This window comes from Equus quagga, chromosome 4 (genome assembly GCF_021613505.1).
Source record: "Equus quagga isolate Etosha38 chromosome 4, UCLA_HA_Equagga_1.0, whole genome shotgun sequence".
Classification (NCBI taxonomy): domain Eukaryota; kingdom Metazoa; phylum Chordata; class Mammalia; order Perissodactyla; family Equidae; genus Equus; species Equus quagga.
Genome location: NC_060270.1, coordinates 79342243 through 79414331, shown reverse-complemented (window position 1 = coordinate 79414331; position 72089 = coordinate 79342243). Strand labels below are relative to the sequence as shown.

The following is a 72089-nucleotide window of genomic DNA, read 5'->3' as shown; positions in this document are numbered from 1 at the left end:
ATGGGTTGAGGGTAGGACTAAATTTGTAAGGCATAGGTATGTGAGTTGTCTTTACAAAAAAGGAAAGATCAGGGAAAAAATCATTAAAATGGTATCAGTGCAGGTGAGGTCTGGTTATCTGGTGGTCCTATAAATTTGGATAGGAATCAGGTCGGATCAGGTCAGGACATCCTATGCTTCCCAGAGGATGATAAAGATTGGTATATAGGGCAGGACGCCTTGGGCTTCTCTCCCTGGGGCAGGCTTGATCCTCATCAATTATTACTGTACTATCTACTTTGCAAGTTTGAAATTTGCCATGATAAAAGTTTTCTAAAAAAATACTAGGGTAAAAATTCATTTCACCTGCATCTTTGTGAGCATTCATGTAGGGTGAATACTGAGAAATGGAAATACTGGATTGAAGAGTATGTGCATTTTAAAATGTAATAGATAGCACCAGATTGCAATGTCCAAAATGAGTGTTAGTAATTTACATACCCACTAATAGTGTGCAAGAGTAGCCTTTTCCCACACATTTGATATTATAAATCTTTTAAATTTTGCCAGCATGCTGAACAAAAACTGGTTTCATTTGCATTTCCCTGATTTTTCATGTTTGTTGGCCATTCATACTCCTCCCCTAGAAAGTGTGATTTCAAATCTTTCACTTGTTTTTCTGTGAAATTGCAAGAATCTGTGTTTTTCTAAAATCTCTCCAGATGAAGCTGATGTTCAACCATATTTGGTTACCAAGGCTTTAAGGGATGTCATTTTTGGCTCCATAACATACAGTTGGAGACATCCCTGCTTACATTCTCTTTTTGAGTTGCAAAACACTTTAGTTAATGGAACAAGTAGCCCCACCCACAGCCCACTCAGAGTCGCAGAAACTCCTGGTCTCTGTCAAATTTCTCTAGACTCTTGTTATGCCTCTTGGATTTCAATGATCTCTTTTGTCTCTCTTCTTAGTCCACTGAGATGCCCAATTTATTTTCCTTCCTTTCTCCATCCCCCCACTCTCTCCACCACCTTCTAAGTGGAAAAGAAGAGATTTGAGGCAAAGTGTTCCTAGGAAAATTGTGTCCCTTAAAGGGACAGCCCCTTCATGGTCTTCCTGAAAAAGCTTCCACCTTTTTCCACAACTGTGCTGCAAGGAACTAACAGATCGCGCTTAACATGCAAAAGATACGGATCACATTCAAACCACCACTGCTTCAGCAGAAAAACTCTTTTTAGAACTTTAAAATCCTTTAATCCTTTTCTACTCAATACATTGGGGTTGCCCAGGCATTCCAAGATTATCCATAGTGTATTCTTAAAGCTAATGCTGGATTCAAAACTTTGGTTGTCATCCCTTTCAAGCCTTCCTTACAGCATCTCATTTGCTGCTATTGTTTCCTGAAATTATTTCTCCTTCTCTCTACCTAGCCAGAATGTAATAAAAACATTGCTGTACTGAGAACTTGAGCTTTTCCTGTAGTAAGCAAAATGCCACTGCATGAAATTCTCCATGGTTTTTGAGCTCTCCTGGGCATATATTCAGATCTAGAAGCATTCACTGAGAACCTTCTCTGTGTGAACCACATAAACACAACAGGGGAAACAAAGATAATTGAAACACATTCCTTGCCCTTCAGAAGCTAGGATCTATTGGAGAGACAAAATAACTCTAAAACAAGACTGACTTTGCCGTAATAGAGGTGTGAAATGATGTGAGAATAGAATGGATTGGAGGGGAATATATTGGATCAGAGAGCTGAGCAGAGCCTAGGAGGTACTAAAGTCCTCAGGAGTATGGCTGAATGAGGGCAGGCTTTTGAACATGGTGACCACCAGAGGGAGGTCTTGATCACTGTGTTATTTCTCATTTCTTAGTGTTTCCTGTGTACTGAAATTGTTTTTCTTACTTTCGGTTTTGGACACCCAGATTTTTAGAACCACAGGAGATTTCTGAAATCACACTACACAATCCTTTCATTTTACAAATGGGAAAACTAAGCCCAAGTCACATAGCTGGATAGCATTGAGGATGAGAGCTCAATAATCCTAACTCCTATTCTAGGGCTCCTTGCTCCAAAAAACAATTCTTTATTAACTTCTCTACTCTTCTGTCTCTCAAAATATCAGTGTGTGATATCACCTACAGGAGGGAACTTAAAGGCATGTTTCAAAGACAATTGCATTCAGTAGCTGAACGTGCGTGTGTCTATGCTTGTGTGTGTGTAATACAAAGGATCATATTGTCAAATCAGACTCATAACTGTATATTTTCCATAAGTTCCAGTTATCAGCATGTTTACAATACTGGGTCACCTACTTTCTTTGTCTGAGAGCACCTTGACCTCCCCGCCTCCAGTAATGGGAGAGAAAAGGATTACGGGTGGGCTACCTCAACTCTTTCCTGCCTGATATTTATATATTCAACAAAAAGTAAATAGTCCCCGTATGGATACATCTTCTATAACACTACCAGATACTTCACAATGGGAAAGAGAAAAAAAAGTCTATAGTTTTCCTTATTTAACTATGATCAGAGTGAGGGAGAGATGGAAATGTTAGAATTTTGGTTCTGGAGCTTCTTTAATCATAACCTGTACAAATGTTATTCCAAATCCGTTTCTTTGGGCCAAACAAGTAATAGAGACCTCAGGACATCTTGGTTGCTTCCAAGTATTGGCAATTATAAATAAAGCTGCTATAAACATTTGTGTGTAGGTTTCTGTATAGACATAAGTTTTCAACTCATTTAGGTAAATACCAAGGAGCACAGTTGCTGAATCATACTTTAAGAGTATGCTTAGTTTTGTAAGAAACTGTCAAACTGTCTCCAAAGTGGCTATACCATTTTGCATTTCCACCAACAGTGAATGACACTTTTTGTTGCTCCACATCCTTGTCAGCGTTGTGTTGTCAATGTTTTGGATTTTAGCCATTCTAATAGGTGTATAGTGGTATTTCATTGTTGTTGTTGTTTTAATTTACAATTCTCTAATTACAAATGATACAGAGCATCTGTATGTCTTTGGTGAGGTTTCTGTTCAGAGCTTTCCTTCATTTTTGAATTGAGTGGTTCATTTCTTTCCTTTTTTTTTTTTTTTTTAAAGATTTTATTTTTCCTTTTTCTCCCCAAAGCGCCCCCGGTACATAGTTGTATATTTTTAGTTGTGGTCCTTCTAGTTGTGGCATGTGGGATGCTGCCTCAGCGTGGCTTGATGAGAGGTGCTATGTCTGCAACCAGGATCCGAACCGGTGAAACCATGGGCTGCTGAAGCAGGGTGCGAGAACTTAACCACTCGGCCACAGGGCTGGCCCCAGGTGGTTCATTTCTTGTTGTTGGGTTTTAAGAGTTCTTTGTATTTTTTGGGTACCAGTCCTTTATCAGATATATGTTTTACAAAGATTTTCTCCCAGTCTGTAGCTTGTTGTATTTTTTAACGGTCTTTTGCAGAGCAGAAATTTTTAATTTTATTGACATTCAGCTTATTAATTAAGTTAATTATGATGATCCATTTTGAGCTAGTTTTTGTGAAGGGTGTACAATCTGTGTCTAGATTCATTTTTTGCATATGGATGTCTAGTTGTTCCAGCACCGTTTATTGAAAAGACAATCGTTTTTCCATTGAATTGCCTTTACTCCTTTGTCAAAGATCATTGACTATATTTGTGTGGGTCTGTCCCTGAGCTCTCTATTCTGTTCCATTAATCTATTTGTATATTCTTTCACCAGTACTACACTGTCTTGATTATTGTAACCTTATAGTAAGTCTGGAAGTTGGGTAGTTTTAGAATCGCCCAACTTTGTTCTTCTCCTTCAATAACGTGTTGGCCCTTCTGGATCTTCTGCCACTCAATAAAAACTTTGGAATCAGATCAGTTTGTCAATATCCACAAAATAATTTCCTCAGATTTTGATTGTGAGTGCATTGAATATGTATATCAAGTTGGGAATAAGCGGTATCTTAACAATATTGAATTTCCCTGTCAATATTTCTTGATATTTACCTGGAATATCTCTTCATCTATTTAAGTCATCTTTGATTTCTTTCATCAGAGTTTTGTAGTTTTCCTCTTTTAGACCTTGTACATATTTTGTTAAAAGATTTATACCTAAATATTTCACTTTTTTGGTGATCATGTAGATGGTACTGTGTTTTTAATTTCAAATTCCAATTGTTCATTGCTGGTATATAGAAAAGCAATTGACTTATGTATATTACTTTGTATCCTGCTACCTTGCTGTGATTGCTTATTAGTTCTGGGGATTTTTTCTTTAGTCTTTGGGATTTTCTACATAGAAAATCATGTTATCTGTGAACAAAGACAGTTTTATCTCCTCCTTCCCAATCTGTATACCTTTTATTTCCTTTTCTTGTCTTATTGCATTAGAACATCTCATACAATGTTGAATAGGAGTCAGGAGATGGTACATCCTTGCCTTGTTCCTGATCTTGGTGGGAAAGTATCAGGTTTCTTACCGTTAAGTATGATGTTAGTTGCAGGTTTTTTGTAGATGTTCTTTGTCAAGTTGAGGAAGTTCTCCACTATTCCTAATTTGTTGAAAGCTTTTATCATGTATGGTGTTAGATTTTGTCAAATGCTTTTTCTGCATCTATTGATATGATCATTTATTTCTTCTTTAGCCTATTGATGTGATGGATTACATAAATCAGTTTTTGAATGTTGAACCAGCCTTGCATATCTGGAATAAATCCCTCTTGGTCATGGTGTATACTTCTTTTTATGCATTGTTGGATTCAATTTGTTAGTATTTTGTTGAGGACTTTTGCGTCTATGTTTATGTCAGACATCTGTCTTTAGTTTTCCTTTCTTAAAATATTTTTGTCTGGTTCCTGTAGTAGGGTAATGCTGGCTGCATAGAATGGGTTGCAAAGTAGTTCCTGTGCTTCTCTTTTCTGGAAGAGATTGTAGAGACTTAGAATAATTTTTCCTTAAGTATTTGGTAGAGTTCACCAGTGAAACCATTCGGGGCTGGTGCTCTCTGTTTTGGAAGGTTATTAATTATTGACTCAATTTCTTTAGCAGATATAGGCCTATTCAGATGACTTATTTCTCCTTGGAGTCTGCCCCGTGTACATGTATTTCAGCAATCAGACAGATTTGGGCAGAGCGTTTATATGCAGAATTTGTGGCTCCCATCTGTGGCTCTCCACCTGCCCCACACTTTCCTGATGCTGTTGTTGGTTGAAATATATCCCCTATTCTTCAACCAGTAAGACTGTGGGTTTCTACTTGAGTACTCTTGCTTGAGTACCCCCAAAGCAGTACCAGAGGGGCCTTCCCTAGGGGTTAAATGCTGTAAAAAATGGAAATGACCCAGTGTTGTTTACTTCCACCAAGTGATGACTCCTCTTCAGTTTCTGTCTTATTTTTTTTGCTCTCTGGTACCTTCAGGTAGTTGTTTTTTAAATGATTTTTTCCAAAAGGAAAAAAAATATGGTCTAATAAGAATTACTTCACCATTACTAGAAGTGGACCCAGCCTCCAGTTTATTTTCCATACATCAACCAGAGTGACCTTCCAAGAAAAAGGATATCAGACCAGGCCAGTTTCCTGTTTAAAACCTATCAATGGCTTTATATTGCCCTTGGAATGAAATTCAAACTCCTCACTGTGGCCTGCATGGTCCAGCACATTCCTGCTGTGTAAACCTCATATGCTACCACTTTTTCCCTTGATTAGTATGCTTGAGTCACGTCATCCATTTAGTTCTTTGAACAAAGCTTAAAGGTCATTGGGAGCAATCTGTTGGATTCTTACTCTGTAACCTATGTTCAGATTTGGAAAGAGTCCTTCTGGCACATTTTACAACAATTACAAGGTATATTTTCCTGGAGAAAATCTCAGCGGGTAAGGTGATAACGGCAATTGTGCCAACCGTGGAAGTGCGCAGGGGTCCAACTCTTTTGAGCACTTAAACAGCAACTTTGAAGAACATACAGCACTTGTTTTTCTTCCTGGATGAGATTGTCCTGCTTTCAATTCTCCAAGCTAAATGCACAGTGGATGGTTGCCTGGGTGACAGCCCGTAAACTAAGCAGTCTCTTTGTAGCTAACTGAAGAGTTTGTGAGCGCAGAACAAGCTTTATTTTTTTTAAAAAATACTTTGGGCTGTGAAACATTGGAAAACAACCAAAGAAGAAAATTTAAATCTATGCTGCTGTAAATGGATCCCTTGTTGAAGTGTGGGTTGACAGCTGTCCCAGTAATCAGTGCCACAGTGCATTAGGCTGATTGCTGTTTGGTTTGGTGTTTCTTCAGCACTCTACCAACTCCCTCAGCTAAACACACCGTAGGTAAGCCCAATCTCTACTTTTCATCATGTTTTGGATAATACCATATGTTGCAACTTTTTTTCCTCCCCAAAGGGTGTCCCAGAGGAGGAACATCAGGTAAACTGATAGAAAAAGCTGTGTCCTAATATCAAATAATTATATCCTTAGCTGTAGAGTTGTTGTAATAAGCTATTTTTGACTTTTCGAAAATTGAAAGAATCCCTTCCAATACTTTGTGGAAATGCTTCTAGACCACAGGCTCAACTGGTAAGAGCAAGAAAAGTATATAAAAATATTTCCTTCCGTTGAATTTTACCCAGGGACCAGTTTTTTATTTTAGTTTAATCACCTAAATAAATGTTAACTTTACATGGTATAAACCTTCTTGTAACCACTCAGCATTGTATATATGTGTTCTTGGCCATATTTTCTCAACATAAAAGGGAATTCCCATTGCTTTATCTTAATTACATCAGATTCCAAATCAAACGAACAGTGTAATAAAAAGATCTACTTTGTTTTATAAGTAGATTAATCATACATACAATTAAAGATAAAAGGAACTGGGCTTCAATAGATGCTAAATCGGAAATTCCTGTGGAATGAACTACTATTGCTTAAAAATCATTGATCAAAACAATCCCAAAGGGAAAACTGAGAAAAGCTTTCTTACAAAAAAGACTTAAAATGGAAATGTACAGATTGCAGATCAGAAGAGGAAATGAAACTCACTAATAAAAAGCAATGTGGGTCCATCCATGTTAATTGAAAGAGTGACCCATGTATAGGGGCTTGGCTAAATGTCGATTCAATCTTGATTGTCTTCCTCCAGTCACTACTGACCGTGTGAGACAATGGATGACCAAACAATGACCACACTACCTAGTATTGAAGTGATTTCATTTGAGAACTTTCAGGTTGCAGTTTGGTTTAAATCTTAATTTTTATTTAGATGGTAGATACTACTTGTGAAATGCTCTCACTTAAAGGTTACATTAAAGAATTAGACCACAACTGTATAACATACATTGTCATTTCATTGCTAGGGGTAATAACCTTGGAAAAAAATACCTTTGAGGTTTTATTTCCACTTTATGAATAAACTGGTGATATAAATATTTATTTTTTGCCTAGTTGTTATTTGAATATCCAGTTTTCGGCTTTATTGAAGGACAAGTTTTAATTAACCTCTGTTTCTGAAAGCATTTCTTTTACCTGAAATGATATTGCAAATACGTTTGTATTTTCAAAAATAACTATATAAATCCAAGTTGCAAAGCAGTTTGTTGGGACAGATATGGATACTAGTTAACTAATTTCATTTGCTCCTTCAGGCCCTAGTAGAGTTCCAAGTACGCTGCTTACTCAATGCTAGTGATTAGGATAATGATTATTATCATTATTATTGACAGCAATCAACCAAATACATGCTTCCCTCGGAAGAGCTTAAAGAAAGCAGTCAGGCACTACTAACGGGAGTGTAAATTGGGACAGCCATTCTGGAGAACAATCTGGCAGTATTTAGTGAAATTAAATACACTTGACCCTTTCACCTCAGAGAAACTTTTGCACAGTGACTAACAAGGCCTGGGCAAGGATATTTATCACAGTGTCATTTGTTGAGTGGGAAGTTGGAGGTAACTTGGATGTCCTTCACCAAGGGAAAGGATAATAAAATATGATGAATGCATACTATGTGGCTATTAGAAGCAAACAACCAGAGGTACCCATAAGTACAAGGCTAAAGCTTAAAAACAAAGTGTTAAATTAAAAACTAAGTAACGAGACCTATAGTACAATATCATTTGCGCCAATTTAAAACATGCACAAGCACATAACAGCACCATACGCATTGTAAAGATATACACATATCTGAGGCTACCTCTCAGGCACGTTGGATTGGATTCCTGTGAAGCAGAGGGGAGTGAGAGAGGGCATCAGAGCTGAAGGGGGAAAAAATAAAACAAGAGGAAAGCTGGATGCCGCCCAATACTGCTAATGAGGAGTATGATTAACCCAACTCCCTCTACCTAAGGTCCAAATGAGAAAATGAAAACAGGCCCATTTTAAAAATGTTCTTTTAAATACTAGTTGCATTAAGTCTTTTTGAGCAACTAGCAGCCACATCTGTCCAGTATGAGATCCCATTTTGCCGATGTCTGTGCCTTGTTTTCCTCATCTGTAAAATAGGAATGGTAATAATAATGTTCTGATGGTGGTGTTTGGGATTAAATAGATAAAATATATGTAAAGCATTTACATAGTGCTTATATAGTATGGCACATAGTAAGCATTCAATAAATGTTAGATATTATTGCTGTTATTATATTATTGTTATTATGCGACATCACTCTGAGCAAGGGTAGGGAAAGACTTGAGGAATTGATTCTCTATCTCAATTTATTCTCTGTTAGGAATTTGGGAAGAAAACTAGTATTTATCCTAGGAAGTTTAAACAAAAAGGTATAAGTGGTAATGAAAAATGTCAATTAGAAAATAAAGTGAATTGCAAGAAAGATTGTGAATTGGATTCTAATCACTAGGTGAGTGTTTCCAGATGTTGTCTAAAGACTGGAATCCCCTGATTGCTTGAGGGAAAAGACGGTGCATCCTGGAGACAGTGAAAAGATCAGTGGTTGCCAGGGGTTAGGGAGGAGCGAGGGATGACTAGGTGGAGCACAGAGGATTTTCAGGGCAGTGAAACTACTCTATATGATACTATAATGGTGGATATATGTCATTATACATTTGTCCAAACTCCCAGGATGAGTAACACCAAGAGGGAGCCCTAATGTAAATCCTGGAATTTGGGTGATAATGACGTGTCAATGTAGGTTCATCAATTGTAGCAAATATACTAGTCTGGTGCTGGATGTCTGTAGTGGGGAGGATGTGTGTGTGTGGGGTCAGGGGGTATATGGGAACCCTCTGTGATTTCCATTCAATTTTTTTGTGAACCTAAAGCTGGTGTAAAAAATAGAGTCTATTTAAGAAGAGTTTATTAAAAATTTTTTAATTAAAACAAAAAGAGGGGAGAGTCCCCAGACCTACTAAATCAAAAGGAACCTGGAATCTTTATTTATAACAAGAGTACAGCATAATTCTTATGCTCCAGCTGGTTTAGGAAACTGCATTAAGCTAAGGCCACATTTCTTTTAAAAGGAGACAAGACACCCTCCTTACATGCTGGCTCTATCATCGACTCATCTATTATTCTGTAAAAGCAAATACCTGCCTCCCTCAGCATCTGGTCTTCCCCAGTTGCCCAACCACATCCTCTTGGACCCATCTTTCATTTTCTGTGGCCAATCAGTCACAAATCCTGTTAAGCTTTACTTTCAAATTTTTATTTCTGTCTTTCTGTTCTCTATCATAATAATCTTCCTGAGGTACTAATGTTCCTAAAAGGCACTACTCAGAACTCCCCAGGGGCTTCCCAATCTGTTCAGAAGTAAAGCATAGATTCCCTTCTGATCCAGTCTCTCCTCATTGACCTTGGGTGTAGGCCTTTGTTCATGCCCTTCCTCTAGTCAAAACTGCCCTGTCTCCTTCACTCTGGCTCTCCAAATATTATTGATACCTTTCTTTTCGTGGAGTGCTCCAACCCACATGGCCATCTCATTTCTATAACATCTGCAAGATTCATTATTTGTTTTTTGCTTTGACACTTAATCATGCATTTTCTTTCTACAAGAAAGAAAGTGTCTTCATTGTTTTATATTATGTTCTATTGTGACAGGTCAATGAAAGCTCCTGAAGGACATATAGTATCCTCTTAAATGAATGGATGGATTTATCAAATAGTACCATTTCTGGGGTTAAGTATATGTTCTCTTTGAGAAAGAAGGCTCTTTGTAGTCTGGCCTATGAATTCCGAAGGCATTTCTGTGTTTAGAACATTTAAGACAAGTTTTAGACTTTGTTTATTGTTTATTTTTCTTAATGTTTCTCCACAAAGTTGTACTATGAAATGGGCCTGTTATTCTTTTGCTTTCAACCAAATGCCAGTTCATTGCAAGTAAATTGCCCACTCAATGTAATAGCATGTGCCCACATACAATGATTATGGTGTCAGGAGCTGAAGTTGGAATATAGAATCTGACAAAGGATTTTGTGCTGTTTCCAACAGCCAGAGGCTCCATGGAGGAGGTAGTTTGGAGACTTTAAAAGTTGAAATTTCAGAGATATTTCAATGATTTTGAAAACTGAGAGGGGATATTTAAAATTAGGACTTTTCTGGAAAATCTAAAATGGTGGCCACCATGTTCTTCAGTGACTCACACTGGGCTAGAATTATGGAGGATTCAGTAGTGGAAGGCACGGAATGTCTCCACTATTGAGGAGTTTACAAAATTGTGGAGGAGATAGAACTTTCATAAATAAAATAATTATAGAGATTTCAATAAACAGCACTAAAGAAAATAAAACCCTCCAAGAATTTTCACCAATACAATGGGCCAATGCTTTGTATATAGTATTTCAGATCCTCACCAACCATTTGAAAAAGGGATTATCATTTCCATTTTACAAATGAGGAAATGAAGCTCAGAGAAGTTAAGTGACATGCTCAAGGTTACACAGTTGGTAGTCTGTGGAGGAGGGATTTGAACCCAGGTTCTGTCAAGCTCTAAAGTCTGTGCTCTTTCCATTCTGGTGTTGATCCATCCTTTCTTCTCCTGTACCACAGCAGATCTTGCAAAGTGATGGTAAAATTATTATTGCTCCTAATTTAAACATGTGTGCAAAGAATTAAGACTGATGCAATTACGGGCTTTTCCCTCTTTTCAGAATTGTCTTTAAAACTGTCAGAAAATTTTACACATAAAAGAAGGAAACAGGGCCTGGCCCTACGGTGTAGTGGTTAAGGTTGGCATGCTCTGTTTTAGTGGCTTGGGTTTGGATCCCAGGTGCAGACCTTCACCACTCGTCAGCTGTGCTGTGGAGGCAACCCACATATAAAGTGGAGGAAGTTTGGCACAGATGTTAGCTCAGGGCTAATCTTCCTCAGCAAAAAAAAAAAAAAAAGAGAGAGAGAGAGAAAGAAAAGAGAAGGAAACAGGTCATGCTAAAGATAGAATATGTTACATTTGAACCACCCACTACTTTGTTGGTTCTCATTTAATTAAATTATTCCTTTTCTCTTGAAGGCAATTATATGGAACTAGCAAAATGAATAAAAATAAACTGATTCATGATTTCCTGGAAGTAGTTTCAAGAGGAGACGTGGAGCTCATCTGTGACCATATTACTAAAGTCCATTCCATCCTCGGAAACCTTGACTTTCAGCATCCAAAGACTGGAAATACACCTCTCATTATTGCAGCAGAAGAAAGCCTAACGGAGGTAACATGTGGTGTCCTGGGGCCCATGAATAGTCTTCTAAGCTAAGGATTCCAAGAATGAGATGTATGAGAATAGCATAATTGCTTACCTCCGTGAAAGGATTTCTGAAGGCACAAAGTGAGGGGGTATTGCAGGGGTACTGGAGGGAGAACTAGGAGACTCTAAGTAATCTAGACAATGGCCATCTTTTTTTTTTTTTTTTTTGAGGAAGATTAGCCCTGAGCTAACTGCTGCCAATCCTCCTCTTTTTGCTGAGGAAGACTGGCCCTGAGCTAGCATCCATGCCTGTCTTCCTCCACTTTATATGTGGGACGCCTACCACAGCATGGCTTGCCAAGTGGTGCCATGTCTCCACCCGGGATCCGAAACAGTGAACCCGGGGCTGCCGAAGTGGAACGTGCGAACTTAACTGCTGCGCCACCTGGCCAGCCCCAACAATCACCATCTTTATTCATTCCCTCACTCAGTCAACAGATATTCCTGCAATACCCTAGGCAATATGTTAGACTTCATGTTGGATACAAAGGTGAACCAAACACAGATGTCACTCTTGAGGAGCTTATGATCTAGTGGGACGACATAATGGAGCCTGAGCTTTTCCCTCCTTTCCCACTTCTCACCCCTAGTCCTATCAGTACCTGGAAATTTGTTCCCTGTTCTAACAAATGAACATAATCCTGAAAATAGAGACATAGGAGTAAATAAATAATAAGACGAAAAAGGGCAGGAGATTGTCCTCCTTGTTCTAACTGTATACCCAGCTACCAGCAGAGTGCCTGGCACATCTAGGTGCTTAGTTGATATTTGTAAATGGATAAACTAATGAATAAATAATCCATTTGACTCTCACTGACCGTTTATACCATTGTGTATAGGAACTTTTAAGATCCTTTTTAAGAATGCTGGTGAAAGTGGTAACAATATGAGCACTCGGAGTTAGAGAGAGGCAGCAAGGAGGAGGCTTCAAGGGGAATAGAAATGGGCTTAGAATGGGGAAACTAGGGTGAAAAAGACAGGCTTCGCCTTGGCCTGCAAAGAGGAAGTCTAGGGCAATTCTATCATCCATAACAGCCTTGGCCAGTGACTTGACTGCTGACCTTAATGCCTTTCAGGGGTGAGGTGGTATCATTGATAACTTCAGCTAAAGTCAGGTACAAATCTTGTTCCATCTTTTTTAATTCCATGACTCCTGTGGTAGGGATAATTGTCCACGGCGGGGCACAAAATTGACAAGTCAGCTCTTCCTCTGGGAAGCCCCTCCAAGTAACCAATGGTAGCTTCATTTTGGGAAGAGCTCTGCAGTCATCTGAGTCATCTACTGATGGTATTTTCTTGAATATTTGAAGATCTTTTATGACTACCACTAAGGCATAAGTCACCATGTTTTCAGGAGAGATGCAAGTTAGTGTCAGGTTTCCCCCAAGAAGCGTAGTCCTGGGGGTTAAATGCCTGATCCATGGAGACCCCTGGGGGATCAGGCATTCGGTTTTGACACAAGCCCACTAGCAAGCTGATATCTGCTTTTCAAAAGTGATGTACCTAGTAGACACGTCAGGGAGGCAACAAGTCCAAATTCCCAAGGAACGCCTCTGGGAGGAGACTGCCTCCCTTCTCCAGAGGCTCCCAAATTGGCAAAATTATCAGTCACAGAGACTGAAAAGTGTCAAGGACTCCATAGATACTAGCACTTCTCTACATACTTGCTCACGATGATCAGAAAAATCCTCTCTGACACATAACGGGATTGGGAAGTATGCACACATAATTCGTTAATTCCTATGATACATTCAGATAGAGAAAGCACAACAGTACATTGAGTTGGCCCGAACGGTCTCACCCACAGACTCACATCAGCTTTCCTTTCCCACTGTGAGCTTTGCCTAAACCCCATTAGCTGAATTCAGACACCTCCTTCCCCTAAGAGACTGGGCAGGATGGTGACTTGGGAATCTGAATCCAAGAGAGCCATAGAAGTTTGAGTCTCCCCCCTCCTCAAAGTTCACCAATATATTTGCATGGGTGGCTATGACCTTCACTCCCTCTTTGAGGACAAGGTGTCCTTGGCCCCACTCTTAACGATCTTTGTCCCTAAAGCAGCTGAGGTCGAGGTACAGGGGGAGAGAAGGGTTAAGAGCGTGTGGGAAGAGAGTGGTTCCAGGCCAATAAGCAAGGCACATTTACTTTTGGTTTCCAGAAGCATGGAGGCTTCTTACTGCTTAACCAAGTGAACTCCCAATGTTTTGGTCCATACAAAGTCCTATATCAGATGGCAAGGTCGTTATTACTGATAGCATCTATTTAACTTAAGGAATCCCTTGACTCAATGGCCACAGCCACATTGCTTTCTGACTGGAGCTGCAGGGTTTGCAACCTTGGTTGACCCAGGCTTAAACTTTCACCGGCAGGGCTTTTTTTAAAGGATGCTAACTGAATCTGAATCATTTGCTGACCCATTGTCATGACAACATCTCTTAAATTTCACCTAGTTTTAATTTACGTTAAACTAGGCTAGGGAAGTTTTCCAAGGCAGTAGGGCTGATCACAAGAATTTGTCTAGATTTCTCTGCGACAGTTTCTCTTTCTCCAGTGGGTCACCTTCATCAGCATTGTAACCCAATTCAGGCCAGTAAGAACCTGAACACTAGTTAATGCCTCATCTATATCTGTGGTTTATCATGGGAATTTATCCGTCTGAGGGAAATCTCCCCAAAAGGACTAAAAGTTTCTTAAAGTAGCTAAAACCCATTGCAAAAAATTCTTACCATCATCATTAAATGGATCTAAGGTTGTCAGTAGGAAGGGCTGAGATATAAGTTAAGTATTATCATCACTGTTCCTTAACAAGCATTGTGCATCTCGCCACTCGCATCCCAAATGAACCGCCAAAGTTTAAAGTTTGCCTGATTTTTGCCCTGAATTTTCCTCCTTTCATGCTCAGTGAAGATATGCATCTCTGTAACTGTTGTCTGAAAAGGAATAGAATCTTCTGCCAACCCAGGACAAATCTTGGTGTTATTTATTACAATGGCATGGACCTGAGTCTGACTGCTGCATTGGTGAGGAAGGTACCACCCACAGAAGAGTTATCAAAAACCAGGGAACAGCTGTTTTTGAACTTATTTCCTGGTACTCAGCCTATGACTACCTCCCAGTTTCTTCAATAGTCATTGAGTCAGTAAAATGGAGGATCGTTTATTGCCCAATGGACTATACAATTTGGTCAACATATTTGCTACCATTTCCCATGAACTTTCCTTAAATTGCATTAAGCAGACCATGAAGCCCTCATTTTTCCTCTGTCATTCTGTCTCTTTCATCACCTCATCTTTTACAAAAATTGTCAACTGTGAAGCATCTGAGATTTTTCCTTACTTGCAAGCTAATAAGATAACCTATCACAGTTTCAGAGTCTGAAAAAACAAACAAAACTCCTGCATCAGAGAAAATGACAGTTTACTATTCACAATAGTAATAGCCAGAGTATCAGCATTTGCTTCATTTCCCTGAGCCTCAGTTTCCACAGGGCAACATGAAGAGGTGATACCTACACATACAGTGAGATGAATTATAAGAGAGGAACGCTGAGTTTAAGGAAGCTGAATCTTTTATAATGGACAGTAAACATATCTTCCCAATGCTCCAAAGGAAGACACTATCTCTGTCTTCCAAGGTTGTTCACTATACAAACATCTTTGAAAACATAGTCTAGAATGAAGGCAGTCAGTGCCTCTGCTCACAAGACTTACAGAAACACAAGTTTCTGGAGAATTGTCTTTCAAGAGCCCCTCTAAAGAATGTTCTACTGGTCAATCCCCACTGTCTCAACTTTCTCACCTCTTCAAACTACTGCAGTCTGCCGTCTTTCCCCACTACTCCATTGAAACTGCTCTTGCCAACATGACCGACAATGTCCTTGGTCACTTGCAGCTCCTAGCATCATTGGACATCAATTTTTCTTGAAATACTTTCTTCTATTGGCTTCCTTCTGGTTTTTCCCCATGCCTCCCTGATAATATCTCTGCAGTCTCATTTATGGACTCTTTCTGCTCATGCATTAAATATTGGTGTTCCTCGATAATGTGGGGATGGCTCCTAATTCTGTAACTTAGCCTGCATCCCCCACCTGATTTCCTGTATATATAGTATGTTGAGCTTCCGACTGTATATCTCCACTTATATGTCACAGACATCTTAAACAGAGTATGTCCAAATTCTCTTCACCATTTTTCTCCCCAAGTCTAATCTTCCTGAGGAACACCAGCAGTAGTGTTTCCTGTTTTACTAAATGGCATCACCATCTATTTAGCTTAAATCATTCGTTCACTCATTCATAAAATATTTATTCATGTGATAAGATCTCTTGCCCTTGTAGACTTACATACTAATGAAGGTAAAACACAACAAATAAAGAAACAAAAAGCACATAATTAAATTACAAACTACTATTAGTGCCTTGAAGAAACCAACAGAGTAAATCCTTTTTTGATAAGGTGGTCAGGAAAGTCCTCACTGATGTGGTTACATTTATGCCAAGACTAAAATAATGATAAAGGATGACATTTGTAGGGCAGTTGGGGCAGAGGGAATAACACAGACAAAGGCTCTTGGTTAGGAAAAAACTTGCATATTTGAGGTACAAAATGGCGGCTAGAGCTTGCAGAGGGAGGGGGAGGAGTGGCACAAGATGAGCCTGGAAAGGAAGGCAAGGGCCAGATCACGTAGGGGCGCAAAAGCATGCAAAGGAAAAGCAAAGGAATTTTTAAAAACAGCTTTCTTGAAATATAATTCACATGCCATACAATTCATCCATTTAGAGTGTGCAATTCAATGATTTTCAGTATATTCACATGAATGTGCAATCATCATCACAGTCAACCTTAAAACATTTTTATCACCTCAAAAGAACTCCCCACCCTCCCAAAAAAAGAAGAAGGAAAAAAAAAGAAACCCTAGGGGCTGGCCCGGTGGCGCAGCAGTTAAGTTCACATGTTCTGCTTCAGCAGCCCAGGGTTCACAGTTTCAGATCCGGGGTGCAGACATGGCACCGCTTTGCAAGCCATGCTGTGGTAGGCGTCCCACATATAAAGTGGAGGAAGATGGGCACGGATATTAGCTCAGGACCAGTCTTCCTCAGCAGAAAGAGGAGGATTGGCAGCAGATGTTAGCTCAGGGCTAATCTTTCTCGGAAAAAAGAGAAAGAAAGGAAAAGAAACCCCATGCCCTTCAGCTATCACTCCCTATACTTCCTCTCTCTCTCTGTCCTAGCCCTAAGCCATAGCCCTACTTTCTATATCTATAGATTTTCCTATTCTGGACTTTCATATGAATGGAATTACATAGTATATGGTCTTTTGTGATTGGCTTCTCTCACGTAACATACTGTTTTCAAGGTTCATCCATGTTGTAGCATGTATGAGTACTTCATTTTTATAGCTGAATAACATTCCATTATATGGATGTACCACATTTTATTTATCCATTTGTCCATTGATGGAAATTTGGGTTATTTCCATGTTTCGGTTACTATGAATAATGATGCTATAAACATTTGTGTACAGGTCCTAGTGTGGTCATATGTTTTCACTTCTCTTTCGTTCCACTCCTAGCATTTCTAAAAGTGGAATTGCTGCATCGTATGCTAACTTTGTGTTTAATCATTTGAGGAACTAACAGACTGTTTTTCAAAGTGGCTGTGCCATTTACAGCAGTCTAAAGGGTTCTGATTTCTCCACATCCTTGCCAACACTTACTGGTATCTGACTTTCTGATTCTAATCACTGTAATGGGCTTCACACAAAGGTATTTGGAAATGGAGAAATCTATTAGAAGGCTATTGCATTGTTTCACGCAAGAGATTACGGTGGTCTGGGCTGCAGTGGCAGTAAGGAAGATAGATAAAAGTAGACTGAAGTCAGAAACCTTGGAGTTATCCTTGATTTCTGCCTCACCATCAGCTCTCACATCTAATCAGTTCTACCTCCTAAATGTTCCTGGATTATGCCATCAGCTGCTCCATTTCCTCTGCCACTTCCCTTGTTTGGTCATCATCATCTCTCCATGAGGCTACTGCAATAATCTCCTCATTGGTCTGTCTTCCACTCTTCCCCATATTAATCTATTGCAGCAGACAGAGTGATTTTTAAAAATACTGATCATGGGGCTGGCCCGGTGGCACAGCAGTTAAGTTCGCACGTTCCACTTCGGCAACCAGGGGTTCGCCGGTTCAGATCCTGGGTGCCGACATGGCACTGCTCCGCAAGCCATGCTGTGGCAGGTGTCCCACACCTAAAGTAGAGGAAGATGGGCATGGATGTTAGCTTAGGCCCAGTCTTCCTCACCAAAAAGAGGAGGATTGGCAGCAGATGTTAGCTCAGGGCTAATCTTCCTCAAAATAAATAAATAAATAAAAATAAAAATAAAAATACTGATCTGATCATGTCATTTCCCCTTAAAATCTTTCACTGCCTCCCCATCATCCTGAAGATACAACTCTAATTCCTAAAAGAGTTGTAAGGCCTTTCAGGGCTCAGCTACTGCTGACTTCTCCATCACATTTCCTACCCCTTCTTCCCCCATCCTGAGCTCTAGCCGTTCCCAATTCCTTCTAGAGCTTTGAGCGTTATTTGTCATCTTGTTCACTGTACTACTCAGTTCTATAACAAACATACCATAGCTAGGGTATCTTAAAAAACAGAAATTTATTTTTTCATAGTTTTGGAGGCTGGGAAGTCCAAGGTCGAGGTTCTGGCCAATTCAATTTCTGGTGTGGGCTCTCTTCTTGGGTTGCAGATGGCTGCCTTCTCCCTGTGTCCTCACTTGGCAGAGAGAGAGAGAGCAAGCTCTCTGGTGTCTCTTTTTATAATGACACTAATCCTATCAGATCAGGGCCGCATCTCGTTTAACCTTATATATAGCCTCATTTAACCTTAATTACTTCCTAGAGGCCTTCTCTCCTAATACAGTCACATTGGGGGTGAGGGCTTCAATATATGAATTTTGAGGAGACATAATTCAGTCCGTAGCATCCAAAGTTCTTTGTTCACACAACGCCCTTTGCTTGAAACAATCTTTCTCTCAGTCTTTGCCTAGTTAGTTGAAGCTCATCCCTCAGTTCTCAGCACAGACATCACTTTCTCCAAGAGGTCTTCCTAGACCCTCCAAGACAGCTTGATAAGTTTCCTCTAAGTATCCTCCTTAGCCTGCTGTGTTTATTCCATCATTGCATTTATCACACTGTGTTGCAATTGCCTTTTTATCTGTCTCTGTTCCTCACTAGATTGTAAATGCCTTAAAGGCCGGTCACTTGTCTTGTTCATTGCTGGAGTCTCAGTACCATGGACAGTTCTCGACACTCATTGGTCGCTCAATCCACATTTGTTGAATAAGTTATCCCTTCACCATTTTGAATGGAGCTTATTCTCTCCCTAGAAATACTTGCAACATTCAACATTGAATTTTTGGGTTTTATATTCTAAATTATAGATGATACTAAGAGGACTTCAAAGTTTTATGTGAGTTTAGCATAAAATACTCACAAACATCTAGTTTAGAAATATGTATATATATATGTATATATATATATATATATATATGTATGTATGTATGTATATCCCCCAATCATCCATATCATGGAGGGTTTTGTTTTCAAAATTAAAAAAAAGGAGGTAAAAGTCACATGTATCCAAATAAATCCTTTATTTTTATGCCCCTCTTATTCTCCTTTCCTATAACATAAATCAGAGCCACGTCTAAGTAAGTTTTCTACCCAGACCTGAAGATGCTGTTGGTACTCAAAAATGCTAAATAAGAATGTTGTGGTGTTGCAGGTTGTTGGATTTCTTCTGGAAAAGGGAGTAGACATCACCCTTTGCAATTACAACAATCAAACCGCAGTCCATGTGGCTAATTGTGATGTCCGAAGACAACTCTTGGCCATCAATGGAATCCAGGCTCCCCAAAGGCAACTTCTACAAAGTTCATGGCAGGGTGATCTTGAGCAACTTCAACACTTGCTGGTCAGTTAAATCAATGTTTGTTTCTGTCTTTGGGTGGGTAGGTGGGTAGTAAAAAGGGCTACATATGACCCCTTTTAAAGAAAAATATGCTCTTTTCAAATACAGTTCCAGAAAATTTCAGGCAGGAAATATGAGAAAAAACAGAATCAAACAGGACACTGGGGTGGAAAACAAGATAATAAAAGAACACAGCAGCAGCCTGTTTCTACCTTCCTCCAGCTGGATGCTAGAAGAAGTCAGGCAGCACCCCCGGGAAATGATGTGCTCCCGGGATGCCCTGGAGAACCACTGTTAACTTGCTCAGAAGAGTTCCCTTGACATCGTTGCCATTTGTACAATTGCTGTTTAGATCCCCTTGGACCAGTTGCAGTTATTATCTTTATCCTGAAAAGGGAATCAGAGAGCCTATGCTTTGCGTAATATTTAGTTGTCACTAAAGGAGTTAGGAAGATACATTTTTTAAATGCTATCTTCTTAGGATATTGATCTTCTTGTTTAGATTTTCTACCCATTGATACTCTTTCCCAAAGTAACAAAACAAAAGTAGCAAAACCGTATGCATAGCCAAGGTCGTTAATTATTGGCGACCAGCCACTACCTACTCTTGGCATTTACCTTCAGAGATACTGTCAGATCACATGACCTTCCATCTGAAAGAAAATCATTTGCTGCTAGGAGACAGTTTCTTCCATTCCCTGATGGTGGAGACACAAACAGATAAAGAAAAAGTGCACGATGTTCTGGTCACCTAGAGTTCAAGGAAATATACAACAAAATCCAAAGGACTCTAAATTCTTTTGTTGTACTACACGATAGTCTAAAATTGCCATTCATCACAAACTGAGGCTTAGAAATTTTTTGACAGACGCTTAATTTTATTTTAATGGTATTTGCAACAGTTGTTGTTGTAATCCAATGTCTTTTTTTCATAAACATATTTTTCACCCCTACTGATTAGCAGCCAAGTTTCAAGAAAATGGTGCCTGTAACTGGATCCAGAGCTTAATCAACAGGTGCTGAATTAACGTGCTATTGCAAGACTATTCTCAGCTCAAAACTTTCATGTTGGTTCTGACTAATAATAAACATTGATATAATAGGTGGTTTCTTTTCAGAGACTGAAAAAAATATTAACTAATTAATTCCCACAGCACCCCTCTGAGGTAATATCATTAACTCTAGTTTGTCCCTGGAGAAACTGAGGTAGAGACACTGACTATATTAACATGGCATAGAGTGCAATAGAGGTGGAAATTAGAGAGTTACTTTGGTTTATAAAATAAACAATTTGGATAATTTGGCCTTCCAGTAGCTTTTCAGTTCTGAATTATCCAAATTAAATTTTACTTTTGTTAAAACAAAAAATAACATTTATATATCCACCCCCATTTGACTGTATAAATACTACAGTTAAATGAGCTGCCTTATTATTGTAAATCATTCATTCACTCCACAAATCTTTATTGAGCATGTGTCAAACGCTCTGCTCAGTGCTTTTCTTATTCTGTCTGCAATCACTAAAGCAAATCTGCAAGGAAGACTCTATTATTCCTACTTTACAGCTGAGGATTTAAGGTCAGTGAGGAGCGTTGCTGGATTTTGCAAATAAAAATACAGGACACTCAGTTAAATTAGAATTTAAGACAAATACCAAATACTTTTAAAATATGATTATGTCCCAAATAAAAATTATTCAATGTTTAACTGGGTATCCCTTATTTTATCAGGGTGATTTTATTACCTTTTAACCGTGTCCTTGATACAAACCTATCAGGGAGGCTGAATAACCAGTTTAAGGAGCTAAAATCCAAACCCAGGTCTGTCTGTCTCTCAGGCCTGTGTTCTTTCAGTTTATCAGCTCCTTCTCAGTATAGATATTGAGAAAGAATGTATTGAAGTTAAAATGAGAATTCAGCCAAGCAATGAAAAGGCAGAGTTAGTATAAATAGCTATGCAGTAAAACCATAACAGAAACAAAGTTTTGTGTTTTTAAAGGCATCTGAAGAGTTCCTGGATATAAATTTCCCAAACCAGCATGGCTTGACCCCTCTGATGCTGGCTGTGAGAGATGTGGACCTGTTTGAGAGCCTTGATATGTTAACAGTTTACAGGCCTGCAGAGGTTCTGTCTGAGCTCCTCAGGCATCGCGCGTGAGTACGAGTGACTAGTTGGCACCAGTGGAAGGGTGTCTATGCCGTTGTTGTTACAGAAGTCATTTGTAAACCTAGACATATAGATTGCTTTTTTATTACGTATATTAAATGCACATGCACGTTCATAAACAGGACTTCGCTGTTGCAAAGTGATATACAGATGTTAGATGTTGCTATCTCTTATTCTTATGACATTGACCCTTTGTTTTATTTGCTTACATACTTATTCTTTTGGTAGTTACTTGGAATGTTAAATAATTCTTGAGTATGCAGCTCCCTACACCTAAGATGTTACTAATTATTTCAGAAAGCATTGTCAATTATCAAAAGCAATTTATAGTAGTGATTTCCAGTTATCTAAAAACCACTATATGCCAACATGCTCTGTTAGAAGAGGGGGAAGTAAACAAATAATTTTTTTTCTGAGGAAGATTTGCCCTGAGCTAACATCTGTTGCCAATCCTCCTTCCCACCTTTTTCTTCTTTTTTAACTTGAGGAAGATTAGCACTGAGCTAACATCTGTGCCAATCTTCCTCTATTTTGTATGTGGGTTGCTACCACAGTATGGCTGATGAGTGGTGTAGGTCTGTGCCCAGAATCTGAACCTGCAAACCTGGGCCACTGAAGCAGAGCACATCAAACTTAACCACTACACCACAGAGCTGCCCCTTAACTTTTTTTTAATAGTTGGGTTAAAGTATGCACTTTTTTTTTTGGTGAGTAAGATTTGCCCTGAGCTAACATCTGTTGCCAATCTTCCTCTTTTATTTTTTCTCCCCAAAGTCCCAGTCCATACTTGTATATCCTAGTTGTAGGTCATTCTAGTTCTTCTATGTGGGATGCCACCACAGCATGGCCTGATGAGCATTGTTTAGGTCCATGCCCAGGATCTGAACCAACAAACCCCCTGGCCTCCAAAGCAGAGTGCGTGAACTTAACCAGCTGGCCACAGGGCCAGCCCATAATCATAGGGTTAATAAGCCATCTCTCATGTTAGAATTGCAGTTTCTTAGTGCTCTTTGTTACCTAGATATCTTGTTATCAAATAAGAACAGATAGGCCAAGCTCTTTCTCAGTATTTCACATGAATTTTGTTTTGGAAAAAAATGAAAGAGGGACCTTCAAGAACAAAATTATAGTCAAGAAGGTGAAGATGGAAGTTGGGTGCTACCTCAGACTTTAGTGTTGAGAAACAGCTGAGAGATTGTTCAAAGTGAAAATTGCTGGACACCACCCCAGAGATGGTGTTAAGTATGGCGGGAGTGGGGTCCAGAATACAGGAAATCAAATAACGCCACATGGAGAAACTCTAATCAAGGCAGACGAGCAAACTGAGGTCTCAACTAGTTAAGTGACTTGCTAACGGCCTCATATTAAGGTAGTGGCAGTCCCCTGATTCTTGGTCCTATGCTATTTCTTTTGAATCGTGACCTTTGATGAAGAAAAGCCATAAGAGAATTTTGTTGCAGATCATAAAGCGTTACTCTGTTCCATAGCAACAAAGAGATTCAAATTCAAAGGTTTTAGGTCACAGACCATGATCAGCTGACTCCTTGACACAGACTGTGACTAGTGAAGCAAGTTTTATCATTGTTTCCCTGACCATGACCTGTTAATAGTATTCTCATCATTCACCCTCTGGATCTCTATGAGCTGATGTCTAGTCCTAGGATGCACTACAGCATAGAGAGGATATTCATGCTGTTGTGAGGAGCCCTAAGATCAGCCAGTTGGGTTTAACAAGCACAGGATAAGGCAAAGAGGAATGAAAAGATCACTCAAAGAGAGATTTTAGGACAAGATTGCTCTATTCAACCAAGACCCTGTGAAATGAGCATATGAGCTTACTTTTAAAGAGAGATTCTATGCCATCCTACTATTTTAAATGGTAAAAGAGCTAGCTGTTAACATTAGAAAAAAGAAATATCAAGAAATTAAAGCAGTCAGCTAAATCATTGGAAAGAAAAAACTAATCAATTGGCTATTTGTGATACGACAACAGTTTATCAAGATGTTTCATCTTTACCTGATGTATGCATCATTAAAGAATTATGAAAATTTTGTTTAAAGTTGGAAATTTTCTGCAAATGTTAGAACATCTTTAGAATGGGAGTGTGAATAAGATACACAGCACATTCCTTTGATTTAAGAGTCTTGAAAACTTGTCACTCTCTCTCTCATACATTTTGAAGTCATTATTTTTATCCCCAGACCACATAAGATGACTTTTATTTATTTGATGTCAACGTTTTTCCTCTCATATTGGTTTTCTTTTTCAACAGATTTAACTAAATAATCTTTAATGTTGATTCTATTCTTTCTAGAGATCCTAAACTCTGTGATTTTAGTGGAAAATCAGCAATACACTATGTGTCACAAATAGAGAGTTTTAGGAAACAGCAGTTATTGGACATTCTAATGAATTGTATGCCAAAACCAGGTAAATATTTCTATTCCCCTTTCAAAGTTCCCCAACTATAAAAACTCTGTTAGAAATCTTTCTTCTTCTACATGTATCTGATAAATCCATTTAAAGAAATCAAGCCAACAACTGTTTACTGCACAGTGACTCTGGACAAGGCCTATGGCTAGGTGTTCTGAGGGATGCCAAGAGGTCTAAGACATGGCCCAGATTTTCGCAAGTGTTCAATATGGTCAGGAACACACCACATAAGTCAGAGGAGAAAGAGCTTGTTGTGGACTTGAAAGGGAAAGAGGGACTTCTGGTCATTTTCGAATGTTGGACAAGATATAAAAAGAAGAGAAAAAGAGAGAAGTTTTGATGTAGATGGAGAGAAAGAGTCTGAGCAAAGACATAGGAACAGCCTCAGAGAAAAGTGTAATGAAAAAAGTGCCTCTGAGTAATGTGTGACTTTGTGAAAGCTGCTTGACTGTATTGTTTGACTGGCTTTTATTTGAAGTTTCCGGGAAAAGAGCAAGGCCGTACACAAGAAGCTTTCATGAAGAGATGAACCTCAATCTAGTTCTTGAAAAACAATGGGATTTGACTTTATGGAGCAGAGGTACCATACTGTAAGTGCGCATGGTTTACCCGAGGGGCAAACAGGAGACTAGAACCAAAAGTTCATGTCAGGGAAAAGGAACACATAAGATCAGATACATAAAGAAACTGGGTCCACTGAGGACCCATTAAATGCCAAGCTGAAGGACATGATTTTTTTTCAACAAAACTGAGTCCCTAAAGAATTTTCAGCCAGGGAATGATGAAAGCCATATTTTAGGAAAATTAACCTATTCTTATTGTGTAGAACGGATTCAAAGGAAGAGACTCATGGCAGGGAGCTCTATCAAGAAACTATAGAAGTGCCCAAGAGTGTGGTGATGAGCACCAGAAAAAGAGCACTTGGGCATGGTGTGGTAGTGGGCCTGGAAGGTGATGTGTATGGTGAGTCAAAGAGATGTTGTGAAAGGAGAGTTCACAGAGCTTGGTGATGTACAGTCGGCAGAGGAGACACACAGTCAAAAGTTGAGAGAGTTGAGTCAAACGTGATTCCAAAGTTCCAGCCCTGAGAAGTGGGGGAAGGAAATATAATCAACAAAATAGGAGAACACTCTGGTTTGGCGAGGATATTGAAGGCGATGAGCTCTAAAACATTGCATTTCATGGAACCTTGGGACTTTCAAGTAACAATTTTATGTAGGACAGGAGTTGTGAGGATTTGTGGAAGAGGATGGGTCGATATGCTAGTTTGGGAGTTCTCTACAAAAAGGAGATTGTGATGACCTGAGAGTGGGTAATATCATTGAAGGATTGATGATGGTGAGAAAATTATAGGGGGCTGAGCCAAGGAGGTGCCCCCACAGTTAGAGAGTGGTGTGCACAGAGGCACTTGCAGAGTGAGAGAGGGAGGAGGAGAATTGGGAGAGAGTTGCATGAAGGATGGAGTGGGAAACAGTGTCAAATTGGAAAAGAGGTTACAAAGCAGATGTGGGAAGGAAGTGAGAAGTTTCAATGGCAGGACAGAGACAGAAGATAGATAGCAGAGTAAAGAAGGAAAATATAGTGAGGAAATGGAGAGTCTGAGTAAAGATCACTTGTTCAACTTTGTTTCAGTTACAAGATAGATGGAAGAACCATTGGAAGAGGAAGAAGTTTTCGTCAAAGAGCCCATGCTTATTTGAAGAATCAGGATAGCAAGGGGGGATTGCATATGAGAGCAAGGCCCCTGAGAACCACCTGAGAGTTCACTGTTTGGTGTTCAGAACTCTGTCAATTTAATGTGGCTTCAAGTGCTAGACAGGAAGTGTGCTTGGAGTAGCTGAGTGCTTTTATCTTTGGTAGCTAGAGCAAAAGTAATTTCCAGCCTGTAGTCGGGGATTTCACTGAGCAACTTTGCCTGACTTTTTTTTTCTTAAACAAACAAACAAAAACCCATCTGTTCTGTGGACTCTTGTCCTTACATCTTTTCCTGTGAAAATTATCTCCTGAAGTTTTGTCAGGATCCCAGACCACTATTTCAGGAAATCATTGACAAAATGGAACTGATTTTAGAACCTAGAGTTCTATCTTCCAGTGAAATTAGTGAAAATTGCTGGAGTCTTATCAAAACACGTTATTATGTTTCTTTTGGCAGAAAGACATGCTGAATCATTGCTTGACATTTGTCATGATACAAACTCTTCAACTGATACGATGACAGTGACTAAAAACCAAAACATAACCTTACAAAGTATAAGCGGCAGCGAGGTAAGGTGCTATCTTTAAAGGAACAAACTAACAAAAAATGGATAACCTACCCCATCTCCTACTTCCTTTGTTTTGCTTGAATGTTTTAGACCTGAGACTCATGCATTGTGTGTGTGTGTCTGCGTGTGTGTATCTAATACCACAGAATATTGTTGAGGTTGAATTCATACTAAATAATAAAATGCAACTTCTCTTTATGTAAGTTAGTGTGCAAAAGGAGAAGATCCTAATCTGATCATGTCAAATCCATCACAGGATACCACAAAGGAGGTGCCTTCTTGGTCCTGGTTGTCCCCCCTGACCCATGAAGAATGACTCCACAAAAAGTCCCTCATGTTACAGTAACAGAACTAGTAACATATATTATGATCCACTGAAAACTGTGGAATGATATCCAAGACACCACAAACTGGTAACACTGATTGCCTACAGTGAGAGAATTGGAGATGAATTTTGCACTGTGTACTTACTTTTGAATTTTTATAAAAATTAACATAGCCCAAACAGTTAAAAAGATTACTATTCATATTTTATTGGTAAGGAAAAACGTGGCCACAAATTGTTTATTTTTAAAAGTTAATGAGATATGGATATAATATTTATAAACAACAGTGGGCACTTTTGGAGAGGGTGGAGTAAAGAACTTTCAGTCCTTTTCTCCTTCCAAAAATCATCCCAAAACAACAAAGAAAACAAAAAACAAAAATTTAATTTTTAAAACTTTTTGTTTTGAAATGATTATAGATTCACAAGAATTTGTAAAAATAGTACAGAGAGGTCCTGTGTAACCTTCTCCAGCTTCCCGCAGTGGGAACTATCATCATAACTACAAGAGATTGTCAAAACTGGGGAGTTGATATTGACACAACACAATTAACTAGACTGCAGACCTTGCTCAGATTTTACTGGTTTTTGCATGCGTTCCTTTTTGTTTCTTTCTTCTGTTTGCGTGTGTCTGTGTGTACAGCTCTGTGACATTTTATCCCCTGAATCACCACAATTAAGACACAGAACTGTTCTGTCACCACAAAGGAGTCCCCTCCTGCTACCCCACCCTCCCCATTTCCTTAACCCTTGGCACCCACTGATCCATTCTGCGTCTCTATAATGTTGTCATTTTGAGAATGCCGTGTAAATGGAATTATCATACATGTAAACTTTTGAGATTGGCTTTTTCCACTCAGCATAATGCTCGAGAGATCCAAGTCAATGTGTGTATCAATGGTTTCTTTATATTGCTAAGTGCTATTCTATTACAATTATATTTTGTTCCACAGTTTATTTAGCTATTCACCTGTCAAAAGATGTTTGGGTTGTTTCCAGTTTGGGGCTATTACAAACAAAGCTACTAGGAACACCCGTGGCCAGATTTTTGTACGAACTTACACTTTCATTTCTCTAGCATACAGACCCAGGAGTCCAGAGTCATATGGTAAATGTATGTTTAACTTTTTAAAAAATTGCCCAACAGTATTCCAGAGTGGCTCTACCATTTTATATTCTCACCAGCAATGAATGAGAAATCCAGTTTCTCTACATTCTTGCCAGCATTTGGTACTGTCAGTAATTTTTATTTTAACCATTCTAATAGATATATGGTGGTATCTCAATGTGGTTTTAATTTGCATTTCCTTAATGACTAACGTTAAAAAATTTTTTTGTTTATTCACCATCAGCATAAATTGTCTGTTCAAGTACTTTGTCCGTTTTCTGATTGGATTGCTTATTTTCTTAATGTTGGGTTTAGAGAATTCTTAATATATTCTGGATATGTGATTTGCAATTGGCATCTAGTGGGTAGAAGCCAGGGATGCTGATAAACATCCTACAAAGGACAGGATAGGCCCTCCACAGCAAAGAACTATCTAGCCCCAAATGTTGACAGTGCTGAGGCTGAGAAACCCTGCTATCTTTACAGTGAGTGTCGTGGATTAGAAATTGACAAACAAAAACATATTTACTTTTTATTTTTTTATGGTATGTTTGATCAGTTTTCTTTTTAAAAGGACTAAAAAATCCCATCATATTACTACATTTTTTCCATGCAACTTTAAAACATTTTTTGACCTTTCACTCTATATTTTTCTTATTATGGTTGAAATAACTTTGGACTCATTTCTGAGGGAGAAACAGACTCTGACTATTCAACTTGTCTTTTGTTCCCTAGTGCTATCTCTAGGGTTTAAATTGCAAAACCCAAGGTTATCCTCCACTTCTTTTCTTTGAATGAAAGCTGGCTTTTCTTTTTGGTTGTCTGCAATCGTTGTTTATAGTTTACAAATATAAGCAGCTGCCTTGCTTGTAGGATTGCTCCTGAGAGGTTCTTTATAGCCTCTCCCAATGCTTTTTCATTTAAGGAGAATCTTTTTTGCAAATTTAATTATGTATGATTACGATGCCTCTTTTCTCTCCTCTGTGTTTGGCATTCTGTTTGCAGATCAGAATGCACGGCTCCACTTCTCGTCTATTGTCACCTCCCGCCTTATTGTCAACAGTTTATGAAATCTGTCTGTGTTTGGGATATGCTGTTCTAATATTTTCTCTCCTTCACTCATGACTGAGTGTCATTATTTCAATTCTCCTCCTTGTGGCACCCAAGCACGCCTTAAAGTCTTTCATATTTAGCATTCTAAAAGAAATTGGAAAATTCTGGGCTGTTTCTGTTTAGCATCTTCATTTCCATGATAACCTTCAAAGTAGATATTATTCCTTACATCCTTTTTGTTTGTAATGCTTATGTTTTTTCAATCTATTCTATGGAAGAAATTTTTGTCAGACATTTGTCAGTCTCACACATCTTTTGTTTTTTCCTGTGCAAAACTTATAAATTAGGTTTAAGTATCCTTTCTCTTAATTTTGCTTATTGTTATTCTTTTCTTTCTGGTTCTTGTTGAGATTCTCTATTTTGAACTTTTCACAGTAACAGGAAAGCAAGGTGGTTAAGAGTTCTGGAACCAGACTTCAGAGTCTGTGTGTGAATCCTGGCTCTCTGTGAATCCTGGCTAGCTATGTGACCTTGGGTAAATTACTTAACTTCTCTGGGCCTCATGTGTAAAAAGAAGACATTAATTCCTACTTTTAGGCACTATACATGTAAATACTAGCCATCATTATGGACTTTGTAGATAGGTGCCCATACTCTGTGTCTTCTAACTTTTCCTGAAGGACCGACTAATAAATGAACTGAGCAGTTGAGGCTGACCACAGGCAATTAACCAACATAGAAACCTGAGGTGAGAAACAGTTATGTCTTTAACACTTCCAAATGAGGGCTGCTATTTTCCAAAGTTTAGCATAAAAAGTTCATGGAATCCCTGTAATTACATGAAATAGTAGAAGTCTACTTGGAGGTCCCATGGAGTATTCTAGACTAAGATTCTGAACCAAAACTATATATATATATATATATACTAAAAAGAAAAATTCAATGGTCAATAAGCATCTGAAACTATCTCCAACTTTTCTACTAATCAAAGTATGCACATTCCAACCACAACAAGATGACCAATTCCATATATTACGTTACTAAAAATGAAGTGCTGGAGGGAGAAGGTGTAGTGGAACACGCTCATGTGCTACTGGTAGAGTGCAAGTTGTAAGTGTAAACTTTACTTTTAAAGCCGTGTGTGTAAAACACACTTACAATTTTTCATACTCCTTGGGTCAATAATTCCATATCTAGGAATCTGTTCTAAAGACATAATGCATAATTGCAAAGATGTTCATGACACTTTGTGTAACAATGAAGAATTAGAAACTATCTAATAAGCATTATGGCACTTACCTTGTAAGACTCATGGGGCTCAGCAAATACTGTTAGGACCCTCTCACAGATATTTGTAGAGGGAAGGAAATTTAAAATTCCATTAAAATGATGTTTGCTTAGTCAATTGCTATGTAACTTATACTCCAATGAAAAGGCCAGATACAAAATCGTATGATGCAACTATATCTTTTAAATACTTAGGAAGAAGACAAAGAAATATGATTTCTTTGTTAACAATGTTTGCTTTTTATTTGTAGGATTATAGGTGATTTTCTTCTCTGCTTTTTTAAAAATACTTTTTTGTATTTCCATACAGTCTTAAAAGGGTAACCCTCCCCCCTTTTGTAATTGGATGAGAGGGAAAAGAAATTTGTCAGATATTGGTAGAATTTTTTAAATGCAGAGCAGGATAAGCAGTGAAATGGACAACAGTCTAGGGTCAGGTGAGCCATCCAGTCCTGCCCTCTGCCGCTGACAACCAGGACTGAGTAGGGCACCTAACGTTTGCCCGGAGGCAGAAAATGCTTTAAAAAGTACATCCTGCTGCATAAAAGTAAGGTACGACAACTAAGTTACTATGACTGAATGCCTAAAGTATTTTAATGGCAGTATAAATGGAGGGTTTTTATTTTGGTTATTTTTTGTAATAAGTAAAATGAGCAAAGTGAAAAAGAAAAGATTCCCAAGCTCCCTTGGGAATTAATGAATGCAATAGCAGAGGCTTTGTGATAAAGACTGCCTGCTTGTCTGACAGGCGTCTGCATTTAGGGCAAAGACTTTTTTTATTTGACACTCTTCTTAAATAGGTGGTTCATCCAGATCATAGACGCCAGAGAGCTAATCGTAATGTCCAGGTTGCGATGGGATGTTTTAACTACTGCTCGCATTTATCACTGTTCCAGACGTCCAAAAGGGCAAAATCATTAGCAACAACTTCTAATGAAGGAAACTATCAACAACAACGAACTCTAATGAGAAAATCTTTCTTCTTTAGAGAGTTTGGAGTAGTTTTTATAAGTTGAGTTGGTTTTCAACCGTGTTTTTCAGCATAATGATTATTTTCTAGAGGGTAAAAAAGAAGTTTGAGAGTTTGTGTGCCATGATTAGATCAGAAAGCTGTCAGAGAGAGAACTTTAATCAGCTTTGCTGTCTCCTTTCAGTCAAGGGTTCTATCTGAGGCTTCCATACGGGGCAGGGATTTCCACCCTCCGCATTTGTAAATGATGCTCCAGGAAGGCATTATGGAAAAGGTTCCTTTGGGGTTGTTCACTGTGACTGTGGCCAAAGGATTCTTTCCAGTTACCCACCCAGATGGAATTTGTGGCAGCTTAGCAGCCTGGATGCTGACATGATAAAGCATAAAATATTGAATTTCTGAGTGTCTATGTGATTTCAGCTTTGATCTTTGTTTTTGATTATGTAATTAATCACGTCCACGTCTGTCTGAGCCTGGTGCTCCAGGAACAGATACTTTCCCATTATTTTAGCCCTAAATACTTTATCCCATTTAAAAGGAATTCACAGTGTGAAATTTTAGCCTAGAAAAATCAACATTCACTCTGCCAACAAAGTAGTACATCGAATAACTGAGTCTCCATTTTATGATATTTCAGGAGTTTGACCAAGACGATGACTGTGGTCATTCCATATTGGTTAGTGAAGGAGAGCCAAGTGCTGACGGACAAGACCCAAGACCCAGGACGGAAGGTATCTGGCCTCTGTCCTTGATGTGTTTACAAAAATAACTTTGATTATTTGGATTTCCCCCCTAATTTCGGTAGCACTCAGTGTAGACCTTTGAAAATACATAAAAGCACATGGGAAAGAAAACTCACTCGTATTCATAGCCTTTTGTCCGTGTTTGAATCTGTGAGTCTTGGCAACTTGCCCCTGCCCAAACGGGCATCCCTCTGCTGGCTCTTCTCTTTGTTTCACCCCATTCCAGCTCAGCCAGCCATTCTCTGCCCCTTTCCTTTTTATTTGATAATATCTTCCACCCATCTCTTTCCTCTCAGAATCTTCCATCAGCCCCAGGGGTCTGTTCCCTTCCAGAGCCAGGCATTTGTCCATTAGCTGTGGTCCCAGAGCTCCTCCCTTGAGGAGAAGATGGGGGACTGAACAAGGCACTAAAGCCCCAAGTCTCAGTCTTTCATTCTACGAGGCCATAAGTCTGGAACTTTCCAGAACAACACTCATTCCAAATATGTTATCCTGTCGTACCCATAAGCGTCCTTGCATTTAACAGACCACAAGGTATTTGCAGATTCTTGCTTCAGAAAATAGCTGCCACACCTATCACATTTGTTGATCATCTGTTCACCTATAAACTTCTTAGGTTAAACATTTATTTGAACTGCTCCAGTTTCTCTCTGGCAATTTTCTGACGCCAGGGAAGCTGCCCTCTTGGTTGTCTGTTTTCCCTCATCCCTGTGAAGCTCCCTGAAGGCTGCAGCGCTGTCGTAGCCGCAGTCTCCCGTGGCCTCCTGTGCGATGCCGCCCTCTCCTGGGGAGCCTCCTGCCTTTCGCAGACTCACTCAGAACCTCCTTTCCCCAGGCTGAGGGCAAAGAATGATTTCCTAACATTTGAAATGAGTAACACCATGAACACCGAACCTAATCAAAATAAACAAATCTTGGTCCTCTTCCCAACAGTCCTTGCGGTCTGCCTTTGACTTTCAAAGACCTCAAAGCTGAGTTCTCAGAAGCCCAATCGCGTCCCAAGAACCTTCCAAGAGGTTAAAGAAAGAGTTTGTTCTGCTCAATTTGGAGATGACTTGCCACTTGAGGAGCTAGTAATTCTTTTTAAATCTATTTGTGATATTTTTGGTTTTCACATAGGAGCCGTAAGACTTACGCAGCATCTCCACTAAGCTCTTGCTGTTTTAAGCTTTAATAACTTGAGTTACATATTTGAAAGAAGCAATTATTTTTCTGATAAAGTTTCCTCTCACAATTGAGAGTCTTCAGTTCAGCGAGCTACTCTTTCAGTCATAAAGTCTGAAATAAAAATATTTAGGGCATTATTATGCATTGTATTCATCTTAAATGTCAATAAATCTCTTTAAATCCCATTTACATGTTTCTAACATAGTCCAAGTCGTTAATGTTTAAAGTGCTTGTGTTCTTTATGAAGACTTTATGCATATACTGTGCGACTATTTGTTGTGGATATACACGTTTGATCATTCAGTTTATATCTGTTTTTCCAGTGTGTTATTATTCTATTGAACAAGGAGCACCACTAACTAATATATATACACACATATATATGTTAAATACAAACATATTATATACATATATATACATATGTATATATACGTATATTCCATAACGTTTGGATCTCTCTCCAGAAGTTAGCTAAGTGCTCCTGCAGCCTGCATTTGCTTTTTTATGGGCTTTTATGGATGGTAATGTGTAAAATACAATTTATAGACCAATCAAAAATTCCTCGTCCTTTTCCTTAGTATAAAAATCTTCTTACATTCCCCAATCAGCTATTTTCACAGAACATAGATGAAAACCTTGTAGACTGAAAATTGAGCACGTAAAATTACTCTTTTCAGTGGCTGGCCCTGTGGTGCAGTGGTTAAGTTCTCATGTTCCTCTTTGGTGGCCTGGTGTTCACTGGTTTGGACCCTGGGTACGGACCTAGCACTGCTTGTCAAGCCATGCTGTGGCAGGTGTCCCACATATAAAGTAGAGGAAGATGGGCAGGATGTTAGCTCAGGGCCCGTCTTCCTCAGCAAAAGAGAGGAGGATTGGTGGCAGATGATAGCTCAGGGCTAATCTTCTTCTTCAAAAAAATTACTCTTTTTGTGAGTGAATAAGAACCTATTTCCTGAAATTACTGGGCTAAAAGAAACTTTTTAAATACAATGTATATCCATCAGGATTGTTAGTTGCAAATAACAGAGTCTACCCTAGTTGGATTAAAAAGGAAGGAAGTTTTAAAAGGTATTAAAAAGTTCACAGGCCATTGAAAAACCAAAAGAGAGGAACCGAACTCTGGACTGTCAGGAAGAATTCTTTTAACTACATCTCAAAACCGACCTCCAGTCACCCCCAAATTGTGCTGTTTCTGCCACAACCAGGGAGCTGCTCCCACATCAGCCTTTGACCCCCTCCCTCTGCTGACACCCACATCAGCAAAAATGATGCCTATACCTTATCTTTTCTCTTGTACCTCACGTGAATCTGTCTCTCAAGTTAGCTTTCTGAACTCCAGTGGCAAAGGAGGCTGGAAAATGTAATTTTAAAACATCCTGTGTTGAGATTCACAGTTTAGGAAATTATCAAAATTTGGAGAGAGTATCCAAATATTTTGAACCTCGACGCCCATCAATTTAAACAGGACAAGTAGCAGACACAGGAAAAGAAGACTTTTCTGGGGAAAATGATTTTTCTTCATTGAGTGAATTAGGCTGGGCCAATTTTAAGTTTTCATTTTCCTAATGGTTTTAACATTAACAAGTTACTGATCATTTTCTGACTTTCATGAATGTCATTTTCACCTCTTCTGAGAAGAAATTATGTTTCCGACTCTGTTTAAATGTTGGCTTTTAGTTTCTCCCCCCTGTAACATTGTCTGGTGGGGTTAATTCGTACCTCCTGATGTGGAAAGATACACTCAGACAGGAGCAAGCATTTTATTTTTACATGTGACAATAGATTATTTTTCCTGGCCCACTGGGTAGTTTCAGAGGCTCCCACGACCAAGCACAGTATTCAAGAGACAGAGAACGTTTGTATGTTCCCAGCTAATTTCAGTGTCAGAACAATCTACGATCTTTTTTTCCCCCTAATTGAGTACCAACAATTGGGATAGGGCCATTAGCTTTTAACAATTTCTAAAAATGCAAATATCTCTTATACTTGCTTATTGTATCTTTGTTTCTTGGTTTAAAAAAGAAATCAACCAATTAACAGGCACTGGAACACATTACATTTGCTTGAAAATATTCAGGGTTTATTAGTCCTCGATAATTGTAAAAGTACAGTCATTCTTAAGAACGTGTTCACGTGAAGACACTCTGCAGTTTTCTAACCTCCACAGCAAAGTACTAACTGCTCTTAGCCTTTGTACTAGAACATCCTTTTCACTGACACGTTAGTCATTAGGAACGTACACTATATGTTTTTCTTACTCTAACATGTCAGCTAGGTTTTTGCACTCAAGAATGATTACAAAAATGTTATGAAAGACAGCCATCTTCCTTTCATACGTGGCAGCAGCCTTGAGCATGTCACACAACCTACGGCAATCACTTTCTGCGTCTCTAAAATGAAGGGCTTGGATCAGATGACCTCTAAGTTCCTTTCAACTCTGTAATTCCAAGTATCTCATTTCGTTCTACAGGAATAGTGTGGTGGTAAGATTTTTGAAAAGTTAAAAAAATATATTGACGATTCCAAGAAAACTTCATTTTTAGAGACGTGTTCCTTGCCGTCATTTATATTAGAAAACATGCAATCATGTTGTCCTAGCTGAGAAACATCAAGAAAACCAAGGGCAGATATGTTTCCATGACACCACCAAATGTAATATTGGATGACATAGATAGTAAATACTATTATCATTTGCCTGGTTGTAAATAAAACTTTTCTTTTTGTAAATGTTTACTGTTTTTTTTTTAATGCATTAGTCTCCTAAATAACAAAGGCATAAAAATGCTTTCACTATGGTGGTTCTACATATTTGACAAAATATCCAAAGTCCTTTAAAAATAATAAAAACCTACTAACTGAGATAATGCTGATGATGATAGCTATTAACTGACTTTCCCAAGGTCACCCAAGAAGTGGCAGAGGAGCAATGTAGACCCAGACCTGTCTGATTCACACCCACTCTTATCTTCTCTGCTATGCTTTTTCCCTAGCATTCCATCAGTGGAGCTGATTAACACTGTAGCTCCTCTGGGCACACGCAGACTGAATAAATGGCTCTCACAAATACATGAATACCAGGACAAGCACTGCGTCCTTCTGGAAAGACACTCCTCTGTGTTCCCATAACACCACTGGCACACTTCTATCACAATGCTTACCTCCCTCTAGTCTTTGTTTTCTTATTTATTGTCACTGCTAGGGCCACAGCGGCACCTTGTTTATTTCTATATCTTCAGCACAAAGAGTTGTGTTTGGCATATACTTAACAAAATTTTATTGAATGGAAAAAAATAAATAGACGAACAAACCATAAAGGACAGGTGATTTTGGTGTGGTTCACACTAGTTTTTCTGCATAAATTTGTTTAACATGTTTGTAAGCAAGCATTGATTCTGTAAGTTGGAACTTTCTGTCTTCAGGCTTATACTGGGAATCATTCCATGGAATCAGATAGGAGATGACCAAAATGACAAATATGAGCAAATTCTCATTGGACAAAATAATTATCTCGTATTAAGTCTCAGAACAATCCAGTGATTCCAGTGAAGTAGGTGTTATCAGTTACACTTTACAGAAGGAGGCTTTGTTTTCTCCATCAGGGGACAACACTGCTTGTCAGAAAAATTAATTTTACACCTGGAAAGTTTTGTTATACAATTTTGTGCTCTTTAAGCAAGTATTTATTTAGGACCTATGATATGCTGGACAGGAAAGATACAAAGATGGCTAAACCTCAGTCCCTCGATAATGTCCATAATGTAATCATTAAGAACAGATTAGCCAAATAACCCAAAAGAAAATTCTTGGTTACTACTGGAATTCATTACTTCCTTCTTCTTTCTGCTATTGTCATGCCTTTATATAGGTGTCGAGATTATTGTTACTTTTCCAAGAGATGTCAGTCAACCCCAAGAAATGAGCCAAGAAGATTTAAAAGAAAACAAGTAAGCAATATTTTTTGAAAGGTTAGTTTGGAATTTAAGCATGAGGTGATACTAGTATGACAACTTACATTGTTAGTAATTCCACCCAAAAAAATTCTAAAGCAGGGGTCGTAATAAATATTATTGTGGCAGGGGCCAGATAATAAATATTTTGGGCTTTGTGGCCCATGCAGTCTCTGTTGGAATGATTCAGCGCTGCAGTTGTATCTTGAACACAGCCATAGAATATCTGTAAACAAATGGACTGGCCGTGTTCCAGTAAAACCACAGAAACAGACTGGAAGCCGGATTTGGCTCATGGGCCATAGTTTGCTGACCCTGCAGCAATGCTACTCAAAATGTGGTTCTGGGCTCCTTCTGTTACCAGTCAGTACAGAACTTGGACATTTAAATGTTTAGAAAGTTGTATAGCAATTTGACTGATAACAAAGAAATTGGGGCTTATTTTCATAGTAATTTACTTTTATTACATTTTACAGAAATATCAGTCCACAACGAACTGGAAAATTTAAAAACTGATCCTTCACTAAAACTAATTTGAGAAACACTGGGCTGGTTGATGTCTTTGTAGAAGCAAAAGGGTGCATTCCCTGTGCCTGCCCCTCTGCCCCTCTGATTTCTCTGCTCAAGGAAATAGAGACTAGGAAAACTAAAGTGCGGGGTGCAGAGGGCAGATGGGGTGGGGAGTGAGCCAGACAGTGGAGAGGTCTTGTCCTTTCAGGAACACCATCATTCCACTTGGAAATAGTTCTCCAGACTTTCTAGTGATGTCAGGCTGGATTGAGGACTTGAAACCCAAAAGACATGGGGAATGAGTTTTGAATCAAACTGTTTCCTTCCCCTTCTAGTCAGATAACTGCAGCGCATGGAGAATGGGCGCGAGCACATTCTGTTTCTCTTCCAAACGAACTTGAGATGGTGGACCTCAGGACAAAGACGCTGACCACGAGGCCTTTACTTCTGAAGAAACAGGAAAGTTCCAAGGAGCTCCATGATGTGAACTCGGGCTTTTTGTGGCCGAGACCTTGCTTAGAACCAAACATCTCCAAGTCTGTAGCCAGAGAAGATGTTTCTCACTTTCTGAAAGGGCAAGAAAGAAAATCTGAAGGTGAGTTGAACACTTAATTACACAGTGATTCCTTTATTCTTTTGGTCAACAAATATTTATTTGTGGTGCCAGGCACTGTTCTAAATGCTGGAAATAGAGCAGTGAACAAGACAGACAATAACCCCTGCTGTTGTGGAATTCACATTCTAATGTGGTTGGAGGAGGGGACAGACAATAAACAAACCAGTAACATATATAGTACATTGGATGGTGATAAATGCTATGGAGAAAAATAAAGGGGAAGAGTGATGAGGCAGCTGGAGATTTTAAATAGGGTGAGCAAGAGGAGTGATGTCAGCATACTGTGGAGTGAGTTGTTCCCTTTGTCTCTCCTCTCTAAGTTACAACTAAACGGACATTCATTAACCAACAGAGGATTCCCTACACAGCACAAGAGGATGCCTGAGAGGTCCACGCAGCCATACACCAGAAGGTGGGTGGACTGGATCTCCGGGAAGCAGGGGGACTAGGTGAGTGGACCTCTCCCCCTCCCTGGTGGCAGCGATCCAGGTTGCAGGTCATCACACAGTGTCCAGCTGTGACTGTAAGAGCAGGCGGGGGCAGCCTGGCCTGCATGCAAATGCTTTTGGAGTGGTGCAAGAGCGTCCACCATACCATGGTGGTCCTGCCCATGGGGACACTCCCCACTGAGTGGTGTCAGCTCAGCCCCCACAAAGGAGCCCTGCCCGCCAAGCACAGCAGCTCAGCAAAACTGCCCGCAAGTGCAGAGCCGGCCTGCATGTGAAAGAAAGTGCCTCTCCCCTCCTGCCCGGTACAGCAGCTCAGCTGGTCCCCCTGCCAAGTGCAGCAGTCTCACTCACACGAGAGCGACCTCCAAAGGAACCCTTATCAGGCTTTCAGGAGATTTCTCAGCAAAAACCGTACAGGCTAGGAGAGAATGGAATGACATATTCAAAATACTGAAAGACAAAAACTTTCAGCCAAGAATACTCTATCCACTGAAACTATCCTTCAGATATGATGGAGAAATAAAAGTTTTCCAAGATAAACAAAAACGGAGGGAGTTACTGCCACTAGGCCTGCCTTACAAGAAATGTTGAAAGGAGCCCTCCCATCTGAAACTAAAAAGCCAAGGTCTACAAAACCTTGAGTACGGAGATAAATAGAATAAGAAAATTACTGCTCTATGTCAGAATAGGTTAGTAAACACTTGCTTATAACAAAAAAGATAAATGGAAGGAAAACATCAAAAATAAGTATAAATACTTCAATTTAGTCACAAACTCAGCACAAAAAAAGAACAATTTGTGGCAACAATAACTTAGAAGGGGAAGAGGAAAGGGATGGAACCTACTTAAGTTAATGGAGATAAGAGGCTATCAGAAAATGGACCATTTCATCTATGAGATCTTTTATACAAACCTCATGGTAACCACTAAACAAAAAATCAGAACAGAGCCACAAATCATAAATAAAGAGAAAACTGAGAAAACCGTCACAGAAAATCACCAAACTGAAATGGCAGTCAGAAATACAAGGGAAGGGGCCGGCCCCTTGGCTGAGTGGTTAAGTTCATGTGCTCCGCTTCAGCAGCCTGGAGTTTAACAGGTTCGGATCCTGGGTGCGGACACGGCACCACTCATCAGGCCATGTTGAGGCAGCGTCCCACATGCCACAACTAGAGGGACCCCACAACTAAAATATACAACTATGTACTGGGGGGATTTGGGGAGAAAAAGCAATTAAAAAATTAAAAAAAAAAAAAGAAATACAAGAGAAAAGAAACAATGAAAATACAGAACTGGTTAAAAAAAGAGAGAGAGAGAGATAAAATGGTAACATTAAGCTCTCATATATCAATATCACTCTAAATGTAAATGGATTGAATTCTTCAATCAAAAGACACAGACAGGCTGGCTGGCTGGATTAAAAAATAAGACCCCCCCCTCCCCAAAACTAAGACTCAACAATATGCTACCTTCAGGAAACACATCTCGGCTCTAAAGACAAACATAGGCTCAGAGCAAAGGGATGGAAGACGATACTCCAAGCAAATGGTAAGCAAAGCAAAGCAGGTATTGCCATACTTATATCAGACAAAGCAGACTTCAAGATAAAAAAGGCAATGAGAAACAAAGAGAGGCAATATATAATAATACAAGGGACATTCTACCAAGAAGACACAAAACTTAAGAATATATATGCATGTAACACAGGAGCACCAAAGTACATAAAGCAACTATTAATAGACCTATAGGGAGAAATTCACAGCAATACAATACCAGTAGGGGACCTCAACAACCCACTTACATCAATGGATAGATTATCCAGACAGAAAGTCAACAAAGAAATAGTAGATTTACGTGAAACGCTAGATCAGATGGACTCAGTAGATATATATATAGAACATTCCATCCAAAAACAGCAGAATACACATTCTTCTCAAGTGCACGTGGAACATTCTCAAAGACAGACCATATGTAGGGAAACAAGGCAAACCTCAATAAATTTAAGAAGATTGAAATCATATCAAGCATCTTTTCCGACCACAATACTATGAAACTAGAAATCAACTACAAGAAAAAGGCTGGGAAAGTTACAAATATGTGGAGACTAAACAGTATGCTACTGAACAGCCATGGGATCAATGATGAAATCAAAGGAGAAATAAAAAAATACCTGGATACAAATGAAAATGAAAACACAACATACCAACTCTTATCCTCTAATAGGATGCAGCAAAAGCGATACTAAGAGGGATTTTATAGCAATACAGGCCTACCTCAACAAACAAGAAAAATCTCAAATAAGTAATCTTCAGCTACACCAAACAGAACCAGAAAAAGAAGAGCAAACAAAGCCCAAAGTCAGAAGAAGGAGGGAAATAGTAAAAATTACAGCATAAATAAATGAAATAGAGACTAAAAAAACAATAGAAAGAACAAATGAAACTAGGAGCTGGTTCTTTGAGAACATAAACAAAACTGACAAACCCTTAGCCAGATGTACTAAGAAAAAAAGAGAGAAGACTCAAATAAATAAAATTAAAAATGAAAGAGGATAAATTACAATGGATACCACAGAAATATAAAGGATTATAAGAAACTACTATGAAAAACTATATGCCAACAAATTGGATGATCTAGAAGAAATGGATAAATTCTTAGATTCATACAACCTCCCAAAATGGAATTAAGAAGAAATAGAGAGTCTGAATAGACCAATCACAAGTAAAGAGATTGAAACAGTAATGAAAAATCTCCCCAAAAACAAAAGTCCAGGACCAGATGTCTTCTCTGGAGAATTCTACCAAACATTCAAAGAAGATTTAATACCTAGCCTTCTCAAACTCTTCCAAAAAATTGAAGAAGATGGGATGCTTCTTAACTCATTCTATGAGGCCAATATTACCCTGAAACCAACACCAGACAAGGACAACAAAAAGAAGGAAAATTACCAGCCAATATCGCTGATGAACATAAATACAAAAATCTTCAACAAAATATTGGCAAACCGAATACAGCAATACATTAAAAGGATCATACACCATGATCAAGTGGGATTTACACCAGGGATGAGGGATGGTTCAACATCCACAAATCAATCAATGTGATTCACCAGAGTAACAAAATGAGGGATAAAAATCATATGATCATCTCAATAGATGAAGAGAAAGCATCTGACAAAATTCAACATCCATTTATGATAAAAACTCTCAATAAAATGGGTATAGGAAGAAAGTACCTCAACATAATCAAGCCCGTATATGACAAAGCCACAGCCAACATCATACTTAATGGTGAAAGACTAAAAGCCATCCCTTTGAGAACAGGAACATGACAAGGGTGTCCACTGTCACCACTCCTATTCCACACAGTATTGTAGATTTTGGCCAGAGCAATTAGGCAAGCAAAAGAAACAAAAGGTATCCAAATTGGAAAAGAAGAAGTAAAACTCTCACTCTTTGTGGACAACATGATTCTATATATAGAAAACCCTAAAGAATCCATCAGAAAGCTATTAGAAATAATCCACAATTAGAGCAAATTTGCAGGGTACAAAATCAGTTGCATTTCTATACCCTAATAATGAACTATCAGAAAGAGAACTCAAGAATACAATCCCATTTACAATGGCAATAAAAAGAATAAAATATCTAGGAATAAATTTAACCAAGGAGGTGAAAGACCTATACACTGAAAACTATAAGACATTATTGAAAGAAATCAAAGAAGACATAAAGAAATGGAAAGATATTCCATGCTCATGGATTGGAAGAATAAACATAGTTAAAATGTCTGTATTACCTAAAGCAATCTACAGATTGAATGCAATCCCAATCAGAATCCCAATGACATTCTTCACGGAAGTAGAACAAAGAATCCTAAAACTTATATGGAACAACAAAAGACCTTGAATAGCCAAAGGAATCCTGAGAAAAAAGAACAAAGATGGAGTCATCACACTGCCTGACTTCAAAATATACTACAAAGCTAAAGTAATAAAAACAGCATGGTACTGGCATAAAAATAGACACACAGATCAATGGAACAGAATTGAAACCCTGGAAATAAAACCACACATCTCTGGACAGCTAATCTTTGACAAAGGAGCCAAGAACATACTATGGAGAAAGGCAAGTCTCTTCAATAAATGGTGTTGGGAAAACTGGACAGCCACATGCAAATGAATGAAGGTACACCATTATCTTACATCACACACAAAAATTAACTCAAATTGGATTAAAGACTTGAATGTAAGATCTGGAACTATAAATCTCCTAGAAGAAAATATAGGCATTACACTCTTTGATATCAGTCTTAGCAGCATCTTTTTGAATACCATGTCTACTCGGTCAAGGGAAACAAAAGAAAAAGTAAACAAATGGGAATACATCAGACTAAAGAGCTTCTGCAAGGCAAAGGAAACCAGGAACAAAATGAAAAGACAAACCATCAACTTGGAGAAAATATTTGCAAATCGTATATCTGACAAGGGGTTAATTTTCAAAATATATGAAGAACTCAAACAATGCAACAACAAAACAAACCAACCAGTCAAAAAATGGGGAGAGCATATGAATAGACATTTTTCCAAGGAATATATACAGATGACCAACAGGCACAAGAAAAGATGTTCCACATTGCTAATCATTAGGGAAACGCAATTCAAACCTGTAATGAGATATCACCTTAACGCCTGTTAGAATGGCTATAATCACCAAGACAAGAAATAACAAATGTTGGAGAAGATGTGGAGAAAAGGGAACCCTCATACACTACTGGTGGGAATGCAAACTGGTTCGGCCACTATGGAAAACAGTATGGAGATTTCTCAAAAAATTAACGATAGAAATTCCATATGACCCAGCTATCCCACTACTGGGTATTTATCCAAAGAACTTGAAATCAACAATTCAAAGAGACTTATGCATCCCTATGTTCATTGCAGCATTATTCACAATAGCCAAGATGTGGAAGAAACCCAAGTGCCGCTTGACTGATGAATGGACAAAGAAGATGTGATATATATACACAATGGAATTCTACTTAGCTATAAAAAAAGACAAAGTTGTCCCATTTGCAACAACCTGGATGGTCCTTGAGGGTATTAAGTGAAATAAGCCAGACAGAGAAAAACAAACACTGTATGATTTCACTCATATGTGGAAGATAAACACATGGATCAAGAAAACAGATTAGTGGTTACCAGAGGGAAAGGGGGTGTGGGGGGGGTGCTTGAAAGGGTTAAAGTGGCACATATGTATGGTGACAGACAGAAACTAGTCTTGGTGGTGAGCTCAGTGCAATCTGTACAGAAACTGATACATAGTAATGTACACCTGAAGTTACACAATGTTAGAAACCAACATAACCTCTATAAAATAATTTACAATAATAAAATAAAATAGGATGAGCAAGGGATAGCATCATTGAAAAGGTAACTTGAGCAAATATCTGAAGGAGAAGAAGGACTGAACCCTGTGAATATTTTGGGGAATAATGTTCCAGGGAGCAAGAAGGCGAGTGTATCTGGCCAGAGTGAGTGGGAGTAAGTGTGAGGAAAGGGGATTTGAACTGTAATGGGCATGGGCACTGATTATACAGGGTCATATAGTACGTTGGAAGGATTATAAGTGACATGGGGAGACCTCGGAGGGTGATCTGACACTCAAGTTTAAATAGCCTTTTAAAAGATGCTTTCGGAATAGCTACAGAATTACAGCTTATATCTTACATTTCCACCTTTCCTGAATTATGTGCAGCCTTGGTTAAAAACTCCTACCTCAGATTATATACTAGAAATTCTTTTTCTGCCTTCTGTATCTTTTAACCTATATTTCATGCTTTCCATTTCCTTTTCTCTCTGTGCTCCATTCTGGATAATTTTCATTTTACAAATCTTTCAGTTCACTGATTCATTTGTTGAACCTACCCATTGAGTTTTTTCCCCAATATTTTATAACGCAACAAAAATATACAGCAAAGTTGAAAGAATTTTATGGTGAACATCTGTATACCTACCACCTAGATCCTACCTTTAATGTTTTACTATATTTGCTTTATCATAGCTGTTCATCTGTCCGTCCCTCTATTCATCCATTAATCCATCTTATTTTTTTGTTGCATTTCAAAGTAAATTGCAGATACCAGTATGCGTTTTCCATTTTTTTAGCATGCTTATCATTACCTGGAGTTCAATATGTGTTTACAGAGTTTCTGTTTTGAAAAAAGTATACACTGAGTGTATATTCACTGAATTTTTACAGATGCCTGTGAAACCCAACTCCTTATCAAGATACAGAAGGTTAATTTCAGCCCCAGAAAGTTCCCTCATGCCCTTTTCTCAGTCAACACTAACCTGCCTGAATCCCCAAGGCAACTACTATGTGGAGTTTTTTCACTATAGGTTAGCTTTGCATGTTCTAGAATTTCATATAAATGGAATGGCACAGCATATATTCTTTTATGTAAGCCTTTTCTTCCCTTAGCATGATGTTTTTGAGATTCACCTATACTGTTGCCTGTATCACTAGTTCATTCCTTTCTATACCTTCATAGTATTCCGTCCTATGCATACACCACAGTTTATCCAGGCTTCTATTGATGGACATCTGAGCTGCTCCCAGTTTCTTACCGTTATAAGTAAAGCTGCTATGATCATTCTTGTACAAGTCTTTTTTTGTAAAAACTTTTCTTGTGAGTAAATTTGTAAGAGTAGAACCGCTGGGTTATAAGATAGGTGTATGTTTGGTTTTTAAGAAACAACCGGAGGCCGACCCTGTGGCGCAGCGGTTAAGTTCGCACGTTCTGCTGCGGCAGACCAGGGTTCGCCGGTTCAGATCCCGGGTGCAGACATGGCACCGCTTGGCAAGCCATGCTGTGACAGGCATCCCAAATATAAGGAGGGAGATGGGCATGGATGTTACCTCAGGGCCAGTCTTCCTCAGCAAAAAAAGAGGAGGATTGGTGGCAGATGTTAGCTCATGGCTGATCTTCCTCAAAAAAAAAAAAAAAAAAAAGAAAGAAAGAAAGAAAGAAAAAAGAAACAACCAGAACTTTCTCCAAAGTGGTTGTACCATCTTACATTCCTATGAACAACGTATAATGTTCCAGTTGCTTCACATCTTCACAAACATTTGTCAGTTTTTTAACATTAGCTGTTCTGGTGGGTGTATAACAGTATCTCATTGAGGTAGTAAGTGGTATATCATTATGATTCACTCATTTGTTTTTTTTTAATTTACTTTTTATTTTTCAAATATTCTTTGTTCACTATTGAGAATATCTTGTTTTGATGATTCCACCTTTTATTTATTTAAACTTCTAATATATTGTTATTTTATACTCTGTATTCGGTAACTCCAATATGTGAAATCTCTGTGGGTCTAAATTTGTTGTTTCTTATTTCTACTGCTTTGCACTATTGAAGGCTCTTTTTCCTGAGTGTTTGAAAATCTTTACTGTGAACTCATATTTGGTTGATGTTTATCTGTGGGAATCTGGGGCCCTACACTGAGGAGGCCTTCCTCCAGGATTTGAGTTTGCCACTCTATCTAGCCCAACACTTATTTACCAGAGAGCAGCACTGACGCCAGCCTTTCCCTTTAGGGCAGTGCTGTCTTTGATATCTGCTTACTACTGTCCTAAACCAATCAGCCTAAACTCAGGGACAAACCTGTAGCCCAGAACGTTGCATCTATTGGCTTCTTGCAATGAAGGAGATTGCACAACCGAGGAAGTATGTGCACATCTCACCAAACAAAGGAAAAAAACAGATTTATTATCATACGATTTGGGGGGAAGGGTAGAGATTAAGTGAAATTTAAATGAGGCAGTGTTTTTTAAAAAAATTAAAAATATTTTTTATTGTGGTAAAGTGTACATAACATAAAATTTGCTATTTTAATTTTTTTTTTTTTTGGTGAGGAAGATTGTCCCTGAGCTAACATCTGTGCCAATCTTCCTCTATTTTCTATGTGGGTCACTGCCACAGCATGGCTGACGAGTGGTGTATGTCTGCACCCGGGATCCAAATCCATGAACCCGGGCCACTGAAGCAAAGTGTGCCAAACTTAACCACTACACCATGGGGCCATGCCCTATTTTAACCATTTTTAAGTGTACAGTTCAGTTGCATTGAATTCATTTACATTGCTGTGCCACCATCACCACTATCCATCTCCAGAACCTTTTCATCTTGCAAAACTGAAGCTATAACTCCCCATTCCCCTCTCGCCTACAATGCCTGGTAGCCACTATTCTACTTTCTGTGTCTATGAATTTGTGTATTCTAGGTACCTCATATAAGTGGAATCATACAATTTTTGTCCTCTCGTGTCTGGCTTCTTTCACATAACATAACGTTTAAGCAGTGTTCTGATAGGCTGTATGAAAAGCTGTTACCATCAGGTCTGGACTGTGAAGTAGACTCAGGGTCTTGTTGCTTGAAATCTACAAAGTTAGCTCCCAACTCTCAGCATCCACTCTTCAGCCTCCTATCTTGCCACTCTTCCTCAGCTGTGTGATAAACATTAGCACTATTAAATGCCTCCCATTCCTGGAACTAACATGTGAAGATTTGCACACACTGTCTTTTTCTGCTGGAACATTATGCCATCCTTCAGGTCTCCCCTTAGATGCCACTCTCTCTCAGGGAGGTCTTTTTGAACCTCCCGAGACTGGATGACTACCATTCCTCTGGACTCTCGGAGGATCCTGACCTTACCTGCAACCTAACACTCCTCATGCTGAATTGTCACTGTTTATTTATGTGCCTGTCTTCACCAGGTTACGAAGGCAAAAACCATCATCGCACCTCCAAGCGCCTAGCACCAGACTTGGCGCATAACTAATAAAACATCTATATTGAATTAATAATAGCAATAACCATTTATTGAGTACCTACTATTGCAAGGCATAAATATCCACTGATATAGGTAATATTAGCACACCTGTTTTAGAAATGAGAAAACCAAGGTCTAAAGAGGTTAAGCACATGCCTAAGTCATGTAGCTAGTGAGTTACAGGGGCAGGCTTCAAACCTGGACCACCTGTCTCTGAAGCCAACGTGCTTAAGCACCATGCCTGTGTGTTCAGAGCTCATACCTTCCACCCGAGTCCCACTTTAGTTATGATGGAAAAAAAGGATACACATATTTAGTCTTGTAGCAGAGACGGGTTTAGAGAAAAGGAGGGGCAGTTGGTGCAGGTACAAACTGGAGGGAGGATGGATGGAGAGATTGAGTAGGAGATTGGGGAGACATCCTCTTCTCCCAGCCAAACCACAGAGAATCTTGAAGATGTAACAAAAACAACGACCGCCAGACCAGAGTCAACTTGGTTAGGTCAGTATTCTGAAAGGGGAGCTGCTCCAGGGATGCTGCACTGTTGTTGGAAAATGTCAACAGCATTTGTTCGCTTTTTAAAATTTGTTAGTATGCAATTTAAAAAAATTAGATGATCAATATATGTTGATTATGAAAACTCAGAAAAGACAGATGAGCAAAAATAAAAAAATAAGAAATACAAATAGAATTGTAAGACCATTTCTTCTAGAATGTACTTCCATATTTTTAAATAACATGTTTAGAATGATGGTGCTTGATTGTTCAATTTAGACCTTCTTTTTAGGGTTTCACACTTTTTCATTACGCACACACAAGCAATCTCCAGTCTTCTCAATCTTTGTGTTAAAAAAATCAATATTCAATGTTTCCATTATTATGACTAGGTGAAGTATTATTCACAGCTGAGCTCCATAGTGTTCTATGATTTTCTTGCTTTTGAGACATTGTAGGGGCCAGCCCAGTGGCACAGCAGTTAAGTTCGCATGTGCTGCTTCAGTGGCCTGAGGGTTCGCCGGTGCGGACCTATGCACCGCTTGGCAAGCCATGCCGTGGCAGGAATCCCACATATAAAGTAGAGGAACATGGGCATGGATGTTAGCTCAGGGCCAGTCTTCCTCAGCAAAAACAGGAGGATTGGCAGCAGATGTTAGCTCTGGGCTAATCTTCCTCAAAAAAAAAAAAAAAGAGAGAGAGACGTATTTATCCTGGTGTTAATAAATGCCTAATTTCGTCATTTGCTTACATTTTTGTTAGTCACCAGTTCATCCCCATCCTGTCTGATGGATGCATAAAGTGTGCATCAGTTCAGACAACTGCACGTCAGGTAATCCATTGGTTCATTTTGTTTTTGGAGACACTGCTCCTGGAACCCTCCGCCCTTCGGTTTCACTCTGTGTTGCCCAGTCTGTGGGCCTCACTGGCCAGCCATCCTTCTGTGATTCCCTCACCATCATCCTGGGAATGCCCTTGGCCCCCCGTGTACTGGATATGCACTTCCCCTTCCTTGACTGACTCCCTCATTTTAGTGAGGTACATTTTCCAGTAGCTTCCTGAAAAAGGCGCATCAATGGTAGTTTTTCATTGTCTCTGTTTCCTCTGAGCTCTTTTCTTTCTTTGGTTTGCTTGTCCTTATTTTCACATCAGAGGCTTTTCTCCCTTATCAGTTGGTCCTTGGCTGTGGTGCTGCAGGGAGCTTGTTGAATGGGCAGAGACCCCGACGGTGGGGTGAGGGATTCCCCTGGTGTCAGTGTGCATAGACAGGCCTTTCTCTCTGGCTAGTTTTCGCTAGAGAGGGATAATCCAAGCTCCTGTCTGAGGCTATAAGGCTTCACATGTCAGTGTGCAGGCTTTCACTTAATCCTTTTATTTTCGCTCCAGCACCCCATTTAGCATCTTTGTTTCAAGGTCTCCAGAGAGTAAACTTCCAGCCATCTGCCAGTAATGGAGAAGGAAAACGTCACTTGTGGGGCAGGGCAGGGAATCTGGAACCCACTCCTTATACAGACTTACAAGAACCCCTTGTTTCAGCCTCACCTACATCCCCAGAGGTACCTGGTATCTTCAGTTCCTGCTCCTTTCCGAGGTTCTTATTTTTTGTTGAGTCCTGCCCCTGCAGGCACTGAATAGAAAGCTGAAATCTGACAGCTAATCAATTATTCATCCACACAGTTGTCACTGTTCAAAATTTTGTTGTTGTTGCTCATCTGCTGTTTTATCCTCTGGGTTTTTGTTGTTGTTCTCATTTACACCTTTTAAAATTCGTTTACTGTCACTTTAGTATGGTTTGTGGAGAGAGTGGAGAAAAGCTTGCACATTCCATCTTTTAACTGGAATTCTATACACATTTTAAAAGGCTTTTAACGTATACTGCCAAATTATCTACCAGAAAGATCTTACCTCTGCACTCTCACCAGAAATGTTTAAGAGGCTGTTCGAATTCGCATCATTCCTTACCAACAGTGGATAATATTTATCCAAATATTTATAATAATAGCAGAAAGTTTTTGTTTTTTAACTCAGGAGGTTATAAATTGTATTCAGTTGTATTTCTAGTATTAACTTGTAGTATCTTTTCAACAGGAACTCTCAGCCTCTAGCATACGACCTCTATGAGGGCAAGGATTTTTTCTTTATTGTTCACAGCTATATTGCTATCTTCTGGGACAGTGTTGGTCTGTCAGGAAGCACTCAATAAATATTTGTTGAATAAATGCATGAAGAAGCGGGGGGAGTGCCTTGGCCAGCTGTGGCTGAGGGGAATGTCCGTGCCCCCTCCTGTTGAAATCCTCTTCTTAGCTGAACGTGTTTCACCCGAGAATGGCTTCTGTATGTGTGTTACATCACAGACATATTTTGTTCGGCCTTCAAAGCATTATAAACAAGGAGCAGGAGGGAGATGTCACATAGTCTCCAGTTCTCTGGCTTCTCTTGACAATTGGAAGCTCTAGCAGTGCTGGATTACCCATCTGGAATGGGTGACATCAACTAGAACTGAGTAATGGATGTCCCTTTAGTTGGGCACATGATTTCAGTTCATCACTGTCCCTACCTGTCCCACTTCATCCATTTATGTGACCTGCTTTGACCCTGGATACATTGGAGCTTTGGGCTTCAGCTTCTGGCTGTGGTGGTGGGTTTTAGGGACCATGGTGACTTTTTGGTAAGAAGACAACTAGAGTTTACACTACTTAGTAAATTCCATCTCCCGCTTCCCTACACCTTCCCTTCAGAATTTATGTCCAGCCCATGTTTGAGTTCAAACAACTGTTGGGATACAATTATACATGAATATTCTCCCATTTCTGCACAGTCCAGGCTTTCTGAGCAAAAAAGCAGGGAAAACTAGGTTAAAAGATGATTAAATGATAAACACGTCTTAGAAATTAGAGACAGAGTATTGCTCCCGAGAGATTCAGAGGCTTATTTCCCCAGGAGCTGTTTGCTTACATTCTAGAGTAATAATATCTTTCTCCTGGAGACATTTGCTTACATTTCATAGCAAAGGTCTCTCTTTCTTGGGAGGGAAAGGTGAGTCGAAATGCCAACCACTCCGTATAAGCTCTGAGTCTCATAATTTCAGGGTTCACTCCTGGGGTACAGCCCCCCTACGTCTGCTCTCACGTGTTGCCCTATGGGGAGCTGGGGTGTGGGAAACTGGCACTATAATGCCCTGTGGGTAATAAATGCTCTGATTTCTGATCCAGAGTCTTGTGTTTCCAGACAGAATATAATAATCATACCATACTCAATTCCATAGGGATTACACCTGGAAAACTCTTAATTTTGACTTTTCTTCAAATTTCAGCACCAAGATCACTTCATCCCCAAACTCTGGCTTAAGGTTGACTGTGTTCCTGCTACTGCTAAGAATATCTAATTATTTTTACGATTTTTTCTTGTTATAGAGTGTTCTACCTCTGATATGAAGTACAGTAGCCGGAGAATTGAGGTAAGATTAGTTTCAGCATTTTTGACTTAAGAATTAATACCGAAGAACTTTTATTTTTAGAGACAAACTCTATCAAAGAACTCAGAACCAAAAAACTCAGCAATTCTATTTTGGAAAAACAACAACTCACATATAGTCTATAGAGTAACAAACAATTTCTGGGAAAATTATACCTTGCTATGAGCATTTCCTTTCTGAGGTATTTCCTGTTCTCCACATAATCAAGTGAGTATCTCTCTTAGACATATTTTAATTTGTCTTCTTTTAACATACCTGGAAATTCGGTAATTCTTTTTTCCAGGGGTAGAAAGATTTTCCTAGTTGTCTAATGTATAAGCAAAGCATTGGGAAAGATTCTTGAAATTCTCTCAATGACCTGACTCTTCTGTATCCTAGAACCTTTGAGAAAATGCACGAGTATTGCTTAGTGTTGTAAATAGAAGTTTATTGGCCTGAAAAAAAAAGTAATGACTGCCACTGGGGAGATGTTTAAATGCTGGGAGAATATATTTTTATTTCCTAAGCTATTTTTGATAAATGGAAGAAAACCATCTCAGTAATAAAACTAGAGCATTACACTGCATCTCATCTGTTTCTAATGCCTAAGTTTCTAGTGTCAGATTCTTTTCCTTTCCTTTTCTTCTTATACACGGGCAGCAATAGAATGAAAATGAAACATATAGCTCTCAATTACCACTCAAGATCCATGCCTATAAATATTCTCATATACTTAGGTGTCAAATCTGCATACACAGGAAAAGAGCTTGATGGAAAGAAGCATAAAGTTAGACTTTATAGCCGTATCAGCAGAAAGCTGAATATTATACATGGGGTTACACTGACCTCTAGAGGTTGATAATGGTAAAAACTAGCTTAATTTGAAAATAGCTGGAGGCCAAAGGAAAATTAAAAACCATTCAGGGTTGCTAACTTATAGTGTGGCACGTTTATAAGTCACTCTCAACAAAATGATTCAGGAAAACAATAAAGTAGTAGTTGTGCTCTGGATACAAATTCTGAGTTAGTCTGTAACCTGATGAAAGCTGTTGAAGTAAACGTGAACAGCAATTTTAAGCTGTTCTAAGTGGAAATTTAAAAAATGTCTAGATCAATTCTATGGAAAGAAAAAGAGAAGAGATGTAAAATGTTTCATCTTACATTTTTAATGTTTACATTGTAGTTCCTTTCTTTTAAATACATAACCATAAATCTTTATATCTATGATCATCTTGATTTTGAAAATTATTGTTTTACCGTGGTTCTAAAAATACACTGGGATTGAGCTTTCAATTTTTAAAATTGTGGTCTCCAGGACAGATTTGTACTTCAAAGGCCTTCCTAAAGAGACTCTTACATCTCTTCAGATTCCTTTAAACCAGTTAACATGATGTGTTTTATGTTTCTGCCTTCATTAGCTTTTTCTCTCTTTCCTTTTAGTTCCCTCTGCCACCATTGTCACTCTTGCCCATGAGATCTGGTCTCCTTGCTATCCCCCAAAATCACAAGGATCAAAAGGAGAGAGAAAGAAACATGCCGAGCCTCATGTCCTTTGTACCTAAGTTCTCAGGGCCTGTTAGTCGACGTGATGAGCACCAAGAAGCCCCATTCCAGGTGTTTGTGGATCAGATTCTCAGGTCCTCTGATGGCTCCATTTGGTCCAGAAACATGTGCTCTTTTTGGAAGGCTAACCATCACCGACAACACCTGGAGATGGAGGAGGATCGGAAATCCAAGGAAACAGAAGGAGGTGACAAAACTGAAATCTCTCACTTTCAAAAAGGGCAGTCTTTGGCGTCCTCTGAGAATTCTAAGAAAGGCAATTTTCCTACAGATAAGGATGTGGATATCGACTGCTGTGGTAGTGAAATGAGAAAAGCAGAAGAGAACTCTCGATATCTTTCATCAAGAAAGAAAGAGGGTTCAGTAGCCAGAAACTATGAACAAGATACAGAAGTTGGATGTACCGTGCCAATCAAATGCCAAGAAGCCCGGCACTCAGAAATAACTCCAAGCCAGAATCAAGAGACTGGAAATGATAAAGCTGATTCAAAAAGTCCTTCAGTACATAAAGGTGAAGCAATTGAGCCAAATCATATTTTGGAAGAGTATACTGTACTTAAAAGTTTGTCCAATGTAGTCTCTAATAGCACCATTGAAAAACTCCCAGAAAGTCACAGCGGCATGGAGACAAACATAAAAATATCAATAGCAAAGGCAACCAAACCAGAAATGAATGGGATGGTCCCTCTTCTCCACATCACTTTCCCTGGAGATGGAACTCCCAAGGAACCAGCACTAGCTAAACCAAGCCTCCAAAAAAGAAAGGGCACCCTTCATAGCAACAGTAGCTTCAACATACTTGCACACCAAGAAAATGACAGGCATAAGATGAAAACCCATAGAAATAAATTGGATTCAAAGACCAAGACCAGTAACAGGACACCTCCAAATTTCATGATTTCCGTTGAAGGTTCCATTAAGTCTACTGTGCATAAAACCAGCATAAAAACTCAAGTTTTTCCTGCCTTGGGGCTTGTTGACCCCAAGCCTCAGCAATCACCCAAGTTTCAAAGGAGAATGCCACAGATCGAAAAGAAGCAATCAACTTATCGGGCTCTGAAACCTAAAAAGCAATCATTTCCTTGCATCTGTAAAAGTCCAGGAATAAAAACGTCTTCTGTTCCACTCTCTATTCAACCAACAGAGCCAAGACTAAATTATCTAGATCTTAAGTATAGTGACATGTTCAAAGAAATCAATTCAACTGCTAATGGACCTGGAATCTATGAAATGTTTGGGACCCCTGTTTATTGTCACATGCGAGAGGCTGAAAGGCATGAAAACAAACATTACCGAGAGATATGCTCAGCTCCATCAGGCAGATGTATCACCAATAAATGTCGGTCTTTACACAGTGAGAGAAGCAGCAATAGCAGAACAAGACTTTCTCAGAAAAGAACACATATTAAACCCCGAAAGCCTTCGCTTGGCATTAAACCAAAGCACAAAAGTTTAAATTCTAAAGAAAAGGGTTGCAAGGCTGTAGGTAGCAACCTACAAGACGCTGAAAATGGTGATGCTATTTCAGAACCAGAGTGGCAGATCAGGTCTTCAGAAAATGACTTTCTGTCTTCCAAAGATGAAGTTCAGCCCGTGAACTTGGCTCAGACTCATGAGCAGTCCATTCAACAGAACGAATTCCTTCCTGGCTCCGATTTGTCCATTGTTGAAGAAGTCTCTATGGAAGACTCTCCTGATGAAGGAGACATTTCTAACCATCAAATACTTGCCACGAGCCTCAGAGACCTGCATGAACTTGAAGAGCTACATCATCAGACTTCATCTGTCCTTTCAGAAAACAGCTGGGCAGTGCCCAGTGAGAAGAGTTCCAACAAGCATGTACTACAAGAAAAGCAGAAAACAGCATCTCTTGGTAAAATAAGTGCCAATCAAATTTTAACTAATGATGTAGAGTTTGATAGTGTTTCAGATAAGTCTAAAACATATATGAGTTTCTCTTTCCAAGAGCAACAAGAAAGTCCATCTTCCCAGGCATATCAACATTGGGCACATTCTTTGGATCATGATAGTTTAGCCAATAAGTCAATCACATATCAAACATTTGGAAAAACTTTAAATGATGAAAATTCAATTTCCCAAGAAATCCTAGACTCTGTAAAGAGTGAAGAATTGACAGATGAGCTATTAGGTTGTCTAGCTGCAGAACTATTAGCTCTTGATGAGAAAGATGACAACTCTTCCCCAATAACACCAAATGAAGCAAATCATGAAAACCTAAATCTTGTCTGCAGTAGGAGAGGAAATACCATTCAAGAATTGGGCAGAGAGACAACAAATGTCAAAAGACAGGTTGGTATAATTAGAATCAGAGATTCTTTGTGGTAGGAAGGGACCTCAGAGACAAGCCCCTTTTTGTCAAATGAGGAATCAGGAATCCTAAACAATTAAATAGCTTTGCCAAGGCTTCATTGGTTGCAGGTTTGGGATCCAGGTCCCCTGACTCTCTGGCTAAGATGTTTCGTTATGCTGCCTTACTTCTGGAATTTAGCTAGCCTGGCACTGTAATGGAATCACTACATTAATATAGCAAAACTGTTTACATAGGTCAATACTTTTTTCAATGATGGTGTTTTTATTACTGAACCAGCCTTGTTTAGCTCACTGCACAGTAATGCAATCACTGAGACAGTGAGTTTTGCAGCAGAGAAAGGGTTTATTCACAAGACAGCCAAACAAGGAGACAGGAGAACAAGTCTCAAATCTGCCTCCCTTAAAACAGAGATTAGGGATATTATGAGATATGGGGGCAGGGCAGTCTGAAGTGTGGGAATAGATGAGTGGAGGTAAGGAGAAGTGAGGTAATTGATGATCTGTGCAAGTATAGTCAAGCTTCATGGCTCTTCGTAGGACACGTGTTGACAAAACGGTGGCATCAGCATGATCTGTGGGTGGAGTTTTTGGCCCCTTGACGTCAAAGAGTCACTTATGGGGCATTTGCGCAGGCCCAGTTGATGAGTCTATGGTCTTAACCAACCTGAACTAGACAAGGATTTGACTAAAAACAACTTAAGCACCATTACCATGATGACTCAAGCTTCAGAAATGTCATCTGTAGGGTAGGCCTTAGTAATGCACTATCTAACTGCTTTTGCAAACGGATGACTGAGTATTGTTAAAGCAAGTTGGCCCCCGGTTCCATTTTCAGTCAACAAATATCAGCAGAGAGAAAATTATGAGAAAAGCATTGCTCTAGGTGGTGTGTGAGATGGAAAGAAATTAACCCAGCCCCTGAAGTAGCTCACCACCTAGTTCCCAAAAAAGCATCTGATGACATGAAATGACCATTTCTCAAAGATTCCCTGCACCTGAGCATTTGCTCTCAGATGGTTCACTACTTTAACACAAAAATATTATCGATGCCTACTGTGTTTCTGGCACTGGGCTAAGAACTAGAGACATGGTGGGGGATAAGACTTAGCCATTGCTCTCAAGGAAACTTAAGCAACAATTCCCCCCCCACCACCGACCCAAATTTTTTAAATTTGTTTGGCATGGGAGTGGCAGTGGGGCGGGGGGTGGGGGAAGAATAGCAACAGAAAGTTGGGTTTTGTTTGTTTTAGTTTTCACAGAAGTACATGTTTCCTGCTTCCCTCAGATTTTAAAGACAGAAACAGTAGGTTTAGCTAAAATATTATTTATTGAATGCTAACTCAGGTTATATCACACTATATCAGGATCAGGAATAACTATTTTAAATAGTTGATCAGAAGAACAGACAAGGGTAAATAATTATACCATAGCTAGGTTTATTGAGAACTTACCATATGTGAGCCAGACTTGTCATACTGTATCCTTTATATGCTTCATACCAGCTGTGTGAGATAAGTACTAAGGGTACTAACAAGTCGCCATTTTGCAGATGAGGAAATTGAGGTTTAGAAAGTCACGCAGTCAGTGAGTGGTGGGCCAGGCATTCTGATTCCAGCCCCACACCCTTAGTCACTTAATCATGATGGGAATATTTCTTATCCTAAAAGGCCAGCTCCATCCTCAGGGTGATCTCAGTTTCCACTGAGAGGTGGGTAGTGATCGGAAGAAGCCTCCAGCCTGGGGTGGGAGATGGGGGTATGTGTGTGCACGCCCGTGTGTCTGAGATGGGTTACCACTCTGCCATTTCAAAAGAAAAGCTAACAAGCTAGTAAATATAAGCAGCCTGTAACCCCACTTTGCAATCATGGAGTCAAAAACTGACCTTTTGTGACCTTTTCTTTTCCAAGCAGACCTTAAATTTTGGTTTGGGTAGTAACATGAGAGGATGGGGAGGAGGAACCCAAATGGCCCTTTCAAGGCGTGCAAGCTCATTTGTGAGGAAGGTGTCCCTGCAGGATGTCTTGTTCATAAAGGGCCTTCACCATGCCTCTGCATCACCATTGTCATTTCTTTTTAAGAACTAGTAGAGGAGACCAAAACAAAGCATTTTTGGTCCTAATCAAACAACTGTAAAATGTGGTCTAAGTTCTACAAAGAGATATTTGTTTCCTGATTTGTAGAGCGGAGGCTCTCAAAGTTTACTGTGAATGCATATCTCTTGGGATCATGTTAAAATGTAGACACTGATTCAGTATGTCTGGGGCCCGAGATTGCGCATGTCTAGCAAGCTCCCAGGTGATGCTGATACAGCTGGTCTGCTGATTCTTCTTTGAGCAGCAAGGGTCTATAAGGCCATGGGTCTTCAGTCTATTGCAGGTGGTCTTGACCACCAGACTTGCTTGTTATGGCTGTGCATGTGTGTGTGTGTGTGTGTGTGAGAGAGAGAGAGAGAGAGTGTATGTATGTGAGTAAATGTGTAAATGTGTATGTAAGCATATGAATGTATGCTTACATATATTTGTGTGTGTTTGAGTGTATTTGTGTGTTGTGGTAATAAATGAAGAACAGACAAAGGCTATTTATTCAGGGCTGACTATAGCAAAGGAGTCAGCTTCCATCACGTGCATTTGGCAGAGACTCAAATGTAGGCAGAGGCGTGGGAAAGCTGTATAGTGGGAATAGGGAGGCTTCAGGTCTGCCCTGACTGGAGGCTGTTGTTCTGGGGAAGCTGTAGGTGGGCTAACTAGACGGGGCTTCCCGTGATTGGTGAGAGGTGCCTATTTGGCTTTCTCTGGTTGGTCCTAAGTTGGAAGAAAGGAAGACTCGACTCAACTCTCTTCCCCTCCTGTCCATCCCAAGAGCTCAGAATTTAATGGCGACTTTTCTTTTTGTCTCATTCTTCCAGAGACATAGTAATGGGTTCAGGATATATGACAAGGAGGAGCAATTTCTCAACTCAAATGAAAAGAAAACATTTTCTGAAAATAGTTTAAAGTATGAAGAACCTATCCTGTGGACCAAGGGTGAGATCCTTGGGAAGGGAGCCTACGGCACAGTAAGTTAAATGGGAAACACGATGAAACCAAAAATCCCCACTCCTCCTTGACCCCTCCTTCTTCCCTAACCCTCCTGCAAGCCCTCTCCGCCCTCCTACATACTCTTAGAACTCTTCCAGTTGGAAGTAACAGGAAACCCAACCCAAACTGGCTTGAGGAAAAGGATGTTCACTACTTTATGTAACTGAAGGGTCTGCAGTAGGCCTGGCTCTGGGCACAGCTGGTTTCAGGGGTCAAACAGTGTCATCAGGATCTGACCTCTCTATGTCTCTCCTTCCGGCTCCTATTCTCAGGCCCCATGTGGTGGTACAATGGCCATTGCATTTCTAGCCTCTCATTTGCTTCAGTCCAAGTCCAGTGGGAAAGAAGTCTCTTTGTTCAACAGCTCAGGATATGTTACCAGAAGTTGGGAGAATCATTGCTGAGAGGCAAAAACAAAAGATCTTCCTTCCATTTTGTGAACTGCATAAAAGACCATCTAAAGTTCTGGCACTTTAGATAGTATTTACATAGATTGGTAAAGAAAAGACTGACATGCTACGTTTCTAGCTGGGGATATTTCAGGAATCAGTAGGTGGAAAGAAGTGAAGCCACTGAAATTACATGATGGGGGTGACTACTGAATTGCCCCAGGACCTGCCTTCCTCTCTCTCCTTAGAGCTTTAGCCCTGAAATAGTCCTATTTCATTTATTTCATGAGGAGCTTTCCCAAACCACCATCTCATGTAGTCATCATAGGTATCTGTGAGGTAAGCATTGTTACCTTGGTTTTATAGATGAGAAAAACTGAAGTCAAAAAGGTTATACAACTTACCCAAAGTTACACAGCAGGGAATGGTGAAGCCAAGGTACCAACCAATCCAGGCCACTTGTCTCCAAGTCATTATCCATTTACCAAGCTGCTCATCCCATCTTGGCTCCATTGAAACTTTGAATTTGCTTAAGTCCTTTGAATTTAGGTAGGGATGTTCCACTTAGAGAAAGACAAGGGTTTGAGAAGAGAAGGGAGAAACAAATGTCACATGAGGCATTTTGTGAACAAGTTGTATCATTTACGTTAAATAATAAGGTATTGGTTTGCTTCTAGGTATATTGTGGTCTAACTAGCCAAGGACAGCTAATAGCTGTAAAACAGGTGGCTTTGGATACCTCTGAAAAATTGGCTACTGAAAAAGAATACCAGAAACTGCAGGAAGAAGTAGATTTGCTCAAAGCACTGAAACATGTCAACATTGTGGCCTATTTGGGGACATGCTTGGAAGAGAACATTGTAAGCATTTTCATGGAGTTCGTTCCGGGTGGCTCAATCTCTAGTATTATAAACCGTTTTGGACCATTGCCTGAGATGGTGTTCTGTAAATATACAAAACAAATTCTACAAGGTGTTGCTTATCTCCATGAGAACTGTGTGGTGCATCGAGATATCAAAGGAAATAATGTTATGCTCATGCCAACTGGAATAATCAAGCTGATCGACTTTGGCTGTGCCAAGCGTTTGGCCTGGGCTGGCTTAAATGGCACCCATAGTGACATGCTTAAGTCCATGCATGGGACTCCATATTGGATGGCCCCAGAAGTCATCAATGAGTCTGGCTATGGAAGGAAGTCAGACATCTGGAGCATTGGCTGCACTGTGTTTGAGATGGCCACAGGGAAGCCTCCGCTGGCTTCCATGGACAGGATGGCAGCCATGTTTTACATTGGAGCACACAGAGGGCTGATGCCTCCTTTACCAGAACACTTCTCAGAAAATGCAGCAGACTTCGTGCGCTTATGCCTAACCAGGTAAGAAACTGAAAGCAGGAGGAGGAGGAGGAGTCCCCAGAGATTTTAAGCAGCTGACAATTCCCCTGTAATTTATGGCCCATTAAAAGCTCTGCTCAGGCTATGAAATGAAGTAGGGAGTGATTTTGTGTGAAAAGGAATCATGATGAGCCATCTTGAGGATTGTGTTCCTTGTTATATCCGGGTCTAGGAGGTGACGCTTTAAGTAGAGAGTGCCTCAATTAAACGTCTTATCAGGTCCTGATGCTACTTCCCCAAATCAATGGGGGGCAAAATGGCTAAAGATCTACTCACACAGTGAAAAGACATCAGCTGTGCTTAGGTTTCCCTTTCCTAAGCTGCCTTCCCTCTCAGGGAACAAAAGTGTTCTCATTTCTTTCCTAAAACCTGCCCTCAGGAAAATATGTGAAAATATGTGAAAAATTCATTCATATTGAGGGATTGATATGAATTGATTGATTGATGACTGACAGAATTAACATATTGGTTCTCCCAGAAATACTTGCATTTAAAGTGAGCAGAAACATTTTGAGCCAAAGGAACAAATATCTAATTGGAGCATTTCAAGCATCAAGTTGAGGATTTGGAGAAGCAGAAAAGCCCCCAAAAGTTGTCTGTTTTCCCTTGTCCTGATGTCCCCTACTATCTATGGAATAAAATTCTGGGTAGAATGTTAGAGCTGTAAGGGACCTTAGAAATTACCCACTTGTGTGGTTTTCAAACTTTTTTAGCTGGGCACTCTCCACTTATATAAAATCTTAATTCAAACAATAAAATGTAAAAGCAGAGAGATGGTTGTGGCTAAAGTGTGTGTGTGTATGTGCATGTATTGGGGGGAGCTGAGAGTAAGGTAGGGTGCTGGAGCCCACCCATTTGGCCTCCAGGATGATGCAGAACAGCCTAAAATCTACCACCTCGTGAGGCTCAACATTTGGTTGCATGTACAGGATGAGGAAGGCCTGACAACCTAACGCTATTTCTTCCCTTTCATGGAAGTATGTTCTTATTCCTAGATGAAAAATTCTAGTGTCTCAGCTTTCAGCAAGCATATAGGGCAACTTCCCACTCCCAGGGGGGTCATTTAGTTTTAACGAATCTCGGAACCCACAGGTCTCTCTTTCTGCCGATGAATGTGCCTCTCTTTCAGACCCTTTGCGTCCCTCCCCCAGCATGCGTGTATCGGCCTGTCCTGGTTAATTTCAGGGGAAGACGTGGGCCAGGGCAGGAACACATACTCCAGGGGTGCAGTTCTGGGCATCCCGAGATGCAGAGACACTGTAGGTGTTCCAGCATGGATTTTGTGGACAGAGTCCCAGGCACAGAGCTGCCCTTCCTCCCCCTAAAAGACCCCAAACACATAAAAGGTGTTAGGAATATCACATGGACCAGTACTAGTTTTGGAGATTGGTCTTAGCTCTTAACACTCTTGTAGTTGCTTTGTTATAAACTGAACAATTATCTATCACTGATCCACAGAAACACAGAAACTACTTGCTATTCTTTTAAGTTGTCATTACTCATACACACATGTACACACACACACACACAAAGGTTTAAAAAGAAAGGGTGGAATCTCTTTTATGGCTCTCCTTTTGAACCACTGCTTAATAAACTAAGCAATACACAACTCACATCACTGATAATCAATTAATAGGGTTGTTGTGAAAGTTAAGTGAAACGGTGTATGTAAATTGCTTAGCAGAGTTTGGGGCACATAATTAGGGCTCTATAGTTGATAACCATTAGGGAGAATACTAATAATACACCTTACCTAGTTAGTGTCATCTACAAGCATATAATTACCTCCTGAAATTCTATGGCAAAGACTCTAAAGACTCTAGAATCTCACCTGATGTCTATGACAATACTCCTTGCAGGTGTGGATAGTCAGAAATGAAGGGGTGTAATGCACTCTTGAAAATTCAGAAGTAGAGGTGATGAGGTGCAGACCAGGAACAAAGACTGAATAGAACAGAGATGGATTTGGGAGAGAAGTAAGAAGTAAGGGGTATTCCTATGGGCAGGCTGAAAGTTCTGGGAAGTCAGGCCAAGGAGTTTAGCTTTGCGGGAGTAGACAGTGAAGAGCAGGGGACTGCAAAGGACTTAGGGTAGAGAATGCCATGAAGAAAAAGGTCTTTGGGAAGGCAGGTCATATGGCAGCGTACTGACAGACCTTGACTGGAGGCTGCTTGAGACTAGATCACGCGGGAATCCAGAGCTTGGACTTTGATGGTGGTGGCAACAGTGGGACTGTAAAAAGGATTCCAGAACATTTCAGAGGAAGGTGAATCAAGACTTGGTGATGGAGGATGACAGGACTTCATGGTTTTGAGTCTGGATAAGGGAAGAAATTATAATTGAAAGTCATGAAAGAAGGACAGGGGAGGAAGTTGAAGAGGGTTCCCTTCATCTAAGGAAACATTTGAAGCTATGAAATTGGAGCTCTGGAAAGCAATTAAGATTGGAGGTTGGTAGCTGTGGTCGTGAATCATAAGGTTGGTAGCTATAGTTGTGAAAAAATTAGAAGGCTGAGGAAAATGTTTTTGAAAATTCTCATGGGAGAAGATAACAGAATATGCATGGCATCAAGTCTAGCACATACCTGGAAGAAAGGAAGAGAAGGAGGTCAGGAGAGAGGCGGGGGTGGGGGTGGGGGGGGGGCGGAAGAGAGATGCCCTAAGGGGGGAGAAGAATTAAGAGAACAGTTTCCCCTAAGTCTAAGCAGAAATTATTTCAGGACGGAGATGCTACAGAGATAAGGAGGATAAGCTCCTTAAATTTGGTAACCAGAAGGTCATGGTTAATTTTAAGAGGGCAATTTCTATACAGAGAGGAGTAGTCTGAATGGTTAAGGATTCAGGATAATGAATGTTGTAAAAAAAAGACACTGGGTTTGGCCCCGTTAGAGAAATTTGGCAGGAATAGAATAAACAGGATGGCAGCTAGAAAGGGTAGCCAGGTTATGGAAGGGATTTTTGGAGAGGAGATTTCTGCATATTGTGAAGTCAAGGAGAACCTCCTGGGGGAAAGGTTTTGATTTCAAAATGATTTCCGATCACTTTCTTTATTATTTTATTTTTATTTCCATTTTCACCTGGGCTATTTTTCATGGTCATTTGCTTCCAAAATTACCCAAAGATAGCCAATTTAAGCAAAAGAACGCCTTTGGAATAGGTCATTGCTGATAACCATTGACTGGTTTATTAGTTCATTGACAAAGGCTTTTCAATTTCTTGAGGAAAAAAACCCAAGCCACAATTGTACTAATTGAGCAACTCTCTCTCTTTACTTTATGCTCACCCAAGAGTCCTCCAAATGGGATTATTTCAATTAATCACCAGAGCACATTTAAATGCCTACTTATTAAAGGCTTTTTAATTCTGGATTCCAATGTCTCTAAATTTTAAAAGTAAATTTAATACTAATTAAAAGTGCATTAAATGTGCATTTAAAAGTGTGAATTTTACTTGTATATAAATTATAACCCAAACTGAATGAAAGTATAATGGAAAAGTAGGGCCTAGCTTTTAATCATAATAGTTACTACTTTTTTTTTTTAATAATTACTACATGCCAGACACTGTTTAAAAGCTGTACACACATTACTTAAATTTCCCAGTGAGTTAGGTATTATTGTTATCCCCATTGTACTGATGAGGAAAGAGTCTGAGCATTTGCCTAAGATCACACAGCTAAAAACTGGAGTCTGGACTCAACCCAAGTCTGTTTGACTGGGAGAGGTTGAACTTCCATCTTTAAAGTTGGCATTGAGTCAAGCAGACCTAGTTGGCAGGCACACTGTTGGGTGTTGCTTCTAATGTGTTTTTCCCTTCTTAGGGACCAGCATGAGCGACCTTCTGCTGTCCAGCTCCTGAAGCACTCCTTCTTGAAGAGAAATCACTGAACATACATGAAGACGTCCTTCCCAGTTCCATTATACTCAGTTATTGCTTCACTGTGGGAATGATGGTGAAGGGACCTTTGTTTTCCTACTGGAAAGCCAATCTAACTCAATTTAACCAGATCCTGCAGTGTCACTAACTGAAAAGTTTGTTACATGTTAGTCTCCTCAAGCTTCTGTCACAATTTACCCATGTATGAGAAAATTTTCTCAATAACAACAAAAAGACCTATTCCAGTGTTTACAGTTTTGTCTATCCAGGAACTACAATCTCTATTGCCTTACACGATATTTCCTGTTATTTTTGGCCTGTCAATTTTAATGTTATCAGTTTGAAATAAAGTATAAAAATAAGAAAAGTGTATTTTCCTGCTTCGTGGGTAAAGATCTTATTTAGTTCTTGCAAAGGAGACTAGAGGAAGGTGAGAAGTTGAGTAGAAAGATGCTAGATTCTGTTTTCTTTGGTGGCAATCTTAACCTTGCAGATCATGAGAGCTTTAAGGTTAACAGGAAGAACTAAGGGCCTTAGTATTTCATTGATCAGAGGGTCTCTGATCTCCTTAAGAGTCTCCACCTACGAGAAGCTGGACTAAGTGGCCCCATAAACCTCAGACTGATTTAAGGTCTTCACTTATTTGCAGAATGAATTAGGTCATTACCACATCTAGAACTAGCTAAACCTAAGCCAACTAGTAGGATCAAAGCTAGATCTAAGGGGAGAATGGTTGAGCATATAAACTTTTTCAGGGCACTTGGCTAACTTCGCCTGAATGAAGGACATCCCCGCTGAGGTCACTCTTCACCTTCATTTCCAGAACATTGGAAAACCTCACAAAAACGAACATGGACAAGTTCTCAGTATTATTACAAGCCCTTGTTTTGTTGGTGGACTAGGCGTTTTGATAAGGTTTCTAATGCTGTCGATTCCACTTGTCTACTAAATTTCACTGACACCTATTGTTTAAGTTACATTTACAGATTGTTTTCACTGGTTGCTATCATTTCAAGATGGTACAAGTGCAAACTCACTGTAGGTGTATTCTAACACGAGTTGTCAGGCTTTGTCAAAATTAAGCTGCTGCTTCAAGTTTTGGAGAAATAAATGCAAAATGCAGTCCAAGTGAGTTAAAACAGATTTTACTTTGGCCAACATGTTTAAATGGGTCTTTGTGGGTATACCTTCCTTCTTTCTCTCCAATTTGTACAGTTCTTTTGTCATATATGATGGGAATTTAAGGCAAATGTTCCTTATTTTACTTGTATATCAACATAACCTGAAACATCATCTTGTTAAAGGGCTGTTTTTTTTTTAAATTTTAGTAGGGATCTTCAGCATTCTTTAAAACCTGAATCGTTATATCTGATTTTGGAGCAATTATTTACATTCAAGCCTATTAAACTCTATGGGAAAAGGGCAGAGTAAGATGCTTATACTCTGTATACAAACCGCAGTAATGGACACACGAAGTTGGTGTTAACAAACCTACTCCTCTTCTATTGATAATACTGGACACACCTTTGGAATATGAGGTTCTCAATAGGCAAGGCTTTGTCCTACAAGCTTTCAGTTGTTTCTGTCATTCATTGTGTTTAACACACGACAGATCGGAAGTATGCTCTTCCCATTGCCCAGATGTTTGTCCCCTTTATAACTTCCTTAGGAGGAAGAGGGCTGAAAGGAGAGTGGGAGTGCAGACAGGCAGGGGCTGGGCGGGCTAGAGTTCACTGAGCTCTTAACAGAGAAAGGCACATCCTTTAATTCTGGCTGGTCTGGGTTGGTAGCAGTATCCCCACTTTATTAGTGGACAACAGAGTTCAGAGCTAAGTAACTTTCTCAAGGCCATCCAACGGGCAGGTGGGAGCTGGGATTGCTGCCACATCTGTCTGACTTTAGAGAGCCCTTTCCCTACTGCCTCCCAGATTTGTGGTTTATGAATGACATCAGGTACATCGTTAAGTTTTACTAAAATGAAACTCCACTGAGATGCTGATAAACAAATTCACCAGTCCAGTTAGTGATTCTGACTAGTTTAATGGTGTGAAAAGCTTTTCATTTTTCACTTACCAGCAACACTGCATTCCTTTCTATGACCACCTCCTTTTTCAAGATGCACAATGCCCCAAGTTTTCAATCACTTTGAAAAGTGCATTTCATTATGTACTGAATCTTCCTGTATGCTCTGGGCCCCAAACTCAAACAAACAAAAAAAAAAAGTTTAACTCTTCAAGTAAAATTCTAAAAGCAGTTCAAACTCTACAGCATCTTCCTAACTTTAACCCACTTTAGCCCTTACACTGTGGACATTCTCAGTAGCTGAATTAGGAAAGTTGCCATAGTGGAAAAGAGCAAACTGTGGTATGGGATCGGGGAGTGCGCAGTATTACCATTTACTCGCTTTACCCACTGCCTCCTGCAGGATCACTACAGTAGTCCTAGGCCTTCTACAGTGTAACGAGTAGCTCCAAGATAAAAATCCACTTGATCTGCTCAATGAGCGGTCAAAAGCCTCCATCACCTACCAGGCCATCTTTATTCCTCATACTTGCTGGACTTGCAAGTATTAATTCTTTTTAAAGTAGCTATGTAATGTAGAAAATTGCATTTAACAAAGCTTTCTGGGTGATTCTGTCAACAGGAAGTACCTGGTGTAGGCGGTCTGTACCTTCACTGGTAATCAACAAAGTTAACAAGAAAGTGTGTGTGGCACTGTGCTGTTCAAAGTTGCAGCAGCACAGTCCCCAAGGAAAGGCTATACACTTTGTCCTATTGCCATGACTTCTCAAACCTGCAGTTGCTCCTCTGGACTGAGACTAAAGAAAACTTCTCAGGTGTATGCCTGGATGTTTGTAAGGTTGAGCTCAGTAAGCCTCTTAATTTCATGGCAATATGATAAAACCCCTCATCAGCGAAACCCTACATTGCTTTGGGAGGTGGCGCTGCAGGGAGGGAACAGGCAGGTCACATACTAGAGCTAAAATAAACATGCACAATTTTTTTCATTATATTGACAACAGAAGAAAAAAGGAGGGAAGAAATGAGGAAGTAGGATGAATTATTAAATGGAATTACTAACTTTGGTTAAGTGGAATTACTTTGTAACATTTCTACATAAAACAGGTAATTTATAATATGCTGATAAAATAAGCTCTCACTGGTATTATCAACATCAAATCTTTTAATGTGATTTCAAAACATTTATCTTACATTTAGGCTTAAAATGCATTTTAGAGGAAGTAACTTTTCTATCCTAGTTCTATTTTATTAAAGCCATTGCATGGCTTCCATTTTCTTTCAAGTGGAAGGTGCAGGAAAATCAGTAGAAGGGATGGGGGGTTGGAGAGCAGCCATATTAAAGCAGTTTGTGATTAAATATTTTTTATGGATAATTCCTCTTCCAGATAACTGTAATTACTCTTTGCTTTTTGTGGAGGTAATGCAAGAGATTAAACAAGAAAATTCCCTATGAATTAGAATCACAACTTAAATTCTAGAAAACAGTAGGCATACAATATTTAATACACATTCAAGTTTAATGCACCGGGATTGGCCTTCATCGTTCCATGTAATATCCAAAATATACCTCTATCAGGATTCTCCTCAGTGTCATCTATTCAATTTAGCCTTCCCTGATCACCCAAGCCTTCTCTCTCACAACCCACGAATAGGTACTATTATGGACATTTTGTAGGGAAGGAAATCAAGGCACAAGGTCAAGTAATTCACCCAAGGTCATCAGCTACTAAGTGGTAGGGCTGAGACTGGAATGCGGACAATATGACCGCAGAGGCCATGGTGCTTGATGATATAAAGTTACTCCGCTAAAGAGTAACAGATAGCAGAGACTTTATTTCCCACATTTCCCAGGGACCAAAAGTTATTTCTGATTCACATTAACAAGACATGTTAGAGCCTTGGATTTATGTTGTCAATAAACAAATTTTATTAATAATTCCTTGTAATAGATACTGAGCTGAAATTCAATGACTAATTGAATTCATGCCATATACACATATTCCTGTTTTGGATTTTCTATCAGCAAACATCCTATTCAACAGTCCTTGGGGGGTTTTGTGTACATTCAGAAAATGAAATCCCAATCATTGCTGACAACAAGTGAGTACACGTGAAGTTTTTCAAACCAAGTGAAACTGCTTGAAAAACACATCTTAAAAATAAGAATGCACTCCCTACTTAACAATAGGCAAATCAAATCAAACCAGCTACTAAACAGGTTTTAAGTGAGACTTCCTCCCAAAACTTGGAAATAAAGGATATTAGACAGCCCTCAGAATTTACTTTCGAGATAAATGGATCACAGCAAATGGGTTAAGTCATTTTTATAAGAACAGAATTACTCCTAGACATACAACCTCCAATGTATCCCCCTTATCAACCAACCTAAAGAATCTGTTAGGCAGAAGAGATACTGGTAAATTATATAGAACAGGAAAAGAGGAGTCAGAAGCAAAAGCTGGCTGTGCTCAAACTGACACTGAGGAATAAAAAAGGGATTCATGGTATCAGACCTGGAACACTTTGAACATTCCAAATCCACGGGCAAGATCACCTCTATTGTAAAGACAGGTGTTTCAGAGGCAAACTTCTCTTACAAAACAAGCAAACTTTCGATTATTTGGCTTACACGCCTCAGCTGACAGTGATCAAATTTCAGGTATTAACATAGCTGTGAATTCTCAAATTAACACACTGGTATCATAACCTGGCAACCTAGGAGGACAGGGACAGAAAGTGCTGCTTTTCCAATGCAAAAATCCTGGTTCAAATCAGCCTATCATAAACAGACGGGCACATGAGACGAGCACGCATCATCCTGTGAGCTCAGTTAGTTCTACTCCTGTGAACTAAGTTCCCCCTAGTGTGGGGTTTGCTGATCTTTCATCTGCGTAAATGGACTTAGTAAACACTGCTTCTCAAGAAAGCCTCTTGATGGAGGCTGCTGAATCAAGAATTCTTCATAACAAAAGCTCTCAAGTTTTCCTCAGCAAAGACATCTTAAAAATCACCTACCAATTTAAGCCCTGTAGCAGGTGAGAAACAATTGCTTTACGTTGAGATAAAATTTGGGAATACTGGGATTATTTGAGAATAGAACCACCTTCTTTCAGAGATATTATGTTAAAAAAAAAAAATCCTTACTTAGTTCCACAGTAAATGCAAAACCCTAAAATATCTAATCAACCAAGGGCACTTATAATAACTTATGTAATAGTCATGCATATGTAAGAAGTGGTTTATTTCTATGGTTGGTTAAGGAATAAAAAGCAATTTAAATTATCAACTATAACCAAAAAATGGTGCTTAAAATGCTTTTAAGGTAAGGCATTTGGTAACAAAAACATCTTAAATTTGGTTCTCTGAAGTAGACCTCAACTAGTCATTTCTTTAGTTCAAAGAGGATAGATGGGCCAAAAAAATAAGGTAACCTACATAATTATAATCTGTTGGCACAAGTATGTAAGCACTCCTCATGAAATCCTGCATGAAACCATGTATCACGGTACAAATTTTCTTTGACCCTTAAGAACTCTAACCAGAATGAACCTGCACACCCAGAGGAAGATCAAGATGCACCTATATCTGCTTTAAAAGATAATCCTAGGGTTAATTAGTAGATTACTTTTCAGTATTTAAATACCTGCAACAAGAAATGAACCTCGGAAGAAAACTAGGACATTTTGCAAGGTCTTAACATCAAAAGATACTGCCACCAGTTTTGTAAAGTAGGCCTCTGAGAATGTTTCTGTGAAAACACACTCCTTTGCTTTGGTTCTGAAAATATTGTATTTTAAAGTAGCTAAGGCAAATATTTAGGGGGCACAGCTCAATATTGGAAAATTAGCTGAAAGAGGTAGAAGTAAAGTTTTTCTATGCAATGTGCTTCTGCATAAAGGTAACAAATCTATTATGATCTAGGGAAAACACAACTAAAAAATGAATCACTCTTTTATAGGATATTTAAAGATAATGCTTTTTAATATTTCAAACATTAAAAAAAAATCTCATCAAAAATGTATCACCTTAACAGTACTTTGCACATGTGGAATTTCATACCTAAATTTGATGATACTATTTTGGTTTATCTATGGCTACTTACAAGAAGACTCAGTAATAATGTCCATTCATTGGAGTCTTTTTCTTTGGTTGAGCCTATTGGGACCAGGTTGATGAACTAATTTATGCAAATGAGATGGTTAAAGCAAATTCATGGTAATATGAATTATAAGGGTTTTCATTTAATGGAAAAGAAACCTAAAACGGATTTCTATATTTATCCCCATTGTGGTTGTGGAAGCTAATATCCTGTTCAGAGGTTAAAGAGTTTGAATAGCTCACACAATCCTGTAAAAATTACAACTGGCTGCCCTTTAATAAATAAAGTCATTGTAAAGAATTACATTTACAGAGTGAAAAGTGAATACATAGCATTTCAAATTCCATTTTGGAAGTACTAATAAGTACTGACCCATAACAATATACACTAGCTACCTTTTTAACTGTCCATCATTAGCACCAATAAAGATTCAACAAAATTACCTTTATTCCCACATCTCAAAACAATTCTGCAAATTCTTAGTGAAGTTTTAAGTAGAGTCACAGACCTTAAATATTCACATTGTTTTCTATGTCATACTGAAAATAAGTTCACTACTTTTCTGGATACTCTTTACAAAATCTTATTAAAACTCCTGGTATTATCATCCCCAATTGTACAGTAGCACAACCACCCTATGTCATTTCACATGATAACTCCTTAGAGGTTTCACATCTAAATTACCAAGAACAAAACCCTTCCCTCCCTCATCTTGCACTCAGCTTAATTCTATACTAGTCCTTGGATTATGTACCACTGTAAAAGTATAACTGTATCAAAATTACCATGTTTATGGATACAATAATATGCCATACAGAGCAACAAAGTTACATGTAATGACAAAGATTACTAAAGTTATGCAAGACACGAACAAATGTTAGGACATGCTAGCTATGCAAAGTCCCTAGAAAGAAGGTCCTAGCATCCTAAGTTCAAATAACATTGACAAAATAATAAACAATTATCTTTAAAAAATCATAAAGCTACCGGCAAATTAGGTAATTGCTAAATAAAAGTAGAGCACGAGATTAAACTCTCTAATATTTACAACTGCAACAAACTTGAGTAAAATTACAATTGTGCACATATCAGTGGCTTTGTAACAAAAATAATTCATATACATAGAGGAAAAGTTAAGACAGTTTTTAGTTCAACAGAAGTTGAATTCAACCCATCTCAAAGATACTCAACAGCTCAAAGATTTACCACAGAATAAATTCAAGATTAGCTGATAAACCAGACATATTACTAGTGTTTAAGACAAAGTTTAAACAAGTTAAAGTCTATCATTTGTTCAGAAGTCAGATGACTGTGCAAACTTGACCCCAACAGATATACTGAGATGTGCAAATAAATGTAAAACCTCCACTAGCTGTTCACCTGGATGGAGGCTGACTCTTTTTTCTCAGAGCTTCCTGATAACAACCAGAAGCTGTAAGTACAGGTACAATGCACAGTCAGTGATCTTTTCTTTTTATTTATTGTTAGAATATAAAAGAAGTGAGAGAGCAATAGGTTTAATTTCATTTTTATAAGGAAGACTGCATTTACCTGAAAAAGAAATATGGCATCACACACAAACACGCTTCACGGGAGGAGGACGTTTAAGAATACGGTGCCATTCTGAACGCTAAAGGAAAAGCGATTCCTGTTTACTGTTGAAATATGTAGTGTTAAAGTTCTTTATTCAAGGAAAAAACCTAATTCTTCACTATGTAAGTTTTGTGAATTTAGTTTTCAAATCACAGTAATCTACACAACCATTATTAACAGCTCTGTGTTTATAGTACTGCCACAAGCCAACAAACACTTAAATGCACTTCACATCAAGAGTATGTAAACTTTTATTTTTTCCCTCTTCAAGCCTTCAGAAAATCAGGGGCTA

General features: G+C 39.2%; 1 protein-coding gene across 1 annotated transcript; it reads left to right on the top strand.

Moving 5' to 3' along the window:
* Nucleotides 1–24141: 24141 nt before the first annotated feature.
* On the top strand, nt 24142–64247 carry MAP3K19 (mitogen-activated protein kinase kinase kinase 19). Its single transcript, XM_046659478.1, has 10 exons — nt 24142–24227; nt 26383–26495; nt 31875–31968; nt 37013–37091; nt 37940–38199; nt 51415–51458; nt 52896–55328; nt 58255–58404; nt 59493–60190; nt 64028–64247. Exons 1-10 carry the CDS (start codon nt 24206–24208, stop codon nt 64092–64094), a joined length of 3960 nt encoding a protein of 1319 aa, XP_046515434.1. The 5' UTR covers nt 24142–24205; the 3' UTR covers nt 64095–64247.
* The last annotated feature ends 7842 nt before the right edge of the window (nt 64248–72089 follow it).

What these genes read in the sequence shown, in the direction of transcription:
- MAP3K19 (XM_046659478.1), top strand. Translation starts at nt 24,206, where the DNA reads ATGAATTGTATGCCAAAACCAG. An exon ending in GAATTGTATGCCAAAACCAG is followed by an intron (nt 24,228 to 26,382) that starts GTAAATATTTCT and finishes TTCTTTTGGCAG; the next exon opens with AAAGACATGCTGAATCATTG. An exon ending in CAACAAATGTCAAAAGACAG is followed by an intron (nt 55,329 to 58,254) that starts GTTGGTATAATT and finishes TCATTCTTCCAG; the next exon opens with AGACATAGTAATGGGTTCAG.